A 60,948-nucleotide genomic window follows, 5' to 3' on the forward strand; every position below is an offset into this window, starting at 1 on the left:
AATATTATCAAAGTATTGCAATACTATATATCTCAGTTGTAAGTTTATTCTCCAAGGGCCCATAAATTTACCTACTTGTGTTAAACCAAGGACTCATAAATTCACCTACAAACTGGGAGTCTGAGAGATTGGAATGTTCCATTCATCGCAAATCAATACATTTGTATAAACGTACATTACATCTATCAAAATAGTATTTTTTAAAGAAAATCGGCCTGTCTTCAACATTATGATGCAGTACTCGAGCTGTTCAACCGGTTTTCAGCTATTAAAAACAATTATCGTAGGAGGAGATAGGAAAATGCAAAGTATCCTCGTATTATTGTGTGCAGGTATTTTTCATGAGGACATCCATTAGACAGCGTATACCACGATCAGAAAACACCCCTATATGGGGCAAATCTTTGAACCTAAATTCGTTTTAATTGTCAATAACTAATTATCTAACTAAATTTAATTATTAAACAGGGTTACATCAGGTGGTTAAAATCAGTACCAAGATTCTAACCAACTTTATATACCATCGAGTAAACATTCTAGGAGTAACGCGCGATTTACCGAATTTTGCCCTTACGTAAATTTATATATAGACTAGATGGCACGCTCGCTTCGCTCGCGTACCATCTAGGGGTGCTCACAGATGGTTCTCGAATACAGTAGAATCCACGGACGGGGACTTTTTTGGGACACTAAACAAAAACGGAAGTGTCCCCCTAATTGGGGTATTCAGAAATAGAGACAACAAAACCAATACTGGATTCCATAAAGGACAATTAATTTATGTGGATTAAAGAAATTAGGGAGAAATGGAAATGTATGTACGGGAATTGTGGGCGGCACGTGGTGGTGGTGATGGAACCGCAGTAATAAAGTTGATTGTATTTATATATTATAAGAACCAAACTAAATAAATAGACCTAGACATTCTGCGAAATGGAAATCGGAAATGCAAGCTCCTATTCAGTGAAAAATTAAACTGTAGTCTACCTAAATATTTAGGGCAAATCATCGGTTGTGGTGTTGAAATTCCTGTAAACATTTGTGTGAACCAAACTGGGTCGAATTTCTGTCATGAGTACTGATTTGTTAGCCTGTGATTTATGACGCCTAAGGGATCTATCTAGACTTATTTTTTAGAATAATGTACGTACCTGTCAGATACAATTGTCTTGTGTCGTATAATAAATAAGTACTGTAATAGTTACTGAAGTTACTATTACAATCTCGTCAATGAAAACACGAAAATGTATATGCGCTTACTTATGAAAACGTATACAGTATTATACTCAGTTATTGAAACAGTAGGTTTAAAAAAGTTTCGTTTGTCTGTAAAATGATGTAATCAAGCTGTTTACATGAGTCTTAATTTATAAGCACATAAACTACTTACATAGAAAGTAGGGTATCATAAATTTGGCCTTAGCACTCGGGGGAGTGACTAAGATGAAGTCCGTGGGACTACTAAATATAAATTGTAATGAACCTCGAGGGACATAAATAGGAATATTTCATGTTTCATTATCAATGTATAATAAATGGAAACTGTTTACCGATTCAAATAATAGAAATTGGTTTTTAACATTTTCCGAACCTATTGCAAGTTTATTCTCAAAGGGCCCATATATTTACCTACCGTATGTGTTAAACCAAGGGCTCATAAATTTACCTACAGTATTTGTGTTAAACCAAACTCTGGCAGACTGAGAGATTGGGATGTTCCATTCATCGCAAATCAATACATTTGTATAATCGTATATTAAATCTATCAAAATAGTATTTTTTAAAGAAAATCGGCCTGTCTTCAACATTATGATGGTGTACTCTAGCAATCTATCAAAATAGTATTTTTTAAAGAAAATCGGCTTGTCTTCAACATTATGATGGTGTACTCTAGCTGTTCAACCGGTTTTCAGCTATTAAAAACAATTATCGTAGGAGGAGATAGGAAAATGCGAAGCCTCCTCGCTATGTAACATTAGGGTTGAGGGATGGGAAAGCGGATAGGTACAAAGAGGAACAATTTTTAAATATATTCTTTATCCACTGAGTAACGAAAAATTTTGTTCATGTTTTATAGGCCTATAAATAATATACCTCTCTAAATACAGTAGGCCTAAAACATTTGCGATTTAATACTTTGTTAAAACTGTCACTGTCATAATCGATTGAAATATTAAAGTACATGTCACGATACACCACTACGACGTTTATATTTTTGGTAATTATTAATTAATACAAACGTTGAGAAGGAACTGTCAGTATAAAGTTTATTTGTATATCTAACAGTAGAGCCTATCCACAGTCTCAGTAATAAAGTTTATTTGTATATATTTTTATATTACATCTAACAGTACGAACATTCACAGTAAGAAATGTTCGATTCAAATGAAAAATAGTTAATAGGTATTTACAGTATTGTCAAAGTATTGCAAGTTTATTCTCAAAGGGCCCATATATTTACCTACCGTATGTGTTAAACCAAGGGCTCATAAATTTACCTACAGTACTTGTGTTAAACCAAACTCTGGCAGACTGAGAGATTGGGATGTTCCATTCATCGCAAATCAATACATTTGTATAATCGTATATTAAATCTATCAAAATAGTATTTTTTAAAGAAAATCGGCCTGTCTTCAACATTATGATGGTGTACTCTAGCTGTTCAACCGGTTTTCAGCTATTAAAAACAATTATCGTAGGAGGAGATAGAAAAATGCGAAGCCTCCTCGCATTTTTTTGGCGGGTATTTTTCAAGATGGACATCCATTAGACAGTGTATACCACGATCGGAAAACACCCCTATTTGGGGCAAATCGTTGAACCTAAATTCGTTTTAATCGTCAATAACTAATTATCTAACTCAATTTAATTAGTAAACAGGGTTACATCAGGCGGTTAAAATCAGTACCGAAAGTACGAACCAACTTTACATACCATCGAGTGAAAATTCTAGAAGTAAGGCGCGATTTACCGAATTTTGCCCTTACGTAAATTTATATATAGATTACATCAGTTAGACCATTGTGTCAGAACAGTGTTCAACACAGTCAAGCAAAATTACGTAAAAAGTAGTAATTAATGAGTCTTTCTTTAAAATCACCCTGTGGGCATGCATTACGCATGAGCAAACGATTGTTTCCGTTTTTCAGAGTAGAGTATTCTTTCATTTTACTTAGCCTATTGCTACTTAATGGTGGTTTTAATTATTGTAAGTAAAATTCACCAACAATAGCGTAATGTTCAACATTGCATCTGTCGCACAGGGCCCGCTCGGGATTATTAATTTACCAACTAACATAGACCAACCTCAATCTAAACTATTGTGAATCTAAAACGAAAATGTAACCGATTTCTTATATTATTTAAATATTCGATTACAATAATCATAACAATAGGCCTAACAATAGTTTAACTGTCCTTAAATTATTATTTAGTTACATTTTTGTGAATCTTTTTTTTATGTTTAATTGACCATACTTAGGGCCCATTGATTTGCTTACTTAAATTAAGTGACAACTTAACACAGTTAATTTAGCAAATTTGTAAAAAGGTCATCATTTATGAAAAACTACGCATATTAGGCCTATTTAGTCACGCAACTACTTCATGGCTTATTAATACTTTTCGCATTACTTTAGGCCTATATCTTAATTGTTAATTACTCTTGGCCTTTACGGGTTACATTTAGTCTACTTTAGATTAAACTTTAAAACTTATTTAATTCATAATGTTATGCTATTTCCTACTTTCAAATTAATTTTACCGTTTCTTTTTTTTTGCTGTGACGTAATTTAACAACAAATAAATTCATTTTAATGCAATGATCTACTACCACACGCCTAACTTAGTGAAATAAAGTCATTCACTACTGCTTCTAGGATATTATTAATAGCACCGTATTTTTGCATTTTTTAAACAAATAAACAAAGACGACAGCTTCCTAGATATTTAGTAACAAGAGAAAAATGAAACGGCAATTTAGTTCCACTAAAAGTTAACAATAAAACAGACTATTAGAGGGCGCTAAGTAGACTACTGAAGGGATTCATTCTGATATTCAGATTTGAAAAATCTAAAGTTAAAAATGATATAGTAAAATAATATATAATATTAATTTCTTCGTATATAAATATAACTTTGTTTAAATCAATTGCTTTCGTTCAATTTAAAATGTCTATAATGATAAATCATCAGGAATAATTTAATTGTTTTTTGATGTGTTTTTCTCTGTACCTTATGTTTAACTGTTATGCACCTTTTGTTTCGTTCTGCCCTACACCCAAGCTGTGACCTGGGATGCATGTAATATTCTTATGTATTATTTTTTTAAATAAAGAATCATTTGATATATCAATCAAAAATAATACAACGTCTGCCAAAAGGCGGAAAAGTAGTATTTTACAATACAATTCATAAAAAAAAAGTTAAATTAGGCCTAAAGGTAAAAAAGTTACATCAGAGTAATTGAATGTATTTTTATTATTTTAAGAATAAACAAATGAATAAATACATTATTTATTTTAAATCAATTACATTATAACAGAATGAATTATCACATTACATTATATTTAATTAAAGATATATTTAGGTTATACCTAATGATTTGTAATTGTATATAAATAATACTTGATTAACTTCCCGCAAATAGCATAATAACATCCAATAGCGAAAGTAATAACTTACCATAGGATAGTCGTTATTAAAACATACTCATCCGAATCTATTTCTTCTGTCTTCTGTTATTCTAACAAGGCCAGATATTGACAGCGTTTCGACTCTAACACTGCACGATATTCATTCGCCCTGACAGATGACGTCATCAACCCCACACGGTAACTTCTTTAGAGTTAACTGATAAAAGAGTAACTGTGTTGTTCTGAACATTATTGGTACCGGCCGGCTTCTTTTTATCTTCGATACCATTTTTCTTCTCATCCTGAGACAAGTTTTAAATATGCGTGTGAGATACGTTCTTGCTGTATTCGTGGCATTATTTATTTGGTGAGTTGGCCTAGAGTTTCTAAATTATTTTAAAACGCACCTTTTAATGAATAGGCCTGCAACGATATTTATAAGTATAAGTTTCTTTTCGTTTATCCAATTTGAATAGCTTTAAGTATAAACATAACTTACTACAGTACTACTACTTTCTCAAGTAGACTGTTTATCTTCTCGAATTGGATCAACAACAAATAAAGAAATTGAATATTTGAATCAAAGTGAAAATATCTTAAGTTAGGCGATTGTTTACAGTGTGATTAATATATAATAATATAATTTAAACATTGTGTGTAAGCTGGTAACATAGCTTATATTAGTTAGATGTTTAATTACGTTTTAGACAGACTTGTTGAATATTGACTACAACCTCTAATGTATAGAACGTTCTTATTCTGAATTATTATCGAGAATAGAGTATCTATTCTACCTATCAGGCTTGATTGTTTACCCGGGTAAGTTGGTTTGGTCAGGCGGTATAATTATCGCTAACTTTGGTAAACTTTGGCTTACCGGGTAAAATAAGGCGTGGTGTCTAGGCGTACCGTATGTGTATTTAAGAGATCTATCTTTCTTTTTTATTAACCTGTTATAAAAGTCTCTGTTCCACTAATTGTATTTTCAGTTCTGAGTGTATGATATGTTTTTGTGGTAAAACACTGAAGGAAAAGAAGAAACTATGTAAAGGTTCTCCAACAAAGTCCAGCGAATGCCCGTTTGGAACCAATTTAGTACCCGACGCATGTGGGTGTTGTCAAGAATGCTCTAAGGTAAAAATTGTTTATTTCTTATATCACTGTGTCTAACTACGCTGGATAGATTGTTGTAGGCCTACGCATTACCGTAGTAAAGTGTCTGTTGTTTTCGTCATCATCATATTCTTGCAACCCACAATGCTCTTTATTATCAACATCATCATCATCATAGGCCTACTAATTTATTCAATAAGCATCAACATGGCACTCCTCTAAACCAAATCCTCTCTTCATCGATTCATTTCGATCATCATCGTCCTTATCATCATTACATCCTTTTTCTAGCATCGCCGTTCTAATCACTGTCTAACAACAGATCTATGTTTTGCCTTTGTAGAGATTGAATGAGCCATGTGGTAGCATGATGAGTGCGATGGGAAAATGTTCAAATGGTTTAATTTGTAGTTGCCGACCACCATTAAACACTGGATACTGCACTGTCCCACAAAGTGAGTACAGGGCATGGCATAGGAAATGGCTTTATGTGTAGTTACTAATATTTGGTAAAAGATAAATTTCTGACAAACGTGGTGATTCGCTGGTGGCGCTCGTAAAGGAATACTAAATATATGAAAAAGAAACAAATAAAAGAGACTTGGGCATAATAATTGATAATTCTTCTGGTTGCTCACGAGCACCTAAAAGTAGTCGTAAAAGATTTAGGCCTACTCTACTACTGCTCGTATAGAAACAGAGAGGAGCTTCTCAAAACAGACACACAGATAACAACAGGGTACACCGCCATCTACAGTAAAGGTTTTACCAACTGTTATGTTTCCTTTTAACAGCGCCCCCTTTCATGTATTAATACTATAAGCAGTAGACATATGAGAAGTCCTACAAAACCATAGATATTGTTTCATGTATTTTACTAAATTAACAAATATGACCAATTAATTAAAACCATTTTATTTCTGGAAGCGTATTTGTTTTATTTTATAGCATGTGACTCCGTAAGGAAAGATGATACGCGGGGTTTTCTGACCCCAAGATTCAACAGTCACCATGAAAAGTGTCGCCAAAAGCTAATAGCGCCCTCCGATCAAGTTGTCCATCTCATGATCTACAAAGCCTCTGGTCTTGGATACGCTCAACAAGGCAGGACCTGCGTAACAAAACTCCAGATCATTGACTACACAGAACATTCAGGAAAGCAGATCACTGACGTATGCTCTAATCAGGAGGGTGGTTTTCCAATTAAGTTTAAGTCTTCTACGCGTAGGTTAGATATCGTTTTCATACAAGATGAACGTGGGTGTGGTTATTATGGACCGTTTGATATGAACGCGAAGTACAGAGCCTCCTACGAGTTTGTACCAAGTGAAGGATCTGGTACAGATAGGCATAACTTGTCTATGATACCATAAATAAAAGAAACACATAACTTGTATTTATAGATACAGGTATAGTCATAGTTTGGAGAAATTAATTTTGTATTTTGTTACACTTTATACAAAAAAAATTATATAGGTCTTGTATATTATTTTGAATAGTTTTCTACTATCTATATTTAGGCCTATTTAGGTAAAATTTAGGTATGATTATGTGATATCTGAATGTTTTTATGTTAGCTGTCAACGTTTATTGACAATAGACTGCTATATACTCAGTAAAGACGTATCTATCATAAATTGATTTAGCAGTTTATTTCGAATCTTTCTTTTAAGGGAACCCTTTCGGAATCCAAAAAAGGAGAATGTCTCTCCTTGGTCGATTTCTACTGTATTACATTAAACCTTCCGTCTAGAATTCATACATTTACATTTAGGCCTACATTTCATTTAAAACTACTAAAACTAAAACTACGATATGTTTGAGTTTATTTTTTGATATATTTATTTATTCAACTTCCCACTAAAACTGTTAGGATCGGGACCAACAGGTGGTAAACACCTCTAAAAACGGTCCAGTCCCAATTGCACAGTGGCTGTGTGTGACAGTGGCTGTGTTTGTGTGGACTAGTACACCGGGGTAACCTCCTACTCGTCTCGAAAGATATACTAAATTTTTTAAAGTGCACATGAGCTATGTGTACACTTGACCTACGGTTTATAGTCCTTATATAATGTATAAGCATGTCAATCAATTGAGTCTAAATGTATGTTCCGTGAAGGTTTAATTACACACCTTTAAGTCCTACAGCTTGTACCTATGTCGGGGGATTAAACAATTGTGAGAATCCAATTCAGTAGATCTCCAATGTAACACAGCAGAATGTTAGAAATGTTCGGTATTGCACGACCGAAATTGAATCTTCCGTTTGAGCTGCGTCTCAGTTTTCTAACAAACTCAATTTACCGTTCAAACGCTGACGCGTACGCAACAGGTAGTAACAAAAGCTTCGCACGATTTTTGATGACGTAGAAACAGCAACAGTCGTTCTGTGTATGCTACCGCGAGCAAGTTAAGATTCTAGCTGAGCTCGAAACAAATTCACACTGGGTATAATTCATGTTTAAACTGTGTTTAATGTGCATCCATCCTGACAGATAGAAGGTGATAAGTATTTGATGGTACCGCTCATCTTACCAAATGATAGCGGACATGTCATAGATATGTTTGTATATTCAGTGACGATTTAGAAATAAATACAATGATAATACATAATGCATTAAGAGAAAAACAAGGCCAACAGCCATTAAGTCGCGTGCTACAATGCATAGTGATACCGGACCGACAGACAAACAGACCGACAGACAGACAGACCGACAGACAGACGGACCGACCGACATAGTGAACTATACTGACCGAAATTACAGAACATGTTTAAAAATGTTGAAATGTTTAAAAACATTTATATTTTTTTAATTTACACGTGCGTAGCCTGTCACTTTTGATGTGCTCGTATAACGTAATTTCGAGTTGAAAAGTAAGTCAAGAAAACAGAAATCGGGCAAAAAGAGTGCGTAATAACATTTAACGCGCAGTGCGCGCGCAAAAATCTGCGCACTCATGGCAATTTTGTAAACGCTTAAAATTGCCTGAAACGTACTCTTATTTCATCGAAAATAAATTTTGAAAATTTTAGGCGCGCGTACGCATGCGTTACATGCGCTACGCACGTACGCACGTTTATGCCCTGAAATTTATGAGTACCAAATTTTATTTAATTGTGATTCATGGTTGTTAAGATATGATTACAAACGTGATTTCGTTAAATCGTGCGTAGACCGCGTAATTTTTTATTGCGCACCGTGAAAACATAACCACATCGATTCCTGGCCATAAGGAATATTCTGAGAAAAATTGATTTAGCTAGATTAAACTGATATCAAGATAAGGTCATAAAGCGATAAAACGCATAGTGATACCGGACCGACAGACCGACAGACAGACCGACAGACAGACCGACAGATAGACCGACAGACAGACAGACAGACAGACAGACCGACCGACCGACATAGTGAACTATAGAGTCGCTTCCACGCGACTAAAAACAAAGAAAATGGAACATTATTATTTTCCCGTTTTCTTCATCCTTTCATCATTCTTTTAAGTTATGTTTATCGTCGCTTATTATTATTAGTATTATCATACTGTTATTATAACTTATTTTAAAACTTAATTTATATTTTGTTTCGTCATCTTAATCGTCTTTGTCGAGTTAATATCGCCGTGGTTTTTTCCGTAGTATCGTCGTTACCGACAGATTGTAGCGATTCATCGTCGAATCAGTATATCACACGTCTGGAGTCCTGTATTTTTACCTCCGTCTTCAGTTGTTCTTCATGTACTGTTATTTATACGGAACATACACCAATTATCATGTGTAAAAAAGGCCTAATGCAGTATATCTTTTATCTCAATTATTCAGAACATCCAATCTTGTACTTTTTAATAATTTTCGAGAATCGTAAAAATGCATTGAAACGTTTACAAATGTCAATGTTCGATTTCGGGATACAATTTTTTTAGGCTTTCTTATCGACGAATCAAATAAAATTGATGATCGAGTCGGACCACCAATATGTACTTGTTTTATTGTAGTACAGTGCTGTATTTTAATAATAGCTATACACTATTCAAAAACAATTTAAGAATTCCTTAGAATGTTATCTAATTGTAAAATCTTGATATAACTTTGTGGTATTTTACAAATGATTTAATTTAAATTTTGAATACAAACACTTCACTATATATAATGTGTAGTGATATGCGGATAATACAGAAAGCACGTACCAATTTTTTAGGTGCTGATTTAAATAATATAATTAGATAATTCTATTAAATCTAACGTTCGTTATCAGTTTACAAATATTGAATTGGCTAAAGAACTTCTAGTGCAATGTTTTGGTATGGAAATATGGTAACGGTTAGAATGATGTTGAAAACGAGTGTAATACATCACACCACGGTTTTGTCACGTCTTATAATTTCAATATTTGATTTAATAACGAAAAGTAAGTTACCTTACTAATTAATTTTAGTATGTGTGTGTGGTGTGTTTGTTGCATACCGTACATCTTCTGAGGAAATATGAATGAATTTAAACACTCTCATGTTCACGTTTTTATGTCAGGAAGATTTTGATTAGCAACTTTTTAAGTCTTGGATCGTCGCAAACCGACAGCTGTTGTCGTTTTGTGGAAACACACAGTCACACAGTAACTGTATAATCACTAAAGTTTTTTATTTTGGACGCTCCATGTTTGTTATATATTGCATCATTCTTGTTTATGCTAATTATGTTATCCTATCAGATCTTAGTAGATGTCAAGCCATTGCAATAGGTGCACAGTCAACATCACATAAATAAGAATAACGTATACACGAATTGATGTATTGATTCACACAATAGTCAAATTGAGGGCGTGCTCAGGTAGACAAACTTTATTTTTTACATTTAATATAATTTTATGTACATTTACCCAAAATCTACAAGCATGAGATAAAAATGTACACTTTGATTTAAACAAGAAACTATAATATAATTATATTTCAATGAAATAGTAATAAATAAATAATACAATTTTGAGAGAAATATAGTTTATTAGTAAGGCATGCCTATTGTAAATTCTTAAGACGATAACGTTATTAATTTCTAAAAACATTGGCCGAAAAATTGGGTAATTGGTAAATTGTTGGAAGAGGCAGACATTATTTAGTCTTTGTAAGAACAAGCGCCAAATTATCAACAGTTAGCATGCGTATAATGACGAAAATCGATGCGACAAACGTAGATTGCAAACGGTGTCATCGCTCACGTAGTCCTGACATGATTGTTTACATGCATTTCTTAATTCAGAGATAGGATGGATACTAAATGCGTGTTACGTTTACACTTTTTTGAATTACTATTTAATTCTATAAATAATTTTAATCACAAAAACATACCTCCACCCAATTACAAAAATATAACCATATGATTTTGCGATTCAGAAAAAAATATGTTCCTCAGAATAGAACAAGTATTTTAATTTATGCAATGTACGTAAATGTACTTAATCTTAACTCATAATTTCAACAAGCAATTCTAAAGAACTGAAAGAAACCAATAGTCGCTCGAGCTTGGCATTGCTTCAATGCCGGTTCCGTTTAGTTGCGTGATCATGTCGGTCAACTGATTTAATTACAATCCACCGTAGACAGACGTTTAGAAAACATTGTTTAACAAGATTATTTCAGCTGCATATACCAGTTTAATAGAAATGAAACCATTCCATTTCAAAAACACTATTGTAGGTCTATTACAAGAAAATATGATTTAGTCCATTTTCTCCATTTTCTGCGGAGAAATCAATCGGGAACATTGCTGTTGAAAACGTCTGCGCAAATATTGCATCTAGAAAATAAAACAATCAGTGTATGATTATATGTAAAGTCATTTATTGAAAATTGTTTGTGCGATCTTTAACTAAAACAGCAATCATGGTGTCCATCAAACCCCTAACCAAATTCTACTCATTAGCGACAGGATTGATAATCAATGTTTTACCAACTTTACGATGATGTAATGAATTATAAATGGTACTATACCCACCTTCATCTGTATCTTCGACACAAAGTCCAAACACGAAGTTTCCGAGACTGAAGCTACATTTCAAACCAGGTGAACACGCACCGAATAGATCATTTGTACCTCCACAGACTTCGTTTTCAACCTGTAATTAACAAAATAAATACTTCGATATAAAGTACCATAGTAATAGATGTTTTAAAGAAGTAGTACATAATTTGGTATATTTAGTTTTAGAAATTCCGAAATTTCTCGATATAAATAGCATGATTATTTCCACTTCCAAAACTTCAGTAAAATTTTAGATAATATAAAAAATACAAGTAGTGTTAGTTGAAGATAAAAGATAAAACAATAACAGTATTGATTTATTAATAATAATAATTACTAACTCCAGACTGTAAGGTTATCGCCACCAGAGGTATGCGAATGATAATCGTAAAACAAACAAACACTTTCTTCCAATAGAATCAAACATTATTGTAAATTGAAATTGAATATTCGTTTGAGAGTAATACAATATCTTCTGAAATCTAAAGAATGTGAAAGATTATATTTTTGGCCAGGTAAGTGTTCCATCGGGACTGGATCCGGGTTGTGAACACCAGGATATTCAGTGCTTGTCATCGCCAATAGTTGTCAATTATTAGCGTGACAAGAAGTGTTGAAAAGGGGGTTTCAGGAAGGGATCCGTGAACAACCTATGGTGGGTTGTTGTAGAGAAGGAGAACATTGTTCAAACCTGTTTGAATTTACTTACAATAATGTTTTGAAATAATGGCAAATAAACAGTGGACTCGGTTATAAAGCTCTGTCTAAACTATGTGACAAAAAATGTAATGTGCTCATAATGGACATGATGATGTCATATCATTACTATGTTTGGGCATATCACTACCATATCAGAGCACATCACACCTTTTTTGTCAAACAAGTTTGATAGTGTAGACAGAGCTTATTATGATAAGTAAGTGTGTCCCCTCCCATTGCCCAACTTCATCCTCGTCTCACTTAATTATGTACGGTTTATGCATTTTATATAATATTGACAATCTGATGGAGTTTTTTATATCGTCTTTTAAGATGATTATTAAGAAAATAAACCGTAGGCTTATATTTGTTTTATTGTCACGATTACAAACTGTCTGCCATGTCTGGTCTGTCAAATTATACTTCCTAGTTTGACATTTAAACAAGAGTTGTTCAACATTAACAAACACTAAAAGGCAAATAACATATTTTATGTGCATAGTGTGTATCAATATAGGAATAAGCCTGCTTTTAAAAAGTTTGATATAAAAAATTTTAGAATTAATCCCTATCAATTAAGCACTAATGCTTTGATAAACTGTGTTCTGTTATAATAATGCTCATGGTTATAATGGAATTACTGTAGTTTAGTGTTTTTATATACATTTAGGAAATGTTAGGTTAGATTATTTATAGTAATGAGATGAATCGCTTTAAAGAACGCAGGTGACTTATTTTAATTTAATAGGTAAATAGTATAGTTTAAATTCAATATAGTTTGCTCAAAATAATCAACACTTTATTATACGTTACTCAGAATGAACATTATAATTTGTAATTTATTGTTGATAAATAATCTGCATATCTACTATAGTATATTTTTATATTCAATATGGTCTTCCAAGAAATAATCAACTAAAATGATTGTTATAGTACAGTCCTACACTTTATTATAAATTTAAATTTGTTGCTGGTAAATAATTTGCTTATTTACTATAGGAAACTGTTACTTTACATTTCATGTTTCTACCAAATCCGTCGCCCCTGGATGCGATAGAAATTGGTGATCTTTTATTATCATAATCATGTTGTATATTTCGTACTGATTTTTCACCCACCCCCACAATATTTTTTCCCTATCTTGTTCATATCTGATTTACGGGTAACGTCTAGTTAATTTGCATATTTATTCAAGAAGGTGTAACCTTCGTTTAGCATTCCTTTGTGTCTGTACAGTCAGTTTCAGCCCAGATGTGTTCCAAACTACCAGAATGGCAGATACAACATTGTGGTAAGATTTTAGTTTGTTTTGGATTGTCTATAGCCTACCATATAGCAATCTGCTATCAGTAGTTTGGTTCAAATAAAACATAAATCCATTTGATCAAGTTTTAATAACGGTTACTCTTTAAACTACCATTATCTAATGTCACCAGCAAGTAAAACTATATTAATTTATATAGAACGTTAAAATTACCGTTCTCACCCTGTACTATCCAATCAGTATCGATTTTCATTTTTAATTTCAAGTGTGAAGATAATACGTGTCTAGATAATTTCATATTATTTTGACCTTTAAATATCGCATGCATTGAAGTGTGATAGGCCACGTGTTAATTTGAAATTAAAACATATGCGTTGTCAATCTATCGTAAGTATAAAAGGCTATTAATATCTGTCATTATATTATTGTTAGGAAAGTGAATTCTTTCTTTAAACTTTAAACGGTTTGGGTTCGAGGAATTAAAATAGACGATTAACAAAATAAATTGTATAAGTATGGACCTATAAACTTATAGGTCCATTGTATAAGTAATTATTATCTGGTACATCAATATTCAAATTGATTACTTTAGGCCCACCTTTCTCTTATTTAGTAAAGTAGCTTATTTTAGTTGAAATTGTAAATGTAGATTATGGATATTATTGCAGACATTTCAGTACATTTATAAATATATAAAAAACACAAAACAAGAACTCACCCTCGTACAACGTTGACAGCATGCGCATGAATCGTATTCAACTACTGCATTTTCGGCGCATGCGTCAATTGGTTTCGAACCAGTCACAAACTGTTCACAATGTTCCGCCAATTCAACTTCGTCCATGTCCCAACATGGACAGTCATCAGTCAACACGCTGTGAACGTAACAATGTAACAACATTACTTGTATTCATTGGTAATTTAACTTGTACTGACATCGACATTCGATACAATCAATGAATGATTTTATTATGTGTAAATTACCGATGAGAATTGGTAACACTCTGGGGCTAAATTGGTAACTCAATTAAATGTTGAGATTGACATTATTGTATTTTCCCACAATCAAAACTAACTGAATAATATAAGTCGCAAATATGAAATTGAAATATACATTTTAAAATAGACTCTACCTGAACTATGTGGCTTAATATTATTTAAGATTTAGTTAATATACATTAAAAAATAGAAATCAATTTTAGAAAAAAAAAACTTTCAAACGTTTAAATGTTGCGTATTAATTGTATTTTGGAAGTTATTGACATATTTTTAAAGTTAATTTTTAATTCATTTGGAAGTTCATTCCAGCTTTTAGATGTTTTTAAAATTTTGTTTGCCTTGACAAATATTACAGGTGGGGACAACTGATATATAATCAATTATTTTCCCCCTCCCCCCACAAAAAATCAATCGAAACGTGTAAATAGACACCCTGATTGACAATCAAACATTTGCATATGTTATGTTTGTATATTAAAAATTATTATACTTTAGCTATATAGTGTTTCTAGTTGAAGACCATGTGGTTGATAAAAGACAACTAAAAGCTTAGTCATATGAAGTAAGTGTGTTTGTTTGATAGAGAGAGATTGTGTTTATTGACAAACGCGTTTGATGTATAACATCTGACAAACGCGTTTGTCAGATGTTATACATCAAAACTCAATGCACTTTCGTGTCATGTTTGACTGGATTTGTTATGTTAGTTTTCAATCAAAATATGGTACGGAAGACAAGCTGGGATAGGGTTAAGTTCATGCTTAAAGGTGATATAATGCCATCAACTTAAGAAAACAGTCTTAGCCGTATGAAACAAAATATAAATCTTATTCTTACAGATAAATTTAATTTAATCCACGAGTTATCTGCGTATCAGTTTATATAACAATGGGATCAGATTCATCAAACTTGCTTACCAAACAATCGTCTTAACTTAGATTCAAGTCACAGATTTTGATTAAATCATTTTTTAAAATAGCAATAAGTAAATCATTTTGCCTTTTTTCTTTTCAATCAATTTCTTAAAATATAAGACCACTTCAGTTCTTAAGTTAAAAATATCTGGTAAATATTTTAATGTAAGCAAAAACTTTTTATAAGCCAAAATGTTTTTTTCTTTTAACAAAATCTAATTTAGTTAAATTGTTGAAACTATCAATTATTGGAGATGCAACCTATAAAGGTAACCAAGTTTTATTTTTCGACATTTGTTTTCAGCTATAACATGGATCAATATGAAACTTTATAAAGTACTTTTAAGTAGAATACGTTAACAAATTTAAAGTAATATAAAATAGAGAAGGATCTCACCGAATATATAAAGTTATCAACCATAAATTAAAATTTTTTTTTAAAGATAACCATGTTTAATTATCGACATTTTTACTATACATACAAATCTGAAACAATACCTAACAGACTGACGACCATAAAGGTGATTTATCATAACAGAAAAACAAATCTCACAGTAAGATACAGGTGATAACCTAAGCCACAATGAAACTCTTTTGTTCATTCTAATATTGATTATAACTTATTTTGTTCGGGTAAGCGTGTTCAACAGTAAATAGTCGATGATTTCACAAGTTTTGAGTGTGAGCAAGGAAATTAATTTTTTTAATTAACGAAAAAGTGCCAAATGGAAACCATTTTCCAGAAATGAATTGTGTAAGATATGTTAACAAATATTAACGAATCGTTATTCATTCCGTTGGTATCCAGTATGACTTACCATTTTGCCTTTATTTATAATTTAAGAACTAAATGTAAAAACAGTAAGATATAGTTTCCCCTAAAAAATTATTTTTGTTGGAATAGGTAATTTAATTTCACATAATAGTTAATAACTTTATCAAAAATTAGATGAAAAAATAGTTACCTGATAAATCGTCTGGAAGCCAATGATGGGTTATTGATTAAATTAATTTTGGCTTTTTTTTAATAAACGAAATCGTTACAACTGATGATAGAAAATGTGTAAAGCCCAACTTCATTTAAATTTTATAATAATAAAAATAAACAATAATTTATAAATAAATTATTCGGGAAACAAATAATTTCAAACTATATACTTACCTTGGTAATATAACTGCTGCAATTAAATAGAAACACAACATGTTGATGAGGTAATTTAAATGTTCCGCACAGATAAACCAGTCTTCACGTCACAACGCTACAGAACAGTATAACACTTGGAACAGGTAGGCCTATAGACACGTGAATTGATACCCGAGAGAGAATTCTTCAAAACAAAATTTGGACTGCGTAATTGAAATTTAGCTAAAAAATTGAAAAAGCGAAACATGAACGTCCACTATATCTATAAAACAAACAATTTCTAGATTGAGAAATAGAAGATGCGGACGGCCCCGTTCCAGGTGTATCAATGAGGAAGACATCCGTCTCGGATACCTATATAAGATACCTGGATATCTAGGGGTTGTACATGCTATAGGCGAAGCCACGGGTAAGCTGTTGAATATTTCCCGATATAGAACGCGGTGAGGTATTACAAATTATGCGCCTTGCATCTGTCAGGCCGCCGTATGCGAGAACCCCTATGATCTAACGTTACGGACATTAGCTCCAATTTTACCTGCTGTGCCGAATCAGTAGAACGGGGCTATAAACGTTAGATCTGAATCAATTGCTCAATTGTAACCGCCTAATATCTGGCTCTGTTGGCATTATTAGATTTCCACACAGTTATGACAGCCTTGATTTGTTAACAGTGAATCGAAAGCGAGATAGATGTCTGAATATAAATATAAAAATATCAAGAATGTGGACTGAATCGATCCTTTGTTAAGATCGTCTAGTCGAGTTAATTTTACTATCTATTTTAAGAATCAAATATGTCTGTAATAAATTTGTGTAAGTGTCGTTTATTAGTTTTTATTACAAAATGGTCTAGTTAATCACCCAATAAAATTACTTTGACTTTATTTATGGTCCTAATCTATGTAAAGAGCAATTATTTAAAAAAAAAAATGTATTGACTTACCGAGCCCATTTAGAATTATTTAATTGTGTTTATTTTTTGTTTGCCATTTAATATGTAACAAGCACTCATATCACACTTTATAAAAGAAATTCATTTCTTTTTATTTCTATTTGTTTAGGCTATATCATTTACATAAGAAATATACTTCGACCGTAAACAATATAATATTTTGATTTGACTTTATAATTGTAAATTTGCTGGCTAGATTTAATATAGATAAGTTGAAAAATATGATTCCGCAAACGACAATTTAGTTTAGCCTATACAGTTAAAAGCAGCATTGTAGGAACATAGTCTGTGAGATAAGTTTCAACTTCTTATAGTTCTGATCCCTGTAATGTAATTACCTTTATATAATGTATTTCATGTTACTTAAACAACCTAAAGTTAACTCATAATGCTTTATGCATACAATGTTCTGTTTTTGTATTCATTTGACCAATTACGAAAAAATAGTTCTACGTCAACATAGGTAAACTAGAAAAATAGCAACATTAACCAAAGCAGTAGAACGAATTGTAAATGATGAGCAGAGAATGTTTTAGAGACGAAATAACCACCCAGTATACAATATAATAGCCTAAATTGAGATATTTGACCGTGTTTCTATTCGTTATTCAGTTCTAATTTTATCGCAAAGATTGCACCCTGTGGTTTGTACAAGTAAGTTCTTCAAATCTTCGAGACCTTTATTGTTTCAAATTCCAAAGAGTCCAACACCTATAATATATAAACGTGATTTCATCAGTATTGAAACATTAGATAGATTGAGGGATGCCTATCTGGCGGACTAACAGTTTAAATGAGATATGTATTGAAAGCTAGCATAACAATCATACAAGTCTCCAGATACCCAGTCTTATGGAATAGATTAAGAGCGCTCATTGTATTTTAATTTGCTTCTTGGTTATGTTATGTACTAGAAAAACGCCCCGGGAATGAGGGTATTAAATCTGTGTATCTTTTACCATTTGGGGACGACGGGGAAACACTTGTAATAACACGTCTTGTTTTTAGAATTTTGGATACCAAATTTTAGGATTTCTTCTGTCGATCATTGCATTATGCTTTATGACAACACGGGCAACAACAATTGCCTATTGATAAGTTAGTTAATTGGTATTGATTAACAATAGTACAATGTACCTAGGTGTTATGATTCTATATTACGGTACTATTATAAGTAAAGATGTACAGTATTATCAAAACGTATTTAAAATGCAAGTGTCACAGACTTTCCAAAATCTATTATTCCTGAAATAAACACGATTTTATATAACTTTTTATGGAGTAGTAATAAAGAAAAAATTAAAAGAAATACTCTGATACAAAACATTGAACATGGCGGGGTTAAAATGATTGACCTTAACTCTATGATTGAATCTTTAAAGTTAGGCTGGGTTTACTAAGCCCGGACCCAGGAAAGTGGAAATGTATTCCATTATACAATTTATATCTAATTGTAAGTATGACAGATTAAAGCAAACCTTGAGAAGCATAATGAACTCAAATATATAAATAAATTCTATATAATTTTGTAATAATATGTATGCAAAAAACCTTAATGTATATGTGAAATAAAAACTCAGAGGTTATGGGAGAATAGATATGTCATGCATATATTGGGGAACCTAATGTTCCAAATATTAGTTCCGTGAGATTTTAATGCTCAAGTTGAGTTCTTGGCAGTTTTGGAATCCTTAGGACTAGTAGAATTCATTGCAACTGAGGGCCAATTTTTCCCGACCCTATTTTTTCCGCCATCTTGGATTTCAAAATGGCCCCCATTTTTTACTCAAAACTGATAGTAGCTCTTATACGTACGAACGTAATTTGTGTCACAAATCTTACAATATTATGATAAATCTGTCCAATGGTACAATTTATAATAATAGCATATGGCAGCCATAATCTGATGATTAAATACATAAATGCATACATAATATTTATACGTTTTTAATGGCGGCCATCTTGGAATCAAGTGTATGAGTTAAACGATAGCTTGATGGTGCTTATGATCAAAAGACAGAAAAGATATTAAAAAACAAATTAAATGAGCTAAACCAAATTTATACATCTGAAGCAAAAGAAGCACAAATTAGGGCTCGAGTAGAATGGACTGAAAGGGAGAAAGAAATTAAAGTAAAAAGTTCTTTTTACGTTTAGAAAAAAACAAGGCTAAGAAAAAACATATTACGTCAGTTCTTAAACATAATGGGAAAATTACTACAAACACTAAAGAAATTCTTAACGAGCAAGTTAGGTTTTTCAAAGAATTGTATAAAGAAACCCCTTCTAACCAGGAAAATATTAATAGTTATTTTGATAATACTAAAATCAATACATTGTCTTTTGAAGAAAAGCAAAAATGTGAAGGTATGTTAACAAATTATGAATGCAACATGGCTCTTTTAAACATGAAGTTAAGTCCTGGTACAGATGGGCTAACAGTCGACTTTATTGCACATTCTGGGATTCCTTAGGAAATTTATTGTGTGATTTTGTTAACTTAAGTTTCTTGAATAAAAAACTAACATCTTTGCAACGTATATGTATTGTTTCATTACTGTAGGTGAAAGAGAGAAGCTTCATAATTGGAGAACTATTACTCTTTTGAATATTGATTATAAGATTATTGCACAAGTGTTAGCCAATAGGTTACATTCAGTCATTAGCTCCATAATTAGTAATGATCAAAAGGGATATATCAAAGGCAGGTTAAAGCATAAGATTAATAGAAGATTTACTTAATTATAGTGACGTACATAAACAAGAAGGTGATTTGATTTTTATAGATTTTGAAAAAACCTTTGATTCTGTAGATATTTTATGTTTTAAAATTTAAAAATGTGGCTTTGGTATTCAATTTATACAATGGGTTAAATTTATGTATAACGATACTGAAAGTTACATTGTTGGATGTCAGAAGTTTTAATGAATAGAGGAATTGTCAAGGTTGTCCCCTCTCAGCGCTTTTATTTATTTTACTAGTCGAAGTTATGGCAACAAATATAAGAAATAATCATTTGTGTAAATGTATAAAATTGCCGTCAGTAATTAACTAATTCGTGGTTAACGTGTTTTCCTTCCAATCCTAACGGTCAGGATTCAATTCTGAAATGGACTTATCCGTCAATGGGTAATTGGCGAATTTCTCGCTGTTGGATGCGTATACATAATGATGATAAAACAATATTATGTATGAATGAAGTAGGCCTACTTGCTTTATATGGTCGAGGCCTTGTACGACAACAGATGTCTTTCTGAGAACATATAACGACAAGACCCTTCACAAAAGGAAAGTAGGAATTCACGTTCAAATATCTACCGAGCGAACATCCTAGTCGCTGCTGATTCGCACACTTCATTCGCTGTCGGAGGTTATAGGCGGTCAACTTGACTCCAATCAAAATATGTCTAAATTAAAGTTACCTTTTAACTTTGCCCTTTAAATAGCATCATCACAGCAGCGTATGACCTTGCCGATTTAGTGTCGGCAATTAGACATGGCATAACGATTGTAACTATGTTTTAAAGATGAGAGACTGCTGGCTAACTACCGTAAGACGTGAATTTGATTATCAATGATGATTAATTATTGTAACAATATATTTCTATCGTACCGCCTTTTTTTCAATTAACAACCTTTATATCGTTAGTAGGCCTATTATAGCTAATTAATCACAAATATATCGCAAATCACATACCGTATACTAACGCATTTTTTTATATAGATAATCATAGCAAGGCAATCTAACAACAGGATGCTGAGCTCCGGAGATCAATGGGTTAATTTGTGGCTGCGACACGATCAGTTCCACGCCCCTTAACAGACACCGCGCCGCGGAGAATATGTAAAATAGTACAGTACTGTGGATTTAGTCGCAGCCAGAAATAAGATCAAAGGACTGTTACGAGGACCTATCTTGGTATGTTACTATTTTGTGATTACAGTTATTGAAAAATATTGCGGATGAATTTTGTGCCTATGTAAAAAGTGCAGACGATTTATAATAACTAATAAAACAGTCATCATAGGTTAATACCCATGATGCAACACAATACTTTCCCTCAGGAATCCTAATGGAGCAGCGTTGTAATTTACTAATATTAAAGCCGCATGTCTGTTTTACCTTTCCCTGGTGCCTGGCTAATTACATGACAGATATTTACAAAATTATAAACAAACAAAGCACTTAGTTGTGCAAGGTTTTTTTATATGCTATGATTTATCAATTCCCCCAATGGAATAGATTTAATATCGATTTCGACATAATCATTTATTATTACCAGGACTGCGTGGTATTGAATGTCAATTAATTTCATAAATTAAACAAAAATTATGATTAGATGACGATATTAACGCATGTTGAATAGCTCACCTATTGGCCAAATCAGTTTAAAGTTTAAGTTATTCATTACCGTAGATACATTTACAAGCAAAACAATAACTTTACTTTAATTAACCTCTATCATACATAATATGATGGCATTATACATACAATTTTGGCGAGAAACCTTAGGCACAAATTTGACAAATTTAGGCCTAACAATGAATTATACCAAAACAATTTCTTTTGTTACTGTAATTACAAATAATTTACAAAATTTAGATTTCATAGAAAAAGTTTTGGCGAGAATGACAGATTTAGGTAATCAAAATTGGTAATATATTATATTTTGAGTGAATAATTTGGCGTATTTGGAACAGTAGGCCTACAATTACATAAATTCCGAACGCATTAGGCATTAAGCATATTACATTGTCATCATCATGTTCTGAATTTTGAAATCATCTCACTCTTGCTTCTCGTCTTCTTTTTTTTTCACCATCTGTATGAGCTTTGCATATAATGCGTTTTCATTTAAGTTTAATTTTCTTATATCCCCATTTCAATTACATTATGATCTCTATTAAAGATGTATTGTTCCTTTGACTAATTCAAAAAAAAATAACAAATAAAAGTTTTCGAAAAAAGGTGGGTAATTTTGAAGTATCATAATAGTTATTAAATATCACCAACAATTTTTTGAAAAAAAAAAAAATTAACTGAAATACAGACGTTTTTTTGTTAAAAAAATAACTTTGACTTCCAGTCAAAGTTTTCAATCAAAACATATCCCATAATGAAACGCGCTTGTTTGGCTACTCTGTATGCATAATCATAAAACTTCCTCGCGATCTGTGTGAAAATACCTTCTTAACCGTGACGAGTTGTAAACAATCCTAATTTAGCATATGCATAATCATAGTTGCCATTTCTGGCATTATTATGCTTTTTGGCATTATTTGGAGGCCCACGGCATCTGGCATAATGCCGCAGCATTATTTAGCCGTTTTTAGCATAATCTGGCATAATTTTGTGTTTTTTGAACAACCAAAAAAATAATATACCACAGAACAAAAATAAAATATTTTGTTAATACATATCACCTTACACAATATCATATCGTAAAAAACAGATCTGTTCAGGTTTTCCGTACAATAGTTCTTCCATCCTTTCGTTTCGGACTTCATCGACTCTTCGGATAGGAAGGCTGCTCGAAAACTACCGTGTGTGCGATATAGGCAGCACAACAAATCCGAAGAGGCTAGCTATTGGCCAATTATGTTGCTCTATTTCAGAGACCATGCGGGTTATTGGATCCCCAGATATAGAGACAATTGAACGAAAACATTATGAAAGGGGTTTTGTTTTTTCAGTTCATAATTATAAGTGGCCACACCCCTACCCCAACCCTTAAAATGGCAATTTCCGGTAACTAGAAGCTCTAATTTTAAAAAGAATTTCTTCTAGAGAATTTGTTTTCCATATTTCAAATTATGTTCCATTTGCATCGTCGTAGCAACCCTATATTTCAAAATGTTCTTCACCTCTCAGTGACCATGATGGGGCGAGGTCCTAGGGACTCTTATACATTTTTATTTAAAATTAAGTGCAATTTCCGGCCATCTAGCAGCTCTATTTTTCCAATTTGTTTTACCTCAGCCCCAACCATGGTGGGGCTGAGGTCCTTGAAACACTTAATATATATTTTTATTTCCTATTTTAAATTATAATTGGCACTTTCAAAACTATCATGGGCTAAGATCCTGGAGGTACTAATAAATATATTTTTATTTCACATTTGAAATTAAGTGCCATTTCCGGCCATTGAGTGAGCAGCTCTATTTTTTTCATATTTTCTTACCTCAGCCCCAACCATGGTGGGGTTGAGGTCCTGGAGACACAATTAATATATATTTTGATTTCCTATTTTAAATTATAATTGCCATTTTCGAACTATGGTGGGCTAAGATCATGGAGACACTAATAAATATATTTTGATTTCATATTTTAAATTAAGTGCCATTATATTTCCGGCCATCTAGCAGCTCTATTTTTCCAATTTATTTTACCTCAGCCCCAACCATGGTGGGGCTGAGGTCCTGGAAACACTTAATATATATTTTTATTTCCTATTTTAAATTATAATTGGCACTTTCAAAACTATCATGGGCTAAGATCCTGGAGGTATACTAATAAATATATTTTTATTTTATATTTGAAATTAAGTGCCATTTCCGACCATTGAGCAGCTCTATTTTTTTCATATTTTCTTACCTCAGCCCCAACCATGGTGGGGTTGAGGTCCTGGAGACACAATTAATATATATTTTGATTTCCTATTTTAAATTATAATTGCCATTTTCGAACTATGGTGGGCTAAGATCATGGAGACACTAATAAATATATTTTTTTTCATATTTTAAATTAAGTGCCATTTCCGGCCATCGAGTAGGTATTTTTTTCCAAATTTTCTTATCAACCATGGTGGGGCTGAGGTCCTGGAGACACTCAAAATAATTTTTTTTATTTCCTATTTTAAATTATAATTGCTATTTTCTAATTATGGTGGGCTAAGATCCTTTCATATTTGAAATTAAGTGCAAAGATCCCGGCCATCGAGCAGCTCTCATATTTCAGTTCAAAAATTATAAATTTCCATGGCTGTGTAACAGGTTTTTTTTTTTTTGGGTGGGGGAGTGGGGTGGGGGTTGGTGTTGGTGTCATTTGCAATTACCATTTTCGCACCCCAGATATTTAGAATTATTAGTTATTACTCACAAAACTAAAAATATAAATTTTGTACGACATGGGGATACAATTTTAGGCCCTATTTTGTGTCAGTTGGGGTTTTACAAACGTTTATTAGACATAAAACCGTTGGTGGCGCTGTTTAGGGCCACATTTTGGGGATCTGGCATTATTTTTCCCAATCTGGCATTATTTGAGACAGGATACGGCATAATTTAAATTTTATCGCTGGCAACGCTGTGCATAATGCGTACTCATGGTTTGAAATCTTTGTTTACTTTCGCTCGTGACGATTTTCCAGATGAAATGTAATCAAACTAATTTACCTGTTAATTACGTAAACTTGTTGTTTTTGGCTCAAATTTTCGACTTAAAGTGAATAACTTTAATATTACTTTGATATGGCCACTTTAAATTTAGAATATTTTGACCTTCATTTTTTTGTGTTTCAAGGGACAATACATCTTTAAGGGGATATCTTCTGGGACCTTTTATTATGGATGTCCCCTGAATAGGGGTTGATGCATAACGATCTAATATGATGTTTTCCTCGTTCGTTTCACGACGAGAAAGTCTCCCCTTGATAGTGGGTGTCTCAAGGGAAGAGTTCCCTGTATTCAATAGTTCCTTCTAGAAAAATTATATTCAACTTATAGAAGATATAATGTCCGTCAAATATTTTTTGTTGTTGAATATGGCATTTTGATGATCGATAAAAGTTATTCACTTTGAATACAAATTGTATCGAAAACAAATAATTTACCTTTTCAAGTTGTTGGGGTATATCTTTAACATTAATTCTATTATAAAAAAAACGAAACATGTATTTGAATAAAAATGATAACATTTGAAAAAGGTGATTGTATTTAATTTTCTTTATTAAAATAAATCGTCAGAAACGTGAACACATATTTCTATGGCCAAAGAAACCTTGCGAAAAAAAGTTAGAAGAAAATACTTAGAGCACAATATTGCAATAATCTAAAACAACTAGCGATCCATTAACTAATCTCTAGGGTAATAAGTAGGATATTGAAGTTAATACATGAACACGCGTTTATTAGTTCATTTACTTTTTGGTAACCGAACCATCGACATCTTTTCGGAGGACAGTTTGTTGTAAACATCACAAAACAAAAATGAGGAAGTTTGTAGCATTTGGACTTGTTTGCCTTATTCTTGCTGTTGCATTTACAGAATCAGTAAGTATTCCCTTTATTATAAATTTAGTAGCATAAGTAACATATAGCAAAACATGCATGTATATAGCATATTAATTAGGTAAATGTGTATTTGTTGGCAGTACAAACCATTTTTTGTTTGTGAATAGATCTTAAAATTGTAGCTTGTAGTTTAAACGATTTGACCAATGTCTGTAATTTTCGAGCGTATAGGAAAGCTGAAAAGTGTATAAAATAATCCATACCCGTATCATGTTATCTATTGCAATTTCAATTTCCCTCTAGGCCAAAGATATTGCATGGACAAACATTGTAAACCTACCTGAAGTGTAGTGTGGTTACAGGCAATATTGTCTAACTACCATTTATTTGAAAAGTTTGACCAGATTACTGAAAAACAAATCCACATATAATTTGATACGAGCAAAGCTCCACGCCTATTGGGTGCTTGTTTGACCGGTAGTCAATATAATCATCTGAACAGTGTGAATAAAAATAATTATACTTGTACTATTGTGAATTCCACATTATGTTGAACTATTAGGAATTCACACCATTCCATTATACACTACACACATTTTCAAGAAAAATAAATAATTGAACACAATTTAGAAATATTTTCACCAAGTTGTTCTGACATGTTTTTCGATAACTATCAATATCGTCAAAATCTAGTAAATCGTTGTGAATCAACGTTTAAAACGTTTTCAAACTGAGTCTGTCACGTCATTGATGACGAATAAATTATAAAGACAAACACAGATGCTGACTTTAACACTTCTCACTTTGGATCAGCAGAAAAACAAGCCTCGTATGGTTCCACTTTTGACGCATATTTATGGAGGTTTTCGTACTTTACCAATCTGTCATGATTCATTTGTTCTGCTTGTTACTGAACAAAAACAATAAAAAATAAGATTTTTATTTTTTCTAAACTTTGTTTAATGAGGGTGACTTAAAGGCGCTAAAACATTTACCAAACAACGATATACATACACAAAATGTGAAAAAGTTAAAAAAAACAAACATTAAAAACCTTATAATAATGTTTATAGAAATATATAAAAATATGCCATACAATGAATTGGAAAATTACGTAACCTGGGGATAGTGTCTGCCATAATAAATAAAGTCATACTTTAATTTAAATTTATATTTAATGTTTCGCATTACAATGGGTAATGTATTAAGTAAGGACGGTGCTTTATGTAAAAAAAACAGTCCCTGAAGGTTTCAAAACAAGGAAAGGGGACAACGATGAAAGAACCTTTCTAGCACTTTGAGTTCAATGAGATCTTTTGTGGATTCTTGTAAGATGGCAGTTTTGGTAGTCCGGTATGAAAACGTTGGTGGCGCCACTGACAAATGTACCAGACGATTCCATTCCTCTCAGTCGGACGATTATTCTACTAATTATATCATTAAGAATTTATAGTTGCCTTTGGTTTTTTTGTGAACCAATGTTGCAATATTTAGTTCATAGTATAATACCTTTATAATAATATCTTTTTACGGTTATTAAAAATGTTTTGTTAGGCCTACTAATGAGTATTTCACTAACCTGGTTGAAAATTGTTCTTTCAGAATGCTCGAAGCTGCTCGAGTCACGCCGACTGTGGCCTTCTCTCTGGTATGTCATGTAGAAGTGGCTCATGTGTAAGAATTGTTCGACGAGATGGTGAGTATTAGGTAGATAGGCAGGCCCTATCGGTAGTATAGGTCTCTAAATGTTGACGATGTTGAAGGAAAGAGTATATACAATCTTACTAATTTCTTTTTAGGCGGCGATAACGGTATGGCACAGTTTATCGGATCTGATCTCGAACTAGAAATCGAAGCAGATGAAGAAGATGATGATGAAGATGATGATTAAAAAGTCAATCATGTGATCGTTTTCTTGACCCTCATTGGTCATCTTATCCGGCATTTTTCCATATCTTTATTGTAGTATAAACATAGAAATATATTCCACATTCACAACGATTATAATTAAGAAGGTATCCTCTGTTTGTTCAGCCTGTAACAACAATAAACGTCTTCCATAAAAAATGTCGTTTTCGTCTTGTTTTATTACATAGTCGCACGGAAGCTCAACCAAACCAATTAATACAAAATTATATTATATTATTTGACATTGTGTGTTTAACGTGATTGATGTTGTACCTAATGACTGACTGGCCATAATGTAATTCAAAGCTATAGCATGGTACGTTTCTCGTAATTCAAGTTTACCCGAAGCATCACACTAAAGTGACGAAAAGCCATACGCAAAGAATATACATGTAATCCACACCAACAAGCGTAACGCTTTAATAGTCTTGTATTATTAAATATGAAAAATAGGGAAACCGTTGAAGAACCGCTCATTTAAATTGTTTTATTTCATTTGTGTGGGTTAACAATGGACAAATCTCACTTGGATTCAATCATTTTGTATTATGTTATTAAAGTACATTGTTATCCCATACGGTACAATTAGTACTTTATTTATTTCAAACTTTGTTACCGTACAATACAGACCTGCCTACTCGGCGTAAGTTAATTGAAATACTTGATATATGCCTAAGACGTCTTATCGGAAACACTCATAAAAAAAGTATTTGCGACTTTTCAGATATCTAAAGAACACAATTAAAGTTTTACAATCAACATCGGCACATCAATAAGATTGTAGTGTTACCTGTTTATTATATCGAATAAAAAGATCTTGTTTTGTGGTCATATGGCCTCATGCAGCTGGAATGGTCTTGGAAAGTTCAAAATTCCACAAAGGACTGTTGCTTCGTTTTACATAATTATTTATTCTTTTTTTCATTATAAAAATATAATGATAATGGTAATACATTCACCTAAGGCAAGCAGTTAAGACAGTGGGACTGTAATTACCTAGAATGAGTCTTTCCGGATAAGGACTAAAACCCGTAGGTCCAGTGTACACACAGGTATAGTGTACACTACCGGTAGCTCATGTAAATCTAGTACATTTTTCGAGACGAGTAGGGAGTTATCCCGGTGTACTAGTACATCACAGCCAATGGTCATAACTGAGCCCTTGGATACCAGTCTTTGACTGAAGAGGTTACATTTTCTTAGACACATTATATACATCGAAATCCAAATCTTTACCAATTCCTCCATGGCTGCAGTATGTTGTATTATACAAATCGTAATGACATGACCTGTTTTTTTCTTTCAAATTGTTGAGCTTAGTTATCGAAAATAGAACTACTTTCAAAACAGGTGACATCCTTTTGAGAAATTTGTTCAGATTTAGTGTGCAGGTGGCAAAACCGTACGGAATCAAAATATCGCTTTTGTTCCATATGGCTAAATAACAACTATCATTGTTTTTAAACTCTGTAATAAATAATAGAGAAAGTCCTACAAGTTGTTTTATAGTTATCATATTTATCATCTTTACTTGTGGTGAGATGTCAATTAAAAAAACTGATAATAGGCCTTATAACGTATAATACAGAATCTGTGTTTTAGTCAGCAGTCAAGTTTTACTAGCTTAACTCTTAAAATGTAGATATACAAAACATTAATACTTGTGGTCATATCCTTATACAATAAACTGACAATGTGGTCACCTGAACTCTGCCGGGTTCAGATCCTGAACTCCTCCGGGTTCAGATTCTGAACTCCTTCGAGTTCAGATCCTGTGACATGAGATTGTCTTCAGACACGTTCCATCTACAATGTCTTTGTTGATAATCTGTCATTGTGTTTGTTCCAACGGTTTCCAAATTGCTAGAGGAAGTTAAAGATTTAGTATACTTAATTCATGCTGTGACATAACCTATGACCTATTGTATTTTATATATTTTATATATCTGGGCATATGGGAAGATCTTACAACATGAAAACTTTTCCTACAGTAAGCAGTAAGCTCTCTGTTCTACGTAACGTATTCCTTTTCGATGAGTCTGGAAACTCTATCTGTGCCTTGATTGTTTAAAAAACACCCGACAAGAAATGACACTATAGTCTTATACCGTTTTGGTTTCACTTGTCATCCAGCGGGTCTGATTCAATTGCAAGAGTCAATGAACAATTGAATGAACTTGTTGAAAAGAACGTTCGTGTACATAAACCACTGTACAACCAACTGTCTAAAGAACGGAAGCGTTTTATTTAAGTCCGTTATTATATATAATATTATGATCTTATGCTTTGTTTTTGAAGTGGTGATATTATATTTTTAACTGAAAGAGTGTCTGTAATTCGTTCTGAAAGATGTTTTTATGTTGTCAGTTCAAATTTTAGGTCAACGGATTGTGTCTAAATTACAACTTTAAGTTGATCTTTTATTAATTTGAAGTGAAGTGGTTGGGATTATTCATTGTTTCGCTCTAAAGAATAGACAACTGAAATAAATATGTCCCTAATCAGGATAAAACTTCAAGGACCAAATAATACAATAGGTTATCACTAAAAGAACAAATTTAGTATAAATATGATATATATCCAGGCTATGATATAAGTATAAAAGACTTCATCAGTCCGAGTGCAAATCATTCCACCGGTTTTCTTCAACATCTTTAAGTTGCAAGTGCGTACATACAGAACAGCAATGGCTAGGTCTAATTACTTTGAACTTCTTGGTATCTTTGTGTTCTTTGTGTTATCATTAAGTTTTGTATCTGGGAAACCATCGGTATGTATATGCACTTTAAGTAAAAATGTCATGTAATCAATTTATAACAAGTGTATGCTAGTAACTTTAAGATATAATTTATGATATGGACCAAATTACCATATTCTGTTGAAATTGAATTGTACAATACTATTTATAGTATCGTTTTTGAATTTATACTTTCTTGATAACATTTATTTTGTAACATCAGGAAAAATGCTAAAAGTAAACTCTTTGTTTCATTACCGTAATTGGTCAATTCACTAACCATTGCGGAACAAGGTCGATAGAGTAATCGTTATGTATTTCAATTTTTAACAATTGTATTGGTAATAAAGTAAATAACTTTTCAGGTTTTGAAACTGTCAAAGAGAGACGTGATGAGTTATCTTGCATCTGAAAATATTGATTCAGGTTAGTAAGGAGTTTTTAACTTCATTAAGTTACAGTATCTGTTTTATTGTTTGAAAGTTTGCATTGCGAAATCAAATATTGATATAAACAATGAGGACGTTCAAAGCATATTGATCGAAACGTCGATAAACTCCACAGTTATTTTAAGAACTAATACACGTGGTGTACCGCAAACTTTATATCAACAGTATCTTTTTTCTTACAAGCTCAATCTTACCTGGTACTAGTTATTGGGCTTATAATATTTATGAATTAAAATCTCATGTAAAATGATAATTAAAAAAGAAAATGTTGAATAAGCCAATTTAAAGTATAACCTAAAGTTCATTCACTTTGATTAGATTGAAAAACACTGATAACCTAATATAAAAAAAAACACCAAAAGTCAATGACTTTGGTAAAATGTAACTGTATATTTGTTCTCTTTTTTTATAAATAAAATAATTGAGTTTTGTTCCTTCGTTTTGGAAAAAAAGGAAGGATTTAAAATTAATTAAAAATTACGAAATGGTCCAGTATTCAAAGTTTCATTTGACACATCTTATTTGACATGTTTTTGGGGACAATATTATCTGTCTATACTATCAAACTTTATGTGTCAAACAAAATGCCCATATGTGGACATGATGATGTCATATTACTACCACATTTAAGCATATCACTATACCATATTTGGGCACATCACACTGTTTTTTGTCAAACTAGTTTGATAGTGTAGACAGAGCTTTAAGAATGATTCTACTTTCGTTTTAGTTGCTGACTTTGACATTGCTCCTACGATGCATATACAAGATAACCATAGGAACAAACGCTCTGTAAACGTTGACGAAAAAGAAATAAGATTCAACGCCTTTGAAGAGAACTTTCATCTGAAAGTGCAGCTTAATATAGGTAAGGAATGATTATTTAAATACGACACAGGGTAAAGTTATTACCAATTCTGACGTAATTTTGTTAATTGATTGGATTTCAATCTAATCCACTGGATTTACTTGTTTAGTAAACAGTCCAGTGTATTAGATTGGTATCTCCACTTCCTAAATCATTAAAGATTCTTGATTTTCTGTTTGAGAAACAAAAGCGAACCTTGTTTACAACCCTTTTATGGCCATATAGTACGTAAGATCTCTTTGGCAGGGAACAAATGCTTATAAAACTACGTTATTGACTTTCTTGCTACACATTCATGAAATATAAAGAATTTCAGCAAAAACTGTTTCTATTCAGACTTCAGATCTGTATCAGTTATTAATAAATAATGATTTTTATTAAAACAGACTTTTCAAGGAAAATGTTCACTATTTAGTTGGTTAAATCACTGACAAAAATAGGGGCCTAAGTGAGTTAGGAGTACATTCTAGTCGAAAGGATTACTTGAGAAATGTTGGATAAAGTTAATCGTAATTCTCAATAATTACAGATTATACACCTATACGACATATCCATTCATAATTGTTCTGTAAATAATGGACCTGTGTATTAATAATAATATTAGACCGTCATAAATTATTCATAAATCAAACAAATCTAAAATTAATATGTAATTGCGTCTTACTATTAGTACTACCAACAATGACGTTGACTGTACATGTATTAACTTTGATAAAATCCGCCTTGACTCTCGTTTGACTCTAGATTTTTTGAATAGACCCATTAATCCAATATGGAAGTTTAGCTATTTAAATATTTAAGTATATTCAAATATCCAGGTCAGCTTTAAGCTCGTGGTTAACAAAATGAAGTTAAATCAATGTTTATACTGAGATATTGATTGGATTGAATCTACATGTTTTAAGGAAATTAAAAAAAAAAAAAATAGGACTTTGGTCTACATTGTACACTAATATTAAATATTGCTATGATGACATTACAATAAAGTAAGAGTGTTTGTGACGAGATTATAGAGATGTACTTGAGGAGTTGGAAACACCTTTCGAAGTAGAAAAATATGGATTTATAAGTAGATAAAGTAGTAAAATAATATTGTTTTCAAAACTATAGTAACTTTAAACTTAGCAGAATAATAACATATTTTTTTATTTAAATAATTATATTTCAGGAGGTAGAAAATACAATATTCACTTAACTTGATTTAGGCCTATATATGAATATAAATAATATAAATATTTTTTATTTTCTATCTAGTAACAAACTGTGCACATTCAACTATATTATTAATGAATTTAATATACTGTAAATATTTCTTTAAAATAAGTATACGACTTTGTTAGGGAAAAACTCCACGTGCATTCCTATATTGTTTTATTGTATCAATACATTTTTCCATTAAAACAATCTAGAAATGTTATACTAAACTATAAGTTTTATAAGTTGTGTTCACCGATCATCTGTGAACATTCATTTTCAAAGCTAGGCCCAGAACTTTGGAATAACCTTTCAAGCACAATTCGTGACTCATCTTCAATTATAACTTAAAAAAAACTATTGAAAACCCATCTTTTCCCGAAATAATTATGTTACCTGATGATCGGTCATTGTAAAGCGCTTTGATCCTTGTAAAGGCGCTATATAAATTTAAATGTTAATGTTAATGTTATTATTAATCAACAGACCTTTTCCCGGCAAGTTTTGTGATTGAGCAAATTGGCGTCAACGGAAGCACCCTCCACACGCCCAAGTTTGCTGATTGTCACTACATTGGGAACTCTGTCAGTCATAATGATTCGATTGCTGCTATTTCAACGTGCAATGGAGTTGTAAGTATTGTACAGTGTATTTACGTCTCAAACCTAATTTTATACTGTACTACTGACCTTTATAATAATACAATGGCATCTTTAATGGTTATTCCTTATGTACATACTATATTGTAATATATCGTAATAATTAAAACCATTTTACTATCCGTAGGCATAAGTATTGGCTCACAGACCTGAGAAAAGTTTCTGTGAAAATATTTCAACTAAACTACTTCTTGTAAATAAATTGTCATCGTGCGCTGCAAAAGCAGTTCGTAGAGAGAAATCTTTCACTTGGAACTAGGACATAGCTTGTTATATAAAATATAATGTATTTCTCATCAAAATGTATATACAGAATGGATATATCAACACCGAAATTCATGATTTGTTGATCCGTCCTTTACGTCCGGAGCATACCGATAAGCTTCGTCTACGACGGAGCAGTGATGACGATGACGTAGATGCGCACATTGTTATCAAATTTGACGTTGTTAGCCATTGTTCTGTTGGAGAATCTGAAACTGCAGAAGATGTTACATCGTCAACTTCTTCACCTACTACACCATCTACTACACCATCTAGTGATTCAGTAACAGGTATTTGTTTATTTTTCTGTATGTATGTGAATTTATTCAGAAATATAAATTAGGGGAAACCAGAATGGTGTAAAGATTCACTTTTAATAAAGTCTTTGTGTATAGCAACTTGTGTGTATAATTAATTGGATTGTCACATTTGAGGAATGAATACACTTATGACTATATTTGCCGAAATTATGGATGCTAGTATGATATTGCATAGTATTTATTATGTTATGTCTTAAATGTAGATAATCCATTCGAGTACCAAGAACAGACCAGCGGGGAAAAACATCTCGAACTGCTTATATTTGTAGATTATGAAATGTACAAATACCATGGATCAGTGACCGAGGAATATGCTACAGTTATACTTAATGTGGTAAGTCGTGTTTACCTCTCACCGTGACTTTGAGAAAAAAATATGGCCATATACATGGCTGCAGTCGCGTGCTCAAGCTAGTGTTTACCGACCAACAGACAGACAGAGTCTACATTGCATGTAGTTTTCTAGAAATTTTGTCTAATAGTCGTGTAATAGTTTCTTCATTACCGTTTCGATTCATAGACCTTCCTATACAATCAAGCTTTAGCAAAGACATTTAACAACACAATAATTCATTTAAATATATACATACATACACACATCATTTATTTCTCCAATACTGTATTTAAGCACAAGCAATACAAGTTTTAAAAAAAGACAAACAAGAGATTGTTATATAAGTTTGAGAAGGACCAAACGAAAACGTTATAAACTAGACCAGGTGGCGAGTATATTAGACGAGTAGTATTTTAAAGTGTCGGTAGAACAAAATGAACTCCCTGATGAAACCTAGTCGGCTAAACCGACTGAGAACAAACATGAAACATGTTGAAAACAATCCCAGTATAATCTAGCCATGTTGATCATGGTGATTTAAATTGAAATAAAATAATGTTTGATAATAATTTTGTTGTAGTTTTCAAGCTTGTTTCTTCATAAAAGTTTGGGTGTCAGCATGAAAATACACGTGACTCATTTAGTCATCATTACCAATCCGTCCGCACAGGTAAGTTCTTTCTTAATAACATTACTAATCACTATAATGTGCATGGTAGTTGATATGGTGATTCTCTTTTTTCAAACTTCTCTACTAAGAACCGGTAAATAGGAATAACGCATCACCTCAAACTACCGAGCGTGTACAACACAGACCACATGAAATACATACTAATGTACTGTAAAACCATTATCTATTTAATTGTTTAACTTGATAGGACGCTCCAACGCTTTCATCTGATGCAGCATTCAGCTTGGATAGTTTTTGCAATTGGCAACGATCACGTTATGACGTTGATAGTGCTGCAGTTCTAACAAGGTAAGTCAAGCACCTTGGATATCAACATATTATAACTCGGTTTAAATCAATAACACAGAAAATTATAAACGTTTACGGTATTTACAATTATGTCGTTTATATGCATTACATTTCCAGATTTGATATTTTTGGAAGCTCATCACGAACCATTGGTTACGCCAGTATTAGCTCCACGTGTAGTGAGTTTCGGCGTTGTTCAATCAGTGAAGACACGGGATTAGGTCTGCCGTTTACACTTGCACATGAAGTAGCCCATAAGTAAGATGCTCACCGTTATTTCAATGCCATACCACCCAACATAATTGTTTTTATCTTACATTTTAACATACATTATTGTTGTCAACGATTCACCGTTGTTGACCTAAAGATAATCATAATAGTTTTCTCAGATTCTAATGTTGTACGCCCAATCTGTTTTTCACCTCTCTCCTCTTCCTTCCAATGACCAGATTGTCGATCTCTTTCAGTTCCTGGCAATTACAGTAATAACATCATCCTGAATCACTTAGACTAATTTTAAAACAATGCAAAACACCAACTTTTATTCTATTTTCTGTGTTACTTTTTAATATCTATACCGTAATGTAGATTATTCCATTTTCTCTAGCACATATTGGATTTCGTGTTACTATTAAATCTCTATACCATAATGTAGATTGTTCCATTTTCTGAATTACCACAAATTTGATTTCGTGTTACTATTAAAGCGCTATTATATGCTGTAATGTAGATCAAAATAAGTGGTAATCAACAATAATACTAAATTGAGAGTGTTTAATTTTAGCCTAGGGTTGTCACATGATGGAACTGGCAATACATGTGAAACGGGTGTGAACATCATGTCTCCTTCAACGCCAAGTGGCTCAGGATCTTTCAGCTGGTCAACATGTAGTGCCGCTGGTTTACAAAATTTCCTTAAGTATGTTTATTAATAAACTTGTTAACAAGTTGTACTTCTCGTTTTAGTGAGAATAAAAATGAATGTGCTCTACTACTAATTCGTAAAATTTATGGTGTTTTTTCATTGTGTCGTAAACTTAATATAAAAATATCTAAACATTATTTTAAAACCTATTAAATTCACAGCTCTGGTAGAGCAACCTGTCTGGACAACGTTCCGAGGAACACAGTGGATGTTTCGTTATCTGCTGGTGGTCAGCGTTTACCAGGACAGGTGTATTCTCCTGACAGACAATGTGACTTTAACTTTCCTGGCAGTCAAGGTGTCTGTAGAGGGCAGACTGTAAGTATTCTCGTAAATATAACATGATGATCATTAACGTTATGTGAAAGACTTTCTTATCTTTGTTTCTATTCATTTTTGCATTTCAATAAATGCTTTGGTGTTCATAATAATTATGAAAACAAGTAATTAACAACATTAGCCATCTCAATATTCTTCATAAAATGTAAATTTGTAATTCTTTTAATTTACCATTATTCATTAAGTTATTGTACTCTTCTAGGAAAATTGTGCAACAATGTTTTGTCTACGATCGGAGGGATCAGGGTGTACCACTCGTAACAGTCCTATGCTCGACGGGTCACCATGCGGAGGCAGTAGGGTAAATTTACATAACATTGGCCTACAAATGTGTGCACTTTTATGTTTATTGTGTATTTCATGTTATAAAACGATGTTTTAAATAAATGTGATCATATTGTAGTGGTGCATTCAGGGACAGTGCGTTCCAGCAGAAGGTCCAATTGGTGGAGGAGGCAGCGGTGGTGGTGGTGGCGTTCAGGTTACGTTTATTTGGGTGACAGTGTTTTCTGATTGTAGCCGATCCTGTGGCGGCGGTAAGTTACAATCCACACAAATAACATCAATACTTTACTGCTGTTTGTTTTCCAAAGCAACTAATTAGCTTTATGTTTGAACAGGACTGGAGATTCCTAACATCATATGCAGAAATGAAGAAATTCGACAACAAGTTCCGGATAGTAATTGTGACATCCTAATAAAACCTATTCAACCACCCAGCAGATCTTGCAACTTACAACGCTGTCCCACAAGGTAGGTCCTTACGTAGGAACATTTTTGTTTGATTACCTACTTAATAAAATAAATATAAACAACAGCAACGAATAATCAGGAACCTTTTTAAAGATTATGGGTTTTTTTTCCAACTCTAAGTTTGCCACATTTTGGAGAAGGTATGTAGATACTTAAGGCTGTCCACTTAAGGTCCACATGACTACATTACGTCATGTGCCTCAGATGGAAAGCCTCCAGTATATCAACCACCTCCAAAAGTCAGAATTCGCAAACAAAAATTTGTAAATGTAGACTAGGCTTAATAAACTTTAATTTTGTTGTTAAAAAGATGGAGCACTGGAAGTTGGTCAGACTGTAGTACAGATTGTGGTACTGGTGTTCAACACCGAAACGTTCGGTGTTTGTCTGTGAGCCAATTTGGATCTGAACAACCGATTGCTGATAGTGCGTGTGATTCAGCAAGCAAGCCACTATCATCAAGATCATGCGCTGGTGAACTCTGCCAGAGTTGGATAACTGGTAATTGGAATACATGTCCTGTTACATGTGGAGATGGTGGAGTTCAGACACGACAAGTGTTCTGTGCCATACAAACTCAAAGTGGTCAACGCATATTGACAGATAGCGACTGCGATGGCTCATCGAAACCAGATACATCACGCGCTTGTCTAGGGTCTCCTAGTTGCCAAACACCTTCATGGAAAACTGACAACTGGGGCCAATGTTTCGGAGCGTGTGGCGAAAGTGTTCAAACACGAGACGTTTTCTGTGCAGTACAGACTCCTAGTGGACAACGGGTTGTTCCACAGAGTGATTGTGTTGGGCTAAAACCACGCACGACACGTGAATGTACTCTTCCAGACTGCTCAACGCCATCGTGGAACACAGAGAGCTGGGGAGAATGCTCTGCTGTTTGCGGAGAAGGAATTCAAAGGCGCATAGTTTCCTGTGCAATACAAACCAATGGTCAGCAAATAGAAGTTGCAAATAGTGATTGTCCTGGTACAAGACCTGTAGCGACACGGACTTGCGTAGATGCCAATTGCCAAACACCGTCGTGGTCTACTGGGAGCTGGGGAGACTGTTCGACTGATTGTGGCATTGGAATTCAAACACGTGAAGTAAACTGTTTACATAATAATGTTCCTACATCTGACAGAGACTGCCCTGGTGCTAAGCCAACCGAAAACAGGAATTGCTTTATAGAACAGTGCCAATTTGCCTATTGGTTCGCTGGTAGTTGGAGTCAATGTTCGACGACCTGTGGACTAGGTCGACAGCAGCGGTATGTTGGTTGTGTCTATCAGAATTTTATTGTTTCAGATAACAGATGTCAAATTACAAAACCAGGTGAATTCCGTGTATGTCAATTAGATGACTGTCCTACCAATGTTTGGGTAACAGGATCATATTCCCAGGTAAGATCTTTTTTATAATTATGTAATGATTATTACTATTTCAAACAATATTAATCTTTATCTGGCATCAATACAAGTCACTCACTTCATTTTTAATAATTCCATGCTCTTGTGGAGTTTGTACTCATCATTCAAGTCGTTTGTTTCTACAGTGTTCAGTAATTTGTGGAGAAGGAGAGCAATCAAGAAGTGTTACCTGTCGACCTGATTCCAATAGTTTGATTATTTTACGACAAAACGAATGTTCATCTTTGACAAGACCATCAGCGACACGGAGTTGTTTGAATGTATGCGAAACTCCAGGTAGGACCAAATTATATAACATACATGTGTTTGGGAGGTGCACACATTAAGGACGTGCACATAGATAGAATTGGTACAGTGTCGGGCTCGCATCAAAGACTAGGCATGCAGTATAGTTTGACGGCTTATTTTCCCGAAGGTTAAGTTTCTCCATATCTGTCTTTTGTCATCAGGTTTGTTAACACAGTTTTCCTCCAAGTTATATTTATATTAAATATGTTTTTGATTTTATATATAGATATTTCATGCAACAGTGTACTCACTGAGAATTACGCAGTCTTTTCTTCTCCTGGATATCCACACGGTTTTGGCCCAAGTCGATGTACAACACAGATAACAGCGCCCCCTGGAAGGCGTATCCGGTTAACTTTCAGTTTTATATCTCTTCCATTTACTCAAGATTGTGATGATCACATAATGGTAGGTGAATGTAATTTCATTCTGTATTGTGTATAATCTCCCGTTAGAGTATAGAATTTAAAAAACATATTACTTGTAATGTAGTTTATAAGGATTTCAGTATGCCAATGGTACACGCTAGAATATCGTCTTGTTCATGCTTCTCGTCCTTTACGAGCGCCACCTGCAGGGAATCATCATCCGTTACACTTTGATTTTGTCTCCAACTTAATTATGGAACGCTATGTTTGCCAAAATATTTATCATTTTACAAATGTTTAGCCGAATTTTGAATCTAGACTAAGCGCACAATGCAGTTGCGAACAGCAGGATTTAATTTGTTTGTATTAACTATCACACGTGGTGTGTTAAATAATGTTTTATTAATTCTCACTAAAAGAGATGCCATAACACTTTTTTTGCAGATATCTGGTGGTTTTTTATCCAGACGGTATTGTGGTTTTTCAGTTAATGTGCAATGGACGTCACCAGGAAATGAAATCATAGTTGTTTTAAACACCAACCAATACAGTCAACGCCCAGCATTTCTAGCATACTACGTTTTTTTAAATTAGCAAGTCAGTGGGTTTTAAATTTAAATAATAAAAATAAATATTTTTCTAGAAACAGTTAAACACTGTGCATCCTCTATTTAAATCAATTTAGATCCGACAATAATCAATGTCAATGGACATATACAAAATAAAGAACAGGACATTGTTAATTTTGGGATAGAGTTAATAACAATGTGACTAAACAACGAGAAACAGAGAAATAGTAGTAGGTCTACTAAATAATAACAATGCATGGCCTTAAAAAGGATTGTAATCTCAATCTTTCGTTTTTTTCGTCACTGCGTTAAAATCTCTTACACAAACAAATTCTACTTTAAATCCCACTATACCATCGGATTGTTTATATGAAAAAATATATTTGTGAATTTAATTGATAGATTGTGGAAATATGTTTAAAATGTAGGAGACACATACATAGAACCAACTGTAAAGCTTATGATGTATTTTAAAAACACAGATACTTTTAATGAATGAAGTATTTTATTGTCTAAGTTTCAATAAGACTGTATAGTTCAACGAACAGCAGACACAATTTCAACTAATTTGCTGTGTATCGACTGTTGACAAAATGATGCTTGTTTCATCTTTTTTGTTGAAAATTAATATTTATTCATGTAAACTATACTTCATGCATTATGATCCATCATAAAAATAAGTTTTCAAGGCTATGTGCATATATTCGAAATTTGATCTGATTGATTGTAACCGGAATCTCAGGAGATGTTATTAACATTATTTTTATTGTTAGTGATTATTTTATTTATTTATAATTTATAAAAATTGTTTTTAATATTTTATTCTTTTTTATATTCTCAAAATATGATTAATATTAATGAGTACACTGTGATAAATCTTACAGTAAAAATGTAAATATTTATAGGTTACACTTTGATCACCTTTTGGCCTACCTTTGCTACATAATTTTATATAAAATAATAAACAACATTTCAATAAACCACCTACGTCTTTTCATTTATTTCTAAAATAGGCTTATATCGAATTATATCGGTTACTTCCATGTGGTAAAAACTAACATGATATAGCAGTATATTAGACAAACAATATTCGGTTGTTCGGCATCATGCTGTTCTGCATCCGGCTGTTCGGAATCCGACTGTTCAGCATCTGGCTGTTCGGCATCCGACTGTTTAGCATCGGGCTGTTCGACACCCGGCTCTTGGGCATCGGGATGTTCGGCATCCAATCATTAAAATCACATCTTTTCGCAGAGCATTCAACGAAAGTCATAATCCTTTTGATTTTAATGTATTTTTACGCATTGCAATTCCTAAAATTACAAGCGTCCATATTAAAACGGAGCGCCTTTGGTGAAGAAATGTGCATTACACAGAGTACAATACCATATCACATCCTTATGTATGTATAAATAAAAAGGAAACTAAGTACTGTAAATTTGTGCTTGCGAATTTATTACCATACTTATAACACGACAATAAAAATAATTAACACCATCATTTTAAACTTCCAAACACTAAACGTTTTTTTCTTAATATATATTGTTTTTACAATTTAAAAGTACACTTGTTTTTTTTCATTCAATTGGACAATATATAAATATATTACACTTTAATAATGCACTGGTCCCTTAACACGATAACTAGATGTAATGTCGTACAAACACAGTACAGTTGGTCCTTTGTATTGTATTGTAGACCACTTGATAAAGATTATGAGGATAATAACATTTTGCCGATGCACAACATTTCTTTATGCGTTTTTCGGGAACTACTGTACTTATTTTTGGGGGAAGTTATGTCAATTTATTTAGGACTCAAATTCAATTTAAAACGAAACAAAGAGTTTATATTGTATTGTTTGGTAGATAAGGCTTTACAAAAGTTAAGTGGCCATAACCATAATAATTATAAAAGTTATCATGAATTTTTATATTGTATGTTTAAACAGCGTATTGCAGTTTAAGAAAATGGGATGAGCCTAAAAGAAGACAAAAAATGATTTAGTACAATGCCACCGTTAAATTTGGACAATAGAAAACTTGTCGCTAACACATCCTTTCTGGGTTGAACATAACTGTATACTTGCTGTCCGATCATCTTTAAGAATATAATTAAAATATGTACTAACTGTAGTACGATCTTATGGAGTAGTTACCCATACCCATTTAGTCAAAAAGCAAGATATGTTTTCAGATATCTTTTGAAGATTTTGGTAATGTGTTGCTTCTTGTTCTCTTCTTTCACATACAGGTTTAAAATCAAACGATATAGTCTTTTCTTTATCATTGTCTTCATACATTGTTTCAAACATTAACGTCGTTGGATTGTGTTGAACGCCTTTTCCTACCTGGTCCACTTGAACCAAACATTCCTCCGCTTCCTTTTTGCAATGTGTCGATAGCTAATTCTCGGCCAACTTTAAGTTGAGCACAGCCACCAAACACATCGCATCCACGTTTTTCTCTGTAATATAATAATAGTAGTAACAATAATGTATGCAATGTAAGTAATAATACAAAGTAGTGGAACCTCTATGGGTGGTGGTGGAGTAATGTTAAAACATAATATTTATTTTATTGTCTTTTGTTCATAGTGTCCCCCTTAACTAATGTGTCGATGGTATCATGACAAATGAGATGGACTCGCATATTACAGTTTAAGAATTTTAGCAAAATGCTTTTCTTTGAGTGAACTCATTTGTTTTTATCAATGTTGTAAAAGTAAATTGGGCCAAATTTCAAATATTGCCGCGTGGTAATCTTTAGCCGCCAGTCATCACTCACTCACCAGGATTCCGCGTTTAGTAGTCGTCAAGATCAACACAAGTCAGCAGATAAAATGTATTCATCAAACGTTCTGTAAGTTATGTTATTTTATTCAGATCTTGATTAGACACAGTGAAATGGTTTAATCTGGGACGTTTGGCGTGTATATATGATGTATGTCTTCTTTCTAGGCCTTGTATTTTTGGGATCTTTTTTAAGGGTAACAATATTGAACTAGGCAATCAGAGTGGTCGAACGATACTCGAGCGGTAGGCCTATTACGTTTGTCGGCGGCTCAACCAGTCATATACCGTTTGGAGTACAGTGGCGCTACTGTTAAAAGCTACAGACTTCCACGAGGCAAGCTTCGAATCATCAGTATGATAGTGTACGGTTGGAAATTAACAGGAACTACAACTGAACGTATAATACTAAAGAAACCGTACTTACTGTTGTAGTTGGTTATGGTTATCGAGATCATTTAGTTCTACCCATTCATTATATATATCAATTCTATCAGCCAGGTCCCGTAAAAAGTTTGATGTGATGATACCTCGTCTTTCCCTTTTACAGAAAATAAGCAAAATTTGAAAAAAAAAAGAGAAAGTAGTAGAATTACACAGAGAATTAATACCTTAAGAAGACACTAAGCTTCGGGGAGAAACAAGTTTCCACTAAAGCGTGGTTCCCACTAGAACACAACACAGCAACACATCGACGCAAAGTGTTGTATTGTGTAATCACAAGTGGGAACCAACGACGCAATAATGCTGCAAACATCGCAGTTTTGATTTCACGTAGGCGGGGGCAAACACAATTATTAAAAGGGCATTTGCTTACGTTGCGTAGATTGCGTTACGTTGCGTCGCTAGTGCTTATTTCCCCCACTTAAATGACTAGAGACCCTACACAAGGACGTAACGCAACGGAACGTAAGTTAGTTGACTAATCACAAGCGATGACTTATTCGAACTGTCGCTTTTCATTGGTCAATACGCTTGTGATGCGTTTACGTCCTTGCGTTACGTCCTAGTGGGAACCAAGCCTTATGGGGTGTCCTCTAATTCCTGTTAACGTATTTTTACGGCGAGCAACACATAGCAAACTGGGAAGATTCACTTAAATAATGCAATTATAAGAAAATTAAAGCTTGTTTTTTCGCTCCTCCCAATACGACCCAATAACGCAATGAATTTACGCGCAGGTAATTTTACAAGGCACGCATCCAAACTGCAGCTTCTGATTGGTAAAATGACTTGCGTTGTAATTAACCATATAGGGACTAAAGTGTTTAATCGATCTTGCCAATTCAACGCCACACGATGGGTATTTTTTACGTGTTATGTATAACAATATCTTTTTATATAACATATTAATTACTGTATCTATAAAATTATGACACAAGAATTGACGTCAGCGCCATTTTAAGTTGTTTTTATTTGGCTTCAATAATTATTATTGGTCTGATTGTGTTACATATCACATTGTGCATTTTATAGCATAACATATTTATTATCATTTTGTAATACCATAATATAACATAATCATATAATATTACGATTCAAATTGAATAATGCATTGTATCATGCTATGCATTTAGATCGTATAATTTGATCTTTTATGTCTTATTGAAGTGAGGACAATAATATCTGATGTACCTTACATACCTACTGGCTGATGCTGATTGGACAATACAAATTAGTAAGCATGATATTAAAACACTTGATATCCATGATGTATTCATGTTTAAAAGATGACCGTATATCCCTACAAAAAAGATGACAGAAGTTAGTAATTCTTTTAATTGCTTTTTAGTATCCATTGTAAATGTTATTGATTAGTTTATTTACAACTGCTCGGCTGGAATTACAATCGATATTTACTGGACATTGTCAGTTACAAATTAAACGTTGTAGTATGTAGTTTGCGCGTGACGCGACCACGTAAATTATGTACAAGTCTTTTTCGGTACAAGGTGCATTTGACGACATACACGCTCACTGAACGATGATCTACTACCGTAATGTCCACTTTACGTTTAACACCGTATCGCATTTACTGGTACATTTGATACAATCGCAGAATAAAGTGTATTTATGTGGTAGGCCTACACTTGACTGAATGACATGTTTTTATCAGGGCATGTTGCAGTAGACATACACACGTCTGAATACCGATCAAGTTCAATAAACATTTTTGTTTTAAAAATGGTCATTTTTTTCATTACAAACAATAATATAACAATCAAAAATAATCAAAAATTTTAGAGATCAACATTAGAAGTTCTTCTTTCGGGTACTGCTTAACGATCCTTAAGGATCAAAACAAGCAGGGTTTGTGCGCATGCGGGGTCTTTGATATGTAGTCTCTGATTTCAGGTGATATGTTTTTAGTCGCGTGGACGCGACTCTGTAGTTCACTATGTCGGTCGGTCGGTCTGTCTGTCTGTCGGTCCGGTATCACTATGCGTTTTATCGTTTTCTGACCTTATCTTGATATCAGTTTAATATAGCTAAGTCAATTTTTCACAGTATATTCCTTATGGCCAGGAATCGATGTGGTTATGTTTTCACGGTGCGCAATAAAAAATTACGCGGTTTACGCACGATGTAACGAAATCACGTTTGTAATCATATCTTCACAACCATGAATCACAATTAAATAAAATTTGGTACTCATAAATTTCAGGCCATAAATCATCATATGGCAATACAATTGCGTCCGTAGCGCATGTAACGCATGCGTACGCGCGCTTAAGATTTTCAAAATTTATTTTCGATGAAATAAGAGTACGTTTCAGGCAATTTTAAACGTTTACAAAATTGCCATGAGTGCGCAGATTTTTGCGCGCGCACTGCGCGTTAAATGTTATTGCGCACTCTTTTTGCCCGATTTCTGTTTTCTTGACTTACTTTTCAACTCGAAAATACGTTATACGAGCACGTCAAAATTGACAGGCTACGCACGTGTAAATTAAAAAAATATAAATGTTTTTAAACATTTCAACATTTTTAAACATGTTCAGTAATTTCGGTCAGTTGGTAGGTTGGTCGATCGGTCGGTAAACACTAATGTGCACGCGACTGCAGCCATCTATATGGCCTTGTTTCTTCTTAAAGTTGTCTCACAATAACCCCCCCCCCCCTCCCCACAGAAAAAAAAAAGAAGAGACGAGACCTAAACGGTACCAGAGAACAACGGTCCATTTAAACCAAGCGTCAAACATAGTCGTTTATACCTATTCACGCGATCATCTTTCATACCGTATGATATAGATAGTTAAATCGATCATTGATGTACAAATTGATCATCATAGGTTTTTTTTTACAATAAGATAATCAAAATGTGTACAACGATTGATAAAAGATTGATACAGATAAGAGGTAAATTTGACAGATTTCTTCATATATTGTTTCATTACTATAATTAACCCGCTGGTTACTTCGACACAAACTCGCATTGTGAATCAATACATTAAAAATAATAATTAAATCTGACGTAGTTGACAACGCATTGCCACAGGGACGGCCATTGATAATACTAATGAACAATCCATCACTCATTAGAAATATTATTTTTTTTGAAGAAAATTCGAATAAGTTGTCACATAAAATGATGAAAAAACTATATATCAAAATTCATCTTTAAACCTCATTAAAGGCATACTGTAGCACAGGGAAATGAAATGTTTGAAATGGTGGCGTGTTATTTTGGTATAAGTTTTTTATACATCACCCCGCTTCATATCCACCCCCCCCCCCCCCTCCTCCCACATCCCAAAATAATTAACAGAATATAACATTATATAACAAAAATAATTAACATATTATAATGGATTATAATCCTTACATTGCCTGAGGCACAAATAACAAGATTTCCTTGGCATTTCGGATGTGATATTATATTGATTGAAAATCTACTAAGCGAATATTGTAAAAGATAAGACGTGAATACAGAAAACAATGTTATTAAAGAAGAATGTTGATTTGGGTGTCGATCTAAAAGTTTGTATGTTGATCTAAAAGTTTGTATGTTGTACGTTTTTATGTTATTTATTTTAAATGCATTCGACTTGTGAAGTCACATGCTGTGGACACTAACAGTAAATTACGTTATAAAATGCGATGAAATTATTAAAAAGGAAATACTTCTTTTTATCGACAGTTATAATCGTTTGTTTTAATAGAATACAATATAAAATTAAAACAACTTCAAATTGCTCTAATGGGTGTCTGATATGTTAAATCAAAATTGTTTTCCTTGACAGAAATATAGTAAAAAACCAACAAAACATTCACAAATACATCATACATTTGATAATGTTAATATATGTCCATACACTTCGATGAATTGCTCGTATGAAATGTATTAGGATTAGTTTACTAAATGAGTTACTTTAGTTAACTTATGTAACTAAGACTGGATACAGTTGCTGATTGGCACATGCTCCTTTCCCCTAGTTCTTGTGCTTCTCTTGCCAATTCGATCACCTTCTAAACGTCCTCATGCATGACGCACATTATTTTACCTATACCAGGATCAGGCTATTTTAATGCATCCATGCAATTTGGTTATTCTTAAACCGGAGATATTCAATCAGTGTTTAATATTTACAAAATGAAACCCATGGTAACCGTGCTGCTGACTAAACACAAACAAATCTTGTTAAAGAGATCATTTAAGAAAAAGTCGGAATCTCTCTATTCTGCCTCGTTTAAAATCACGATGAATTAACAAATTCATCTCGGAACCGATTCTTAAAATAACTGAAACGTGCTCGGAAACCGGTCTCGACACAATCTTATAAAGAAAAATGTGATGCAAGTCACGTACAGGTAAGGTTCCATAATTAAAGACATAAACCAACACGTTGTGATATGTAATGATTAAATGCTTCTTCTGACAAAATAGGCCTAAATAATTTCTATTCCGATAATCGTTAAAGAGTAAATACAAATTGTATTAAATACAAGTGCATGAAAATCAAATTACCTAAACCGTATATTTATTCATATTGCGGCTTTCGACGACTTATTTCTAAAATGAGAAATTGCGGTTGAACGCAGGCAGAGGTTGCTGTAATGTACTCTAGATTTGTATTATCCAGTCACCATTATCGATGCGTTTGCGGATTTTGTCAGTGCCGAAGGTTCCTACATTGTAGTCGTAGGAATGATTAGTGGCGCTCTTTAAAGAATGGCAAAACTGCTTACTTGATTTCTGACTTCTAACTGACCGCAAAAACAAAAAGCTTTAGAGTACAACGTCAAACGAATTAGCGATCGAAAAGACGCACCTAAATCGCGCAGTAATGCTTCCATTTTGTTTAATGTCTCAATTTGATAATTTAGATAACCGGCGTACGTTGTCACACATTGTTAACGGCAGATAGCATTTGAAATCTTCAGAATTCTTTCGCTAAAGCTCAGGGTTTAATTTGTATGTTTTTAATTGATAACTACTTCAACTTTGCCCGTATTTTAACGGAACCGTCAGTGTTTTCTTTGCGGGATTTAATGTCCTAATAACTGTTGTGCGCATGTTTGTTAACATAACACACTTTTTACCTGCTGATTTATTATAACTGAATTTTTGAACTCACAAAAGGCTTTACTTATCATTTGTCAATAAGTTAGTTTCTTGTTCACATGACGAAGATAACACAATTACAATCTAAAATTGAAGTCAATGTAGGTATTACATCCCACGAATTCTCAATATAGATTTCGATCGGATGCTTAATAATCTGGTATTTAAAAAGTTTGTTATCAAATCATAAATGTATTAATATATGTTGTTCGTTCAACACAATAACTAACTAGGAATATAGTCAGTGATGTGGTTAAAGTATGATCTCTTTACGGAAATGTATTGTGGGCGTGAATAATTATACCTGTCTGTGCGTAATCGTGCAATATAATAATATATTTTAGTAATTACAGTGTTCATGCATTTAATAAAAATAATGATATTTATTTGGCATATCAAGTACAATCTTGCCAGCAGCAAGCTATAGGCGTAGGCCTGAACAGATTGAACTGTTCTTGCTCCAACATTAACAAAGTAATTATTTATAACAAAGTTAGCATATTAGTTAAAATGATAAAACAATACAAATAATATACAAACTAGATATTCAAAAGAAAATAAATTGTTTAATTTAAAATCAAATGAAATTAAAATGACATATTTTTACAAATTAGTATTTTATTTTCAATCTTTCTAAATAACAAAAAAAACACATATAAGTAAACAGGGCAGTGGCGGAAAAGCAAAAGTAATAAAACTGTCATCTTGTGATGTGCTTGACCAGCCCCTGTCAACTAGGACGATACAATAAAACCGAGATTATAACAAAAAACTTAGAAAAATACATAGAAAAATTTGTATGATGAAATCAGGTGATCAGTAATTTGGGCTTTGAAAGTTGGCGTACCAAAGTGCAAAATCTTCCAGAATGTTTTCGAATAGTCTAGGAAAGATTACAATAAAGTAGCAAAATGGTGTACAACCTTACGATAAGGGACATTTTTTATACGTGCATAGATGTTATTCATCCAAAAATATAGTTCTAAATAGGGACCCCAAATTCAGTAAGAAAACGTGTATTGTTGCTGCTGCCCATGTTAAATGTGACTGATTCTGATAAGTTTAGTCAAACTCAACGTATATTTAAAAAAATTGCTTTAACACGATGATTATGCGGACATGGTGAGGATAAACACACTTAGATTATAATGAAGATTTAGAATAATAATGATTAGTCATGACTATACTATTCTGCAAATGACCCCCAAGTTAACCAAACATCATAAACAGAGGATTATTTGGTTTGTACTGAATATCTTAAGACAACATTATTTTAGCATTTAATCCGAGATATTAATATAAACTACTATCAACAAAACAAAAATCATTAATGCGTAAAATAAGATAATCGAATCTCTTTTGGAAGACCGTTACCATCAATTTTAATATATTAGTTGGAGTCTTGTAGCACTGAAGGTATAACAAATATGTTACCGCCATGCATGTTACGTAGCTACAGTAGATCGTAGGATTATGAACGAATTAAAATGTTAGTGTAGGCAGAGCTTTAAGGCGGTGAATGCGAATTGGTTAAAATCACTTTAGATGTAGATAACGGCCGTCCACTTTTAAATGACAGCTATACTTGCATGCTGATTAAGATCGTGAACGAAAAAAATAAATAACAGGTACTAGCTATTACTGATGATTTTTTATACCAAATAGTAAGACGCACTTTAAACTGCATTTTACTTTTGATTTAAATCTCTTGCCCGGCAGCACGGATGTGTACTGTATACTGTTGGCAAGTTACAGAATAGCATGACATATATAATCTACAGTGCAGCAAACTATTAAGTCGTTCATGTAAGCACCGTTGCATTGAATCCGATACCGTAGGAATTGTATAAGAACGCCCATTGTACGGGGCGCCACTGTGTTATATTTTTGTATAAATTATGTTACAAAACAGCCATTGTGTAAACACAATTTTTTACTTGGTAGAAATTCTGTAGTTTGAGGAGAAATTATTATATTATATTCACATGATGTTTACTTTGAAATAAGTATTTTCACATGATTTCTTGAGATAAAATTCTATCCTCACATTTATTCCAAGATAAAAATCAAAATACGGAATTTATGCAAAGTGTCTACACAATGGCTGTATTTCTTCCAAACGGCGCCTCGAACATGCAAATTTCCTACCACGGTTTCGGAGGTTTTTAAAGCATGATAAGATATAAACTAATTACACAAGGACAATATATATAATATAAGGACTTATATGACAAATGTTAAATTTATGATAAATCTGTGCCTTAACTATTGGACAAATTTCTTGAGTATTTTTGGAGCGTGTTCAAGATAATAACAATGATCATTATTATGATTTAATCATCTTTTTTCAAGGCTTAGAAATTTCAATTTTATGAATAAATAAAAATAATAATAACATTAAAAAAGTACAGCTTAAGAATATTAAGGCGTACCGTATGTAATGAAAATGATAACTCACATTGAAAGATTACCGTGAATTTTTAATTTAATAAAATATTGTTAGCATAAAGATTAATTCTTACGAGCTCGTGAATAAAAATTAATTAACAGTTTATAGACTGGATTAGTAATAAAATGAAAAATTACTGGCAAACTGCCGTGTACAACGTGTTTCCCTCTCAATGTAATTCAATTTATTATTTCGGAATCTTCCGGTCCATAGAAAGTAAATTACATAAATAAATTAAAATAAACAAGACTGTACTAATTACTACTACTCATCTCAGGATATCATTCCACCTGGAGAGCATCTTTAACTTATATATTCCTTTTTAGTTACCAGTCAATGCAATATTTAATATACAGTAGTAAATATAGTAAAATGTATTTTAACAAATAAGATCGTATAACGCGGTTATGCACTTTAAATGGCTAGCATGTTATACACTCCACGTTGAAGATAGAAATTTAACATTACATTGTGGTAGGTTTATATTGCCATGAATTCCACGTACTAAAAACTTCTACTTCTGAGCTCAATCTCAATTAATATTTTTTTTAATTATTTATCCTGAAGAAGAAACTAAAAGACAAAGAGAACGAGCTATTACGATTTTTTTAAAAATGGGTTGGAACTATGTTTTGGTAAGTTATCGTTAAAATTTCTCTATTGGAAAATGGTAATTACAATAATCTTATAAACATTGTTTTATATAGATCGGTTGTTAGTAAACCTATTATATGGTGTATATATACAGTATTTTAGTAATAGTAGTATTATTTAATTTTTTTCCTGTGTATGGTAGAAGATAAATATACAAAAATAAACCAAAGTAAATCAAAGAGTATTTTTTATTTGGTGTTGATGACCTATGTAATTTTCCCCAATGCAATCAATATACATTTCATTATTAGGCATCGCAAACTGAATTAAATCAAGACGTAATTATGTTTACGTCCTAGATTTGGTTAGTACGTTCATAACTATTTCGTATTAGGTAAACAATAATCCCACACAAGGCATGTTATTGTTATAGGTCTCTCTGATTAATAAAATTCAGAATTTTAATATTGTAGTGCAGTGTATGTTTTTTCAAATGTCTCTATTATAAAGTTCAGTGATCAATCACAAACGGTTTGTGCGTGATTCTCTCTGTGTATCTCAGTTTATTCAAGTCATTGAAATGGTATTTAGTATTCATTGACAACTCTGCTGATTTAACAAGAGTGACGCGTTACGTCATCTTAGAATCATCCCTTAGAGAAACATAGACACTATATCATAAATTAGAAAGCGTCGAAGTGACGGGTGCGATGGCCGACCTACATGATGTAGATACTATTAATTATTGTATCACCTAAGTTTATCTTAATCAAGTCTATACAGTTTTCATATTAGGTCAAGATTTGGCATCGATAGTAAGATTACATCATAATCTGAGAGTTAAAGCATCGCTGATGCAACGCTTTTTGTTGCCACGCTTGCGTACAGAATCTTATTCAGCAATCTAACCACTTCCCCCGGGAAATAAGCATCATCTTAACAAATAATGCGCTTTAAGATTGCTTCTACAATTATGCTAAGGACTCGGAACCTTCGTGAAAAAACTGATGTGAAATCTGATAAAAACCTCATACCACTTTTGTTAGATCATACAGATCATTGTGATCTTATTGTGTCTGTTCATCCCGATTAATTACGACTCATCATAATAAAATTATAGCATGATTTATCACGTTTGTTCTAGAGTAAATGAAGCCATGCTGAATCTTGGATATCCGTAGATTAGAGGGATTAAACGTAAATCACTTAGATTAGTAGTAATAATTTATCACAAATTGGCGAATGACTTTAAGATGAATGGTCCGGAACTGTAAACATTAATAATGTATGAATTTAACTTTCTGAAACATTGAATACCATTAAAAATGTTTCACTATCAAACTTCCATATATGGACATGATGATGTCATATCACTACAAAATTTGGACATATCACTAACAATTTTGGGCACATCACACTTTTTTTGTCAAACTAGTTTGATAGTGTAGACATTGTTTAGATTTCCGACAAATTTTAAGTTGGCAAATATTTCGAAACAGGTAATGTTCACTGTTGAGTATTTTATATTTCTAATAAAAAACGAATTATTTATGTTTTTTTATAATAGGAACCGGTTTGTAGTTTAGAGAGGCTATTTAAACACTAAAAATATCAATAACAATATCCTAATTTCATCATTTTCCAGTTATAAGCTAAGTTAACCTTTACCTTTAACAAGATGACAGTTATTTGTAACTTTTGATTTTTTTTTCTACACAACTTTACAATATTAATTATGTAGAAATATTTAAAATATATAGATACAGTCCTATATTGTTTTTAGAGACAAGTAAATGAATATATTTATCAAAATTCGATTTGCAATTGCTGACGAAAAGAATATTATAGAAAATAGGAATTAGGACTACACTGAACTTTTACCACAAAATAATAAAGCAAACGAAACAAACAGAAGTAAAATGCCAAAACAGAAATGTTTCTAGAATTCAAAAACATATTTTAAATTTTTACGGAAAGATTAATTTTTAATTGAAAATATAAATAGGAACTGTAACTTATACCTACACTTAAGCCAATAATCTCTAGAGGTCGAATGTAATTTCGCAAAGAAATGATTAGTTTTTACTTATACAACAATAGGAGGAAGAGCTAACCTTCGTATAATAATCCGAACAAATTATCATAAATGACTTGTTTCTCTTCATAATATTTAAATTAAATTGGTTTCACTTGTAAAACGATCAAATTCAACCAAAAACCCATTGGATGACAGCTAATTTGACTATTTTGTTTTGCTTTAAATTAAATTGTTTTCGATTCAATTTTTTTTCAAAGTGGATAAAACTAATATGTGACATTAAATGGCATATTCAACAAGCACAATTTAAAACATTATTTTTTTTCAGCTACATCTTTAACAGTAGCATAATTCAGATGCACTAAGATTCCATAAAAATACTGAAATAAACAGTCTCAATTCATTCGTTTCTTATGGGTTTGAACAAGTATTGATGAGTTGTTGCATTCATTAGGCTGTATGTTTGTTTGCGTGATGCCAATATCCTGTCGTGGGTCATAAACTTTCCCCACAGGTATAATGTACAAATAATGAATGTTTGGGAGAATACTTCATGAGTTCAAAGATTGACTCTCCCATTAATGACGTGAAGCCTAGTTAAAAATCTCAGGCTTTCAACGAATGGAAATATTTTCCCCATTCACCGAATATACAGAACTTTCTTCTTCTATTGTTCTCTAAAGTAAACGTTTATTGTTTCTATTGTTTTTTAAATTGTTTAAATGTTTGGATATTATATCCCTACTCGTTGATGCACACCCACCACCATCCACTAACAACCACAGGCAAATGTAACATGCCCACACACAATTTTTTAGAATGGTTGAGCATACTAACTAAAAGTGATATTCTTATTTAATAGCATTACTTTTACGTGTAATACCAAACATTAAGAGAAAATCTGAACTTGAATTTATTTTTGTAATTATAAATGTTTTATGTTAAAGTAACTGTTTGATAGGATTGTGAACTGTTTAGTGTCATTTTAAGGCAGTGCTATTAACTTGTTAAATTACCTTTAAATAGTGCATATTGCATGCAAATGGTCTTATTATTACTGTAATAGTTGAAACATATTGGGAATTTATGTATAGGTTAGTATCCGCGCTTCCACTTCTAGCAAGCAAGATTTCACCAAAGACATTTTTATTACAAATATGGCCTATTCATAAAAATATCTTTTGAAAATAGTACAGTATTCGGACAAATTGATTTAATGTTTGTTTAGTCACCTAAATTAAAATTGTTAACGTGTCTTAGTCTATCTATGAGAAAACAACAACAACAACTATTTAGAAAAGAACGGTCTTGTTTAGCTTTGTAAATAATCTTATATTTGAAGTGAAACATTACAAAGTAACAGAAAATGCATCAAGTTAATGGTTTTAAATGTTAAAGCTAAAAAAAACTAACAAACAAAAAACAACAAAAAGCACGATGAAATCAAACGGAAAGGAGAATAAAAAAAGGGAACGTCAAAGTTCAAAGTTCATGCCAGAAAGTTCACCCAAACCAAAGTATATGCACTCATTACTAACCAGGGTTCGAACAACTAACTTTTATACAACAATATTCTCTTAATTTTGATTACAATAACATTTTACGTAATATTTTCATCTTGTGGCTTCATGCCTTAATTTAATCAGAAGACAAAAAACACTATAACGTTAAAGTAGATTAAAGGATCATAATTAATTAATCATGGTTTCTCTTTCCAATATTTACGTAAACTAAATATATAAATAAACACTGACTACTGTCGAGTATAAGTATTTATTTCGTAAATCCTGTTTTCAAGTTTCAGCTTATGCGCATGCGTATTCGCATTTTCATCTTCCAAATTCCTGATTTTACGAATTCTAGTTCCATGAGTTTTTTGCTTCAACATTATAGATTGTATTTTTTGCAAGGCGAAACATTGCGCAGCCAATCATAGCTCATGAAATGACGCGTTTATTAGCAGTCATGCTAGCGAATATACACATTCGATCGAAATAAAAATCGTACCTATTCGTGTAAATGACCTTAAAGGCCAATTTACACAGACAAACAGTAGCGGTTATCGGAAAAAACCGCGTAGCGTGTCCCACGTACCGCTCGCCTGTGTAAATTGGCCTTAAGGGTAGCGCGGAAACATTCGATTCTCGAGAATGAATTCCCATAGGGAAAAACGGCCTATAGATAATAAATTACAAAAATATTTTATATTATGTCACAAAAAAAAAAAAATTTCTCTCTTTTGTTGGCACACATGCTGCAGCAACTACAAGAGTGTTTATTCTTGAATCCCTCTTGTGTATTCGTCTTACAAGATTTATAAGCAACACTTTACTCACTAATACTGTAGGATAATCTTAAGAGAATACTGTCGAAATGATTGTAACATTTGAAAGTCAGCTTCGTTGGATTGTCCATGTGCCGACAGATTTATTGGCAAAAAGATTACCAGACAGGGCACGGGGGCTTGAGTTGAATACGACCAAGTGAATGAGTACGTCAGCGGTACAGTGTATCAAAATGTGACGTTAGTGCGACGATTTTAGTCTAAAATATGCCAATAAATATTACATTATGGTATAATGAAGGAACTATTTGTGTCTGCTCTCGGGTTTTGATGGATTCTATCATGAATCTATTATGGTAAAAGAAATAAGGATAGTTGAAATTATATTTAAAGATTTGATACTAGAATTCGAAATATGGGTTAGGGGTCCGTGCACTAAACACGGAACGGTGTAAGATTTGTTTATATTACTGAGACTGCCTTAGAGCAAAGACCAAGGAAAAGTGACAGTTCGAAAAATCTATCGCTTGTGGTTGGTCATATCATTTACGAAACCGTAAAACCAAACAATTGAAAACCTAACTGAAAATACAATGGGAATACATCAATAAGGTCTTAACTGCTTAAAAGGCAGTGTTTTTAATAAGATTGAAAATGAGTTAATTTATGATGGTTATAATGGTTGATTATGAGTACACATTTACTGAATAAATGCTTACAGTAAGCCTATACATAAATATGCAAATACATATAGTATAAATTGTTTTTTTCAAAGCCACACAATTTGACGTTGCCAAGCCTAATTGGTCCTCGCGTGTACCTCGAATATTACAACGAGTGTTACCAGCCACCTAAGATAAAGGATTTATATATGTATGGTGTTGTTGACCCGTAGTGATTAAACACACATAGTGTTCTTCCTGTGCCAATGTATCTTTGTATAAATAAAGAGATCTTTAAGGCGAAAAATTGTTTAATTCATAAACGACAATCGGTTTGAAAGAACAGTAATTAACCCAACGGAAAGGTTACACTACGGAGAAGGATGTATCGCTGACTGATTAGCCAAATAATCTAGACAATTTGACCTTCTTACGGAATTGGAAAGAAAAATCAAACAAAACTATACTAAACGAATTCAAAATATAGTAAATTGCCTTCCGGTATATATGAAATATGCCAATATATTGTTGTTTTTAATTCATAGACAATTTAGAAGACAAATTAATTAATTTATTTTGTCCTAAATAATGTAAAAGAAACCGAAGTTGTCTTCTTATATCGACACGACGAAAAACCATTTCTTACAAAATCCATATACAGAATGATCTGCAGTAACACACTTGTGACACTGCTAAGCCTATGACGCTTTTCCAGCTCTATTACGCTCTTTCTAGCCCTACTTTAATTGATGACTAAATAAATGTGGAATAAAATGAAAAAAAAAATGAAATGAAAACATGACGCTCTTCCTAGCCCTATATGACGCTCTTCATAGCCCTATACGACGCTCTTCCTAGCCTTATATGATGCTCTTCCTAGCCCTATGAAGCTCTTCATAGCCCTATATGACGCTCTTCCTCGCCATTATGTCGCTCTCCCTAGCCTTATGACGCTCTCCCTTGCCCTATGACGCTCTCCCTTGCCCTATGACGCTCTCCCTAGCCCCATGACGCTCTCCTAGCCCCATGGCGTCATATACGACACCACATACGGCACCCTATACGATGCACTACCCTGACGCTCGGTACTAGCCTGCTAACGCTCGGTACTAGCCTGCTGACGCTCGGTACTAGCCTGCTGACGCTCGGCACCAGCCCTGTAAACATTGTCTTTAGCTTAGTAATATATGAGTATAGAAATCATCACGTCTTACGTTATCTCTGTTTCCATTTGATCTACACAATTTGAAAATAAATCAAGATTAGATAGAAATTATAAGATAAATATTAGATTTGATTAGGTTAGCCTTTGAGTGATGTTACTATGTATCCATTGCATAAAAATAATACCAAGCTATAGCCCATGTAATATTAAAGTTCATCTTCGGGACAAAACGTCATTGTTGATAGTCATGAACAACTGTGTTCGCTTAAGGGATGTGAATTAGTGTATTGATTTTCTAGGTAATCTGTTTTCTTTCTATTTAAACTTATTACACTACATATCAAATAACCAATTTGTTTTATAGAAAAAAAGAAAATTAGTCTGTAATATTCCTAAGGGTATTAATATTATGAATATAATAATGCTTAGGTGAAACACAAGAAATTATATGTAAACTCACAAAGACCATTAAACTATAAAGTAAAACACAGTTTACATGCTAGTTCGGTATAGTCATAGTCATATTAATTTCTATGAGATAATATCATAAACATAATTTAGAAAACATCAAAGAAAGTGCGTCATATTGCAAACATAATTTCATCTTCGTTGCAAATTGATTTCAAATTTAATCTTAAATTTAGCCTAACATTACAAATATGTTAAAGTATACGGATGGTTAATGTGTACGTGAAATGTTGAAGATCGAGTTACAACAGCAGCGGTTGACGTAGACTTACACACTTACTTGAGGCATAACATAACGATATCAAGTGAATTTCTGTGCAAGTTATTTAAATGATATTTTAGATCGCAACCGTTAGACGAATGAATTAGGAGAAGCATTGTACCGTACCGTACCTGTGTTAGGCCTAGCAAACCAACTTTGATGCATTATTTACAAGTTATATTCGAATTATCTGAACAATAATTTGATGCCATGACGCTCTCCCTAGCCTATTGACGCTCTTCCTAGTCTAGTGTCGCTCTCCCTGGCATTGTGACGCTCTCCAATGGTCTTGTGACGCTCCCCAAAAGTCTTATGACGCTCTCCCATGCCATGTGACGCTTTCCTATAGTCATGTTGACGCTCTCCCCATGCCTTGTGACGCTTTAACTATCGATGTGACGCTTCCCCTAACCCGTCATTTTGAGATGCAATGCGACCAATAGTGAACTTGTACAACAATACTTCAGTAAATCAACTAGGAATCATAACACTTACAAAACAAATTGTATGTAAACCGTACCCAAGTGAGTTTAAACATGTATTTAACGTACTGTATGAAAACGTATCCATTTACTAGTTTGTTACGGTATATGGCGGTCAGCCACATTTGTTGTATTATCATTACTGCTATTCCCAGAAAATCTTGATCCTTAAGGAAGTGATCCTAAGTATTTCTACATTAGCCTATACTCAATAGAATAGATATGTTGGAACAAAGTCGTTCAAATTTTAGTTTAGGGCCTACTCTTAATAAATTGTTTCAACAATCTAAACTAGAAGTCTAGATAATGTTACCAATTTAATTAAAATGTGTTTGGCTAGATTTTTATTTGTTTCAATACGGTCATTCTTTCAGGGATGAATTATTTAAGTGTGTTTTTTACAGTAAAGCTATAGACCAAATACATGTTTCTAACAATCAGTTCTTGTTTCTTTACACTGCACTTAGTTTGGTTCCAATCGAATGCGTTTGAATGAATTAAGCTTGGTTTTCACTTGGACGCAACGCAATGACGAAAGCGCAACGCCTGTGATGGATTATCCGAACTGTCGGTTATCATCAATTCTTTTGCGTTGTGCTTACTTCCTTGCGTTGCGTCCTAATGGGAACCCAGCTTTAAGTTTCTATTATAGATTTCAACGACGTAATTCTCTTTCCACCGCACCGAACTAACAAATCAATAATATTACATATTTTGCTACTAAATTCAATTCATTATACTAAATTACTTTGTTACTCTGTTAAGCTTGGTTCCCACTAGAACGTAACGCAAGGACGTAAACGCAACGCAAGCGTTTTAACCAATGACAAGCGAAGTTATAGACAGTTAGCAATCACAAGCGAATAAGCCATCGCTTGTGATTGGTATATTCACTTGCGTTGCGTTACGTCCTTGCGTTGCGTCGCTAGTGAGAACCACGCTTTACGCTGCAATAATAGTACTTATTCATAAAATTTAAATCAGAAATATTAATAAATGTTTCGAGAACATTATGATATTCCTATATAGGCCTATCTATTTATAAAAAAACCAATATTTGTCTCATTAGTATGATGTTGTATGAATTAGTACAGATAGCATTAGGTTAGATAGCATTAGGTTTACTAAATGTGTTATTCTACGTACAGTTTTAAAAAGTTGAAAATATATATACAAAATTAAGAAATCATGTTTAATCAAATTAAAAAGATCAAACCTTACGAATTTATATACATTCAGAAGTGAGAGAATTAGCCTACAATATCAGAATGAATGTGTTCTTAATCGATAGCTTGAAACTTCTTACCTGAAAAATAATTGATGCAAAATCCACTATACGATATCTTGTGTATCCCACCTTAGTTCTTTCAATTGTAAATTGTGTTCACATAGGCAGATAATTTCTCAATCTCATTTATACCTCGACAAGGCCAGTCCACTGGCCAATGTATATGGTTGAATCTATTTTGCTGTATGACGTCACAAGTAAAATCTTTATTGGTGCTGTTTGATTTGTTAATAAGGACTTTGATATTTAATAACACATGTGGGTGATCGCATCTAGGATTGAATGGTCACAAACAATTTAATTGACTATGCATTATCGTCAGTAAATATACTGGTAATTGGGATGGTATTCTTTTTTTTCTTCTAGTCACTGATTTGTTTTCAACTAACTAACTCACTATGTATACTATAAAATAATGACGTTCAATTAGACGGAACTTACGTACATCTCGTATTTTTTAATTCACGGAGTAGTAGAAATACCTGTAAATAGGTGAAACGGTCAATTAGATAGGCGAGTGATTCATAAACGACACATTATCGGCACACAA

At 32.8% G+C, this 60,948-nt stretch overlaps 4 protein-coding genes across 5 annotated transcripts; 2 read left to right on the forward strand and 2 right to left on the reverse strand.

Annotated features, from left to right (window-relative positions):
* The first annotated feature begins 4,789 nt into the window (after positions 1–4,789).
* Positions 4,790–7,366, forward strand: LOC140055066 (uncharacterized). The gene is made up of 4 exons (XM_072100249.1): positions 4,790–5,001; positions 5,624–5,768; positions 6,091–6,202; positions 6,696–7,366. The coding sequence occupies exons 1-4, from the start codon at positions 4,955–4,957 to the stop codon at positions 7,118–7,120; spliced, it is 729 nt and encodes a 242-aa protein (XP_071956350.1). The 5' UTR covers positions 4,790–4,954; the 3' UTR covers positions 7,121–7,366.
* A 3,237-nt stretch (positions 7,367–10,603) lies between these two features.
* Positions 10,604–17,119, reverse strand: LOC140054437 (uncharacterized). The gene is made up of 4 exons (XM_072099420.1): positions 16,799–17,119; positions 14,442–14,598; positions 11,734–11,854; positions 10,604–11,535 (listed from the first exon to the last, which is right to left on the reverse strand). Exons 1-4 carry the CDS (start codon positions 16,837–16,839, stop codon positions 11,441–11,443), a joined length of 414 nt encoding a protein of 137 aa, XP_071955521.1. The 5' UTR covers positions 16,840–17,119; the 3' UTR covers positions 10,604–11,440.
* Positions 17,120–30,562: 13,443 nt separating this feature from the next.
* On the forward strand, positions 30,563–41,372 carry LOC140055495 (A disintegrin and metalloproteinase with thrombospondin motifs 6-like). The gene is made up of 18 exons (XM_072100838.1): positions 30,563–30,646; positions 30,979–31,039; positions 31,793–31,930; positions 33,611–33,756; positions 34,097–34,337; positions 34,571–34,701; positions 35,282–35,371; positions 35,580–35,680; positions 35,798–35,938; positions 36,465–36,599; positions 36,767–36,944; positions 37,147–37,245; positions 37,348–37,480; positions 37,565–37,697; positions 38,008–39,097; positions 39,250–39,400; positions 39,639–39,820; positions 40,225–41,372. The coding sequence occupies exons 1-18, from the start codon at positions 30,563–30,565 to the stop codon at positions 40,372–40,374; spliced, it is 3,384 nt and encodes a 1,127-aa protein (XP_071956939.1). The 3' UTR covers positions 40,375–41,372.
* Positions 41,373–41,783: 411 nt separating this feature from the next.
* LOC140054905 (uncharacterized) lies at positions 41,784–60,543 on the reverse strand. 2 transcript variants are annotated; one of them, XM_072100021.1, is made up of 4 exons: positions 60,417–60,543; positions 44,785–44,884; positions 43,568–43,681; positions 41,784–42,815 (listed from the first exon to the last, which is right to left on the reverse strand). In XM_072100021.1, the coding sequence occupies exons 2-4, from the start codon at positions 44,859–44,861 to the stop codon at positions 42,656–42,658; spliced, it is 351 nt and encodes a 116-aa protein (XP_071956122.1). In that variant the 5' UTR covers positions 44,862–44,884; positions 60,417–60,543; the 3' UTR covers positions 41,784–42,655. The 2 variants fall into 2 exon arrangements, with proteins under 2 accessions (XP_071956122.1, XP_071956121.1); XM_072100020.1 differs by having other exon boundaries at positions 44,776–44,884.
* Positions 60,544–60,948: the final 405 nt, after the last annotated feature.

Source organism: Antedon mediterranea, chromosome 7 (genome assembly GCF_964355755.1).
Source record: "Antedon mediterranea chromosome 7, ecAntMedi1.1, whole genome shotgun sequence".
NCBI classification, from domain to species: Eukaryota; Metazoa; Echinodermata; class Crinoidea; order Comatulida; family Antedonidae; genus Antedon; species Antedon mediterranea.

Excerpts from the sequence above, each read along its gene's own strand:
- LOC140055066 (XM_072100249.1), top strand. The coding sequence starts at position 4,955 with ATGCGTGTGAGATACGTTCTTGCTGTATTCGTGGCATTATTTATTTG. Across the intron at positions 5,002-5,623 it reads TTCGTGGCATTATTTATTTG|TTCTGAGTGTATGATATGTT; the intron begins GTGAGTTGGCCT and ends TTGTATTTTCAG. Across the intron at positions 5,769-6,090 it reads GTTGTCAAGAATGCTCTAAG|AGATTGAATGAGCCATGTGG; the intron begins GTAAAAATTGTT and ends TTGCCTTTGTAG.
- LOC140055495 (XM_072100838.1), top strand. The coding sequence starts at position 30,563 with ATGGCTAGGTCTAATTACTTTGAACTTCTTGGTATCTTTGTGTTCTTT. Across the intron at positions 34,702-35,281 it reads CTACAGTTATACTTAATGTG|TTTTCAAGCTTGTTTCTTCA; the intron begins GTAAGTCGTGTT and ends ATTTTGTTGTAG. Across the intron at positions 36,945-37,146 it reads TAAGTATTCTCGTAAATATA|GAAAATTGTGCAACAATGTT; the intron begins ACATGATGATCA and ends GTACTCTTCTAG.
- LOC140054437 (XM_072099420.1), bottom strand. The coding sequence starts at position 16,839 with ATGTTGTGTTTCTATTTAATTGCAGCAGTTATATTACCAAG. Across the intron at positions 14,599-16,798 it reads GCAGCAGTTATATTACCAAG|CGTGTTGACTGATGACTGTC; the intron begins GTAAGTATATAG and ends TTACGTTCACAG. Across the intron at positions 11,536-11,733 it reads TGTCGAAGATACAGATGAAG|ATGCAATATTTGCGCAGACG; the intron begins GTGGGTATAGTA and ends TTTATTTTCTAG.
- LOC140054905 (XM_072100020.1), bottom strand. The coding sequence starts at position 44,861 with ATGAATACATCATGGATATCAAGTGTTTTAATATCATGCTTACTAATT. Across the intron at positions 43,682-44,775 it reads TCAGCCAGTAGGTATGTAAG|GGAAAGACGAGGTATCATCA; the intron begins GTACATCAGATA and ends TTTCTGTAAAAG. Across the intron at positions 42,816-43,567 it reads AACCATAACCAACTACAACA|AGAAAAACGTGGATGCGATG; the intron begins GTAAGTACGGTT and ends ATTATATTACAG.